Source organism: Entelurus aequoreus, linkage group LG01, assembly GCF_033978785.1.
Source record: "Entelurus aequoreus isolate RoL-2023_Sb linkage group LG01, RoL_Eaeq_v1.1, whole genome shotgun sequence".
NCBI classification, from domain to species: Eukaryota; Metazoa; Chordata; class Actinopteri; order Syngnathiformes; family Syngnathidae; genus Entelurus; species Entelurus aequoreus.
This window is the reverse complement of record NC_084731.1, coordinates 12,173,468-12,245,556: the sequence shown is the minus strand read 5'-3', so window position 1 is coordinate 12,245,556 and position 72,089 is coordinate 12,173,468.

The following is a 72,089-nucleotide window of genomic DNA, read 5'->3' as shown; positions in this document are numbered from 1 at the left end:
TCATACATCTCGCCTTTGTCTGACGGGAGGTGGGGACGCTCCGTGTCGCCGGGCTGCCAAGGTCGCGGGAGTTGCTTCCGGCAGGTCACTTTCAACACCGATCCGTGTTGACTCCAGAAGTTTGGAGACGGCAAAGTGAGGGTGAGTGACACGATGTCGGTTAGGGTCTCTGGAAGAGGAGCAGGTGACTTAGCGCCACATGTGACTTAACATATGCAGCTGAGATAGGCTCCAGCACCCCCAAAAGTAGAGATGTACAGTTTATATACACTTGTAAAGAACATGATGTCATGGCTAGGGATGACGTTCGAAACCGGTTCTCCCGGTTGTTTGATAAGAAAAGAACCGTTCGATAAGAAAAGAACCGATTCCATGGACTCGAATCCCCTTTTGAGAACCGGTTCCCGTTATCGAGGCCACTATAGTAAAGAAAAAGAGTTGGTTCTTTATTCGAATCCCTGGGGAACGAATCCCGTCCCACAAGAAATGCCCTGTGGGACATCACAGGAAATGATGTAACTTAGTCATTAGACTGAGGTTGAGAAGTCACACCTTTGATTTTCACAGCAGTAATGGTTCAAATCACGCCACAAGTCTTCTCCAAAGAGGCCGTGGTAGTAACCAAAATATATTAATTCGACTGAGTTACGTCATTTCCTGTGACGTCACACAAGCAGCAAAAATAATGGACCGGGAAAAAACGCCTCAAGGCATGGTTATACACCTATAGTGGTCACAGAGACAGGTTGTTTTTGTGTTACTGTATATATTTTTGTTTCTGAAAAATCCCAATAATATAATTTGGGTAACAACAGTCAATATTTATTTATATTATTTTTTAGGCAGGTAACAGTCTATATTTATTTATTTATTTTATTTTATTTTTTTCTTAAAAAATAAAAGTGAGCTTTTGTTAAACCAAATATCGTGTTTTTTTCCAACCTATCTGGATTCGATAAGATAATCGATAAGGAATCGGTTCGATAAGAGGATTCGATAATTGGCTCGAACTCGATAATTTCTTATCAAACATCATCCCTAGTCATGGCTGTCTTGAGTTTCCAATAATTTCTACAACTCTTATTTATTTGTGTGCAAAATAAACAAAAACATAATTCTGGACGACAGCAAAGACTTACTGTGGAGCAAAGACGGCGTCCACAATGTACATCCGAACATGCCATGTCAATCAACAATGTCCCCCACAAAGAAGGATAAAAACAACTGAAATATTCTTGATTGCTAAAACAAAGTAGATGCGGGAAATATCGCTCAAAGGAAGACATGAAACTGCTACAGGAAAATACCAAAAAAAAGAGAAAAAGCCATCAAAATAGGAGCGCAAGACAAGAAGTAAAACACTACACACAGGAAAACATAATTATTTCTGCTGGTGGTGTGCCTCCGCATTTTTTCAACGGAAAAAAATGTGCCTTGGCTCAAAAAAGGTTGAAAAACACGGATGTAGACCACAAGGAAGTGTTTTATATGTAAAAAAAAAATTTAAAAATCCTAATATGCCCCCTTTAATGCGCCTTATTTGGTGCGCCTTTTGTATAAAATTAGACCTAAATAGACCAACTCACCGGTTGTGCGTCTTATAATCTGGTGCGCCCTGTGGTCTGAAAAATTTGGTGTCATGATCCATGGTCTGGATCATGTTTTTTGTTATGTTCTGTTAGTTTTAGACTCCATAGTTCCTGTTTTTGTGCACCCTTGTTTGTTTTAGTAACTATCGACTTATTAGTTTCACCTGCCTCTGGTGTTCGGGACACACATATAATTCTAATCAAGAGACATGATTTAAGCCCACCTTTGCCAGTCAGTCGTCCAGGCGTCATTATTGGTTTCATGCCAGTTTCATGTTGTGCTATGCCATAGTTATGTTAGTTGTTTCATGCCACAGTAAGTCTTGTTTGTTCTATGTCCATAGTTCATGCTAAGTGTTAGCGTCCATGTTTCCTGCGTTAAGTTTGTTTTGTTCTGTAGCCTCTCGTGCGAACGGCACGCTTTCCTTTCGTTTTGGTTCCTGTCTTTTCTAAAGTTTAGGATTAAGTGATTATTAAATATGTTCCTACCTTCAAGTCCTGTCCGGAATAGTCTGTGTGCATCCTGGGAGAACAAACCTCACAGTAAGCTGCGCCCCACCGTTATGACAGAATGACGCCAGCACGACTGACTGGCAAAGGTGGGCTTAAATCATGTCTCTTGATTGGAAAAATCATGTCTCTTGATTGGAAACAGGTGTGTGTCCCGAACACCAGAGGCAGGTGAAACTAATAAGTCGCCATGGCAACTAAAACAAACAAGGGTGCACAAAAACAGGAACTATGGAGTTTAAAACTAACAGAACATAACAAAAACATGATAACTTCACCACAATTATATACAATTAATAACAATGTACAATAAGTTTCCATACCCTGGGAGAATTTATGATTTCTTGGCCATTCTTCAGAGAATATGAATGATAACACAAAAACCTTGCTTGGTTGTGGTGTGGCTGTTTCAAGATGCACAATAAGGAGGCACTTGAAGAAAAATGGGCTGCATGGTCGAGTCGCCAGAAGAAAGCCATTTCTGCGCAAATGTCACAAAGTATCCCACTTACATTACGCCAAACAGCACAGAGACAAGCCTCAAAACTTCTGGAACAAAGTAATTTGGAGTGATGAGACCACAATTTAACTTTTTGGCCACTAGACCATGCAGTCTATTTTTCTTCAAGTGCCTCCTTATTGTGATCCTTAAAACAGCCACACTGAAATTGTTCAGAGAGTCCTGTATTTCAGCTGAAGTTATTCGTGGATTTTTCTTTGCATCTCGAACAATTTCCCTGGCAGTTGTGGCTGAAATCTTTGCTGGTCTACCCGAATCCTTCATGTTCCACTTCTTAATCAGCGTTTGAACACTGCTGATTGGCATTCTCAATTCGTTGGATATCTTTTTATACCCCTTTCCTGTTTTATGCAGTTCAATTACCTTTTCTCGCAGATCCTTTGACAATTATTTGGCCTTCCACATGACTCAGAATCCAGAAACATGTGTGCAGCACTGGATGAAAGATGCAATGGTCTGTCCGAAGCCCAGAAACTCACTGACCTTTTTATACACACACATTCATTACAAACAAACATGTCACAGGTGAGGATTGGAACCTTGATTAGCCATTCAAACCTGTTTGTGTCAACTTTTGTGCATGTTATCAGATCAAAGCATACTTGCCAACCCTCCCGTTTTTAGCGGGAGACTCCCGGTATTCAGCGCCTCTCCCGATAACCTCCCGGCAGAAATGTTCTCCCGACAAACTCCCGGTATTCAGCCGGTGCTGGAGGCCACGCCCCCTCCAGCTCAATGCGGACCTGAGTGGGGACAGCCTGTTCTCACGTCCGCTTTCCCACAATATAAACAGCTTGCCTGCCCAATGACGTCATAACATCTACGGCTTTTAGAGAGTCGAGTGCACAACTGCGCACACAATAAGGAGACGAAGCCGAAGAACGAGGAAGTTACAGACATGGCGACGCCGTCGACGAGCAAGATGAAGAAATACGCTTGCAAGTTCCAAAACGAATGGAAACAAGAATTTCAGTTCATCCAGGACAGTTCGAAGGGGAAGGGGTATGTTGCCTGTACATTTTGTAGAACAGACTTCTCCATTGAACACGGTGGTCGAAATGATATACTCATTCATGAACGGAGAAGTTAAACAGGACAATGCTGCCATCTACTGGATAGCCTCCAGAACACTGAAGTTCAAGTATTTATTTTATTTATATGTATAATAAAATAAATGAATATATATATACATATATATATATATATATATATATATATATATATATATATATATATATATATATATATATATATATATATATATATATATATATATGTATATATATATATATATATATATATATATATATATATATATATATATATATATACATATATATATATATATATATATATATATATATATATATATATATATATATATATATATATATATATATATATATATATATATATATATATATAGCTACAATTCACTGAAAGTCAAGTATTTCATACATATATATATATATGAAATACTTGAGTTGGTGAATTCTAGCTGTAAATAAACTCTCCTCTTAACCACGCCCTTAACCACGCCCTTAACCACGCCCCCTAACACCCCCCCCCCATCCCCCCATCCCCAAAAACGCCCCCCCCCCACCTCCCGATATCGGAGGTCTCAAGGTTGGCGAGTATGGATCAAAGTCACTGGGGTATGTAAACTTTTGATCAGGGTCATTTGGGTACTTTCTTTCTTCCAATTTCAAAAGAGTAAACACAGTTGTTTGCCAATAAATAGCTTCACACAACCATTAAGCAACGAGTGGAAGAAAGGTTTTTTGTGTTATCATTCATATTCTCTGAAGAATGGCCAAGAAATCATAAATTCTCCCAGGGTTTTGAGCACGACTGTATATAATCAGGACAGCAATACAAAACACAAGTAATGTGCAAAGTCATTAGTGCTTATTGGAGGACCGAATTAGGCAGACTATTTACTTTTTCAGTCAAGTCACTATCATGTACGTCAGCACAGAGTTTCCGTTCGCATCCTTACGCAAACTTGACAGATTACAAAGCCACCGGCTGTTCCTCAGAGCTCCTTTAGTAGCTTTTTCTGCTTGTTTCTTTGGTCATCCGAGTCTTGCCGGTGAACCCCTCCAAACATATTTAACGTGAGCTGAGCAAATTCAGTTATGAATATGCATTTTAATCTCAGCGCGGCTCAGTCCACTAAAAAAAGTTTTCATCCAATTATACCTCTAAATCAGCAATAATTACACAATACCACATCTGCATATTCAAATGGATATTCAGACCTTGCATGTAGCTTTTGCATGCAAATGTATAATGTATTCAGGATTAGGTATATTGGAGTTAAATCTATCTCCACCTTGCGTCTTCTTAATAAGCCGTGTTCGCCGCTAATGTTGCTCAACTTATTAGAATGCAATATTCCCCGGCATGAGCATCGCACGCCCTTAATATCACTCCTCTCAATTAACATGGAGACACAAATATAGTGGGCCTCCTTCGTTAATTTGCACTCCCATATAATGCAAATAATACCGGGAGTAAACAGGTCCATCTGACGCGCACGCATGAAGTCAGTCAAGTGTTGCAAATCTAATTTAAATATATGAATGTTTTGTCCCCGAACTCCACATGGCTGCTCAGTTTTGTCTCAGTCTGAGGGAGGCGGAGGCATGGCGAGACGTTTGTCAGTATTCAAAGCTCCCAGGGCTTTAATTAGGGAGACACCTGTACCTGCTCCCCAGAGGAACTTGTTACCTAGCATCATAGAGTAGACCAGGGGTCACCAACGCGGTGCCCGTAAGGACCAGATGAGTAGCCCGCTGGCCTGTTCTAAAAATAGCTCAAATAGCAGCACTTACCAGTGAGCTGCCTCTATTTTTTAAATTGTATTTATTTACTAGCAAGCTGGTCTCGCCTTGCCCGACATTTTTAATTCTAAGAGAGACAAAACTCAAATAGAATTTGAAAATCCAAGGAAATATTTTAAAGACTTGGTCTTCACTTGTTTAAATGAATTCATACATTTTTTACATTGCTTCTTATAACTTTCAGAAAGACAATTTTAGAGAAAAAATACAACCTTAAAAATGATTTTAGAATTTTTAAACACATATACCTTTTTACATTTTAAATTCCTTCCTCTTCTTTGCCGTGCAGCCCGCCTTGGCACGCATATATGTGTCCTCTTTTTGGGGTTTCACAATATGCTCAGCCTATCATAGAGGGGCAGTTAATATCCCCGTGAAGGAGGGGATCTATAAAGCCTCCACCATAACCTAGGCAGAGGCTTGTGTAACATTCAAATAATACAATGCAAAAAGTGAAATCTAAGTAAGATGAAATATCTCAAATAAGGGTGATATTTGCTTATTTTCTGTCTGATAAGATAATTCTTCTCACTAAGCAGATTTGATGTTAGAGTGTTTTACTTGTTTTAAGTGTTTTGGTCCTAAATGATCTCAGTAAGATATTACAGCTTGTTGCCGAGATTTGATGACCTATATTTTATTTAGCAAATTTTTACTTTTTATTCGACCCCTTTCACCATATTGTTTTTGCACTATCTTGTTCAGCTCATTCCTTGTTTACGTTCTTTGCTTTTATTTTTTTATTTTATTTTTTTATTTTATTTTTTAATTTTTTTTATTTTTTCTCTATGCTTTTTTTAACCTGTAAAGCACTTTGGTTCAATTTAAAAGTTGTCGTAAACGTGCTATATAAATAAAGTTGACTTGACTATATTGAGTAAAACAAGCTTGAAACTAGAATATCAACTGTTGCAAAGCTGTGTCATCAACACTCACAAGTATAAAACTGCTTTTTTAAAGTAATAATTTCTTATTTCAAGCATGAAAAAAAAATTCATGATTTTGACACAATTGTGTCTCATAATTAAAACAGATGAATGAAATGAAACGATAGAAAATATGTACTCATATAGTAGTACCATTGGCACAGTACAGTAAACTGACAGTTAATATTTAAACATTTGACATTTCAAAAAATTTTGAACAGAAATAGTTCATGCACATTCAGATGAATTCTTCAAAATTACAATTAAAATTTTTTTGGCCGGGGGCCGGGATGTATATATGCGCACTAATTGACTGAAAGAGCACGCACTTGACGCGATGATGTCATGTTATCCATGGAAAAATTCCTTTTTTAGACAATATGATTTGCCTGAGCGGCTAGGAGACCCCGAGAGTAACAAGCACTTGCCTTGTTGCCTTTCCATTAAGAACAATAAATTAGTTTTTAGTGTAAGTTTGCTGGTTTCAAGAAATGTAATACCGAGCGCATATCATTATGTCAAGATAATGGCACTAGCATTTACTTCATTTAAGAATATTTTTCTGCCAAGAAAAGTGCACTTGTTATTAGTGAGAATATACTTATTTTAAGCTATTTTTTAGGTTAATTGAGGTTAGCTAATTTTACTTGTTTTGGAAAGTCTTGATAAGCCAAATTTTCTTGTTCTATTGGCAGATAATTTTGCTTAGTTCAAATAAAATACCCCTCATTTTTGTATTTTTTTTTGTTTGTTTTTGAACACTGACTTTTTGCAGTGTGTGAAGGAGGGGATCTATAAAGCCTCCACCATAAACTAGGCCGGGGGTCGGCAACCCGCGGCTCTAGAGCCGCATGCGGCTCTTTAGCGCCGCCTTAGTGGCTCTCTGGAGCTTTTTCAAAAATTTATGAAAAATGGAAAAAGATGAGGGGGAAAAATATATTTTTTGTTTTAATATGGTTTCTGTAGGAGGACAAACATGACACAAACCTCCCTAATTGTTATAAAGCACACTGTTTATATTAAACATGCTTCACTGATTCGAGTATTTGGCGAGCGCCGTTTTGTCCTACTAATTTTGGCGGTCCTTGAACTCACCGTGGTTTGTTTACATGTATAACTTTCTCCGGGCGTGTTTTATGTTACTTCTTTTTTTGTCTCATTTTGTCCACCAAACTTTTAACGTTGTGCGTGAATGCACAAAGGTGAGTTTTGTTGATGTTGACTTGTGTGGAGTGCTAATCAGACATATTTGGTCATTGCATTAATGCAAGCTAATCGATGCTAACATGCTATTTAGGCTAGCTGTACATACATATTGCATCATTATGCCTCATTTGTAGGTATATTTGAGGTCATTTAGTTTCCTTTAAGTCCTCTTAATTCAATTTATATCTCATGACACACTATCTGTATGTAATATGGCTTTTAATTGTTTGCGGCTCCAGACAGATTTGTTTTTGTATTTTTGGTCCAATATGGCTCTTTCAACATTTTGGGTTGCCGACCCCTGAACTAGGCAGAGGCTTGTGTAACATTCAAATAATAGCAGTAAATAAAAGAGCTTACACCTGTTTGGCGTGGCCAGGTCAGGTCAGGCCCTGGTAGGACGGCCATCAATCACCCACCAGCGGAGAAGTCACGAGTTAGCCGGCGAGTTTTCCTTTCTTTCAATTTTTTTTTTTTCCAGGAGCCTGATAAAGGTTCCATAAAGGTGGGGAAACAGGCGGGCGTGTGCGCTATCCAGGGGAGAATAAAACATCAGACCCACTCAACAAGCACAACTAGCAATAATAAAAATGCCTCGGCTTAAAGGTGACATTCCCAATTTACGATTATTTGTGTCTATAAAGCGTATTCCTGGGCTGCCAACTCAATCGCAGCCTCCGTTACAAGAACAATACATTAAGTGAGGGGGCAGTGGGTGAGGGCAAATTGAAATTGTATCCATTTTATTAAGCCGACAGGCTCCACTATACCTGGGACTTTCAATTTTGCAGGCGTGACCTCCAAGGAGACATTTCTGTCTACCTTTCTCCACGTTCAATTCCCTGTCTGCCACGGGAGGCCTCCTGGGCTCCTGGGGCCCGCCGCCATTAAGCATGAGCTCCGAGGCAATTCTCAAACGGCGAGAGATCTCTGCTCTAAGATTTAGGCGAGGACGAGAGATAGATGGAATCAACCTTTTTTTTATCTCTTTAAGTGATTGTTTTTTCCTTCTGGGTACTTCTTCTCAAAGGGGTGTGCAGTAGGAAATGCGACGGATTAAGAAGAAATGGAATGTTTGCTGTTCTACCAACAAGATAACCAAAACCCAAAGAACTGCACGGCATAGACACCTTGCATCCCATCCATCCATCCATCCATCCATCTTCTTCCGCTTAACCGAGGTCGGGTCGCTGGGGCAGCAGCCTAAGCAGGGAAGCCCAGACTTCCCTCTCCCCAGCCACTTCGTCCAGCTCCTCCCGGGGGATCCCGAGGCGTTCCCAGGCCAGCCGGGAGACATAGTCTTCCCAACGTGTCCTGGGTCTTCCCCGTGGCCTCCTACCGGTCGGACGTGCCCTAAACACCTCCCTAGGGAGGCGTTCGGGTGGCATCCTGACCAGATGCCCGATCCACCTCATCTGGCTCCTCTCCATGTGGAGGAGCATGCAGCTTTACATTGAGTTCCCCCCGGATGACAGAGCTTCTCACCCTATCTCTAAGGGAGAGACCCGCCACCCGGCGGAGGAAACTCATCTGGGCCGCTTGTACCCGTGATCTTGTCCTTTCGGTCATAACCCAAAGCTCAAGAGGATGGGAACATAGATCGACCGGTAAATTGAGAGCTTTGCCTTCCGGCTCAGCTCCTTCTTCACCACAACGGATCGATACAGCGTCCGCATTACTGAAGACGCCGCACCGATTCGCCTGTCGATCTCACCATCCACTCTTCCCTCACTCGTGAACAAGACTCCGAGGTACTTGAACTCCTCCACGTGAGGCAGGGTCTCCCCCCAACCCGGAGATGGCACGTCACCCTTTTCCGGGCTAGATCCATGGACTCGGACTTGGAGGTGCTGATTCTCATCCCAGTCGCTTCACACTCAGCTGCGAACCGAACCGGTGAGAGCTGAAGATCCTGGCCAGATGAAGCCATCAGGACCACATCATCAGCAAAAAGCAGAGACCTAATCCTGCAGCCACCAAACCGGATCCCCTCAACGCCTTGACTGCGCCTCGAAATTCTGTCCATAAAAGTTATAATGAAATACAATCATGTGTGCTTACGGACTGTATCCCTTGCAGACTGTATTGATATATATTGATATATAATGTAGGAACCAGAATATTAATAACAGAAAGAAACAACCCTTTTGTGTGAATGAGTGTAAATGGGGGAGGGAGGTGGTTGGGGACCACTGGTTTAAACAATAGGGGTTAAGCCATTTTTAAAATGTTGTTGGTGCTGTTGGACCGGATATGACGTGTCACGCTGTTATTGGTACGCTCTGGGCCTGCTTGTCAGGTGGGGGTCGGCGCTTCAGGCTACTGCATCCGGGCTGCGTGTCTGGAGCTCCTGGGTCCCACCGTCCATCCCTTCCGGGTGCCCGTCTTGGTTGGGGCCTGCTGGGTCTAGTCCCCGCGTCTATCGTGGTAGCTTGGTGCTGCAAGGTATTCCGAGGTGCCGGGGTAGTGACCTTGTGTGTCAGCGTGTCTGTGATCTTCTTTTAATCCTCTTTTTTATACACTGCAAAAAGTCATTGTTCAAAAACAAGAAAAAAAAATTACAAAAATGAGGGGTATTTTAGGCAAAATTATCTGCCAATAGAACAAGAAAATTCGTCTTGTCAAGACTTTCCAAAACAAGTAAAATTAGCTAACCTCAATGAACCCAAAAATACCTTAAAATAAGTATATTCTCACTAATAACAAGTACACTTTTCTTGGTAGAAAAAAAATTAGACCTTTTTGCTCAATATTTTGAAAAATATTCTTAAATTAGGTAAATGCTAGTGCCATTATCTTGACATAATGATATGCGCTAGGCATCATGATTTTTTTTTTCATGCTTGAAGTAAAAAAATATTACTTTAAAAAAGTAGTTTTATGCTTGTGAGTGTTAATCTTAAGGCCCAGGCTGTTTGTTTTTATATGATGTACTTAGTCCATAAGTACACAAACGTGTACTTCATTTTTAGTGACATGCTAATTCTTATTTTTACACTTTTTTTGTTCTAAATTCCATTGTATGTTATACTCTTCTGACACCACCAGATGGCAGTATAAGTGTCCACATAAGTGGCCATAAGACCCCAATTCAGTAGTGTACACAATTTTGGAAATAAGAGCTAAAAGGTGCTGTCCACGCATGTGGCCACTAAGCCTTTAGAGTTAATGACACATCTTTGCATCAGTTTATATTCTAGTTTCAAGCATATTTTACTCAATATAGTTAATCAAATCTCAGCAACAAGTTTTAATATCTTACTGAGATTATTTAGGACAACAACACTTAAAGGCCTACTGAAAGCCACTACTACCAACCACACAGTGTGATAGTTTATATATCAATGATGAAATCTTAACATTGCAACACATGCCAATACGGCCGGGTTAACTTATAAAGTGACATTTTAAATTTCCAGCTAAACTTCCGGTTGAAAACGTCTATGTATGATGACGTATGCGCGTGACGTCAATAGTTAAACGGAAGTATTCGGAACCCATTGAATCCAATACAAAAAGCTCTGATTTCATCTCAAAATTCCACAGTATTCTGGACATCTGTGTTGGTGAATCTTTTGCAATTTATTTAATGAACAATGAAGACTGCAAAGAAGAAAGCTGTAGGTGGGATCGGTGTATTAGCGGCTGGCTGTAGCAACACAACCAGGAGGACTTTGACTTGGATAGCAGACGCGCTATCCGACGCTAGCCGCCGACCGCACGGATGATCGGGTGAAGTCCTTCGTCGCTCCGTCGATCGCTGGAACGCAGGTGAGCACGGGTGTTGATGAGCAGATGAGGGCTGGCTGGCGTAGGTGGAGCGCTAATGTTTTTAGCATAGCTATGTGAGGTCCCGTTGCTAAGTTAGCTTCAATGGCGTCATTAGCAACAGCATTGTTAAGCTTCGCCAGGCTGGAAAGCATTAACCGTGTAGTTACATGTCCATGGTTTAATAGTATTGTTGATTTTCTGTCTATCCTTCCAGTCAGGGGATTATTTATTTTGTTTCTATATGCAGTTAAGCACGATGCTATCACGTTAGCTCCGTAGCTAAAGTGCTTCACCGATGTATTGTCGTAGAGATAAAAGTCACTGTGAATGTCCATTTCGCGTTCTCGACTCTCATTTTCAAGAGGATATAGTATCCGAGGTGGTTTAAAATACAAATCCGTGATCCACAATAGACAAAGGAGAGAGTGTGGAATCCAATGAGCCAGCTTGTACCTAAAATACGGTCTGAGCGAAAAAAGATGCGTCCTGCACTGTACTCTAGTCCTTCACTCTCACGTTCCTCATTCACGAATCTTTCATCCTGGCTCAAATTAATGGGGTAATCGTCGCTTTCTCGGTCCGAATCGCTCTCGCTGCTGGTGTAAACAATGGGGAAATGTGAGGAGCCCTTCAACCTGTGACGTCACGCAGGGCCGGCCCGTGGCATAGGCCGTATAGGCAAATGCTACGGGCGCTGTCCATCAGGGGGCGCCACGCCAGTGCCACAAATGTTGGAGAAAAAAAAAAAAAAAAAAAAGTTGGTACTATTATTTCTAAATACAAAAAATAATCCCACGTTAATTAAAATGCAAAGGAAAGCCTATTTAATAGAAATATTATTTGTTACAACATTACGCCCCCCCCCCCCCTCCTCCATCCCCCCGCGCGGTGCGCCCCCTCCCTTCCCGTATCATGACTCTTACCACATCAAAAAATCAACACAAGATGTCAAAACAGCCAAAACTGTCAGGTGCCCAGGGAAGAAAAAAGAGAAAAGAAGAGGAGGAGAAACGAGGAAAAGACAGAGGTAGCAAGTAGGTAACGTTAGCCTACATGAAATTATTTGTCTGTTACAGAATGTGATAGTAACCTGGCTTTTTAGCATTAAGCTAATGTTACATGATTCGGCAATTGCTAATCAATAAATAGCTAGTTCTGTTTTAACGTCGGGTTAATATTGTGGAGGGGGCTAAATTGTTATGGAAAATAATAATGTAACGTTAGGTAATTACAGTACTCCCACCTTACATTCCTCAGGGACATTTTTATTAGATCTTTTAAGCAGGTGTTTTTTGTTTACATTGTTATTGCCTTCTGGTTAGCTAATGTTTGCCCTGCAGGTAATAGTCACTTTTCCACCCCTTTATATATTAGCTATAGTTGTAAGCCTAGTTGTTAAAGTGCACATCAATAATGTTAATTAAGCAATATCACATGAGATGGAATGCTGTTTTTTTAATTTGAGCACTGCTGTGATTCGGTTAAAGATAATCATAACATAACATTCTCATAGAATATGTTAATTTGCTTTCTTTAAGTAAAAAAAAAGGTCAAAGACAAATCTATTCGGTTTCTTGTGTATATACACTTCACTGCCGATGTGTGTGTGTGGGGGGGGGGGGGGGGGGAGCCACCTAAAATCTTGCCTAGGGCGCTAGATTGGTTAGGGCCAGGCCTGACGTCACGCTACTTCCGGTACAGGCAAGGCTTTTTTTTAATCAGCGACCAAAAGTTGCGAACTTTATCGTCGATGTTCTCTACTAAATCCTTTCAGCAAAAATATGGCAATATCGCGAAATGATCAAGTATGACACATAGAATGGATCTGCTATCCCCGTTTAAATAAAAAAAAAAACATTTCAGTAGGCCTTTAAAACAAGTAAAACACTCTAACATCAAATCTGCTTAGTGAGAAGAATTATCTTATCAGACAGAAAATAAGCAAATATCACCCTTATTTGAGATATCTCATCTTACTTAGATTTCAGTTTTTGCAGTGTATATATATATATATATTTTTTTTTAATATATATAATTATTATTATTTTTATTTTTTATTGTTCCCCTCCCTCAGGGGGGGGGGGATTCGACAAACATATTGCTGTCAGAGCAGAGGCCAACAGAAAAAAGTTTGGGACCCACCGGTCAACACTAATTACCGTATTTTTCGGAGTATAAGTCGCACCGGCCGAAAATGCATAATAAAGAAAGAAAAAAACATATATAAGTCACACTGGAGTATGAGTCGCATTTTTTGGGGAAATGTATTTGATAAAAGCCAACACCAAGAATAGACATTTGAAAGGCAATTTAAAATGTCTAAAGAATAGTGAACAACAGGCTGAATAAGTGTACGTTATATGAGGCATAAATAACCAACTGAGAAGGTGCCTGGTGTGTTAACGTAACATATTATGGTAAGAGTCATTCAAATAACTATAACATATAGAACATGCTATACGCTTACCAAACAATCTGTCACTCCTAATCGCTAAATCCCATGAAATCTTATACGTCTAGTCTCTTACGTGAATGAGATCAATAATATTATTTGATATTTTACGGTAATGTGTTAATAATTACACACATACACTACCGTTCAAAAGTTTGGGGTCACCCAAACAATTTTGTGGAATAGCCTTCATTTCTGAGAACAAGAATAGACTGTCGAGTTTCAGATGAAAGTTCTCTTTTTCTGGCCATTTTGAGCGTTTAATTGACCCCACAAATGTGATGCTCCAGAAACTCAATCTGCTCAAAGGAAGGTCAGTTTTGTAGCTTCTGTAACGAGCTCAACTGTTTTCAGATGTGTGAACATGATTGCACAAGGGTTTTCTAATCATCAATTAGCCTTCTGAGCCAATGAGCAAACACATTGTACCATTAGAACACTGGAGTGATAGTTGCTGGAAATGGGCCTCTATACACCTATGTAGATATTGCACCAAAAAGCAGACATTTGCAGGTAGAATAGTCAATTACCACATTAGCAATGTATAGAGTGTATTTCTTTAAAGTTAAGACTAGTTTAAAGTTACCTTCATTGAAAAGTACAGTGCTTTTCCTTCAAAATTAAGGACATTTCAATGCGACCCCAAACTTTTGAACGGTAGTGTAAGTCGCTCCTGAGTATAAGTCACACCCATGGCCAAACTATGAAAAAAACTGTGACTTAAAGTCCGAAAAATACGGTATAACCACAATAAGTTGTGTCATATTTTAGCGCCATGTTTGACTGTTTATGTGATGAGCGTGGCAGGACAAATTAATTAGGAGGGCAGGGGGCAGTCCAAAGATTTAATTAAGACCCGTTTCTAACTTTACAGATCATGCATTTGGGAAAAAAAACAAAAACTGTTCCGGTCATCCGTCTGTCTAAAGCTTGATCCGGGACTTTGACAGTAGCGGTTCGCAGGTCGACAACGAGACGTCACGGAAGATCATTCCTGTTTCAGAGATGGATCCAATCACATTGATCCTGTGTGACGAGAGGCCCGGTTCCACGCTCACACATGCGGCTGTCCTGTTGCACGTCACGGCGGCCTCTTCCCTTTTGGAAAGTTTGCAACTTTCTGGAAAATAATGAGAAATAATACAATCCGTCCGTCCGTCTTGCAGGAAGTCACTTTTCTCTTGAAACAAACGTGTACACGTGTAAGTCCAATTACTGGCAAAAAAGAGCCCGCTTTGTGTGGTTTCTGTAACGACATCAATGAGATTCTCCTCCATTTCACTCATTTCTGTGCGTTTCATGAAGCAATATGCCCGGAAAGTAAACATTTAGATGTGCACGCACACAAGATGACGCTTGTGCCAGAAGCAAATTGGCAATCTCCGTCCCTCTCGCCCGCCGTTCTAATGAAATTGTGCTGGAAATCGTTGAAATAAATGACATAATTCTGCGCACACACAATTAAAGCAGAAAGCTACATTCAGCTCGCATTCGGCGCTATAAATAATGAATACGGCCATAATTATTTCCTCGCAGATTTGCATAATTATTGTGTTTTTCTTGGAAGCCGCCGTGTTTACGTTGCAGTGACCGACGCTTGTTGATCTCCTGGAAGTAGTATTGTAAGGAAATGGGCTTCATTTATATTTAATACAGAGGTCACATGTCACATTACAGCGTTGCACCACCTTTTGTTACTGATGTGTTGCAAGCAAAAAGGCCGAACACTCGCAAAGTTAATATAAAACTGCTGTTCGAGTCTTAATGGCCGCTGTCAATGAAATGATATTGATTTCGGGGTGTGCCATGCTACTTAAAGGCCTACTGAAATGATTTTTTTTTATTCAAACGGGAATAGCAGATCCATTCTATGTGTCATACTTGATCATTTCGCGATATTGCCATATTTTTGCTGAAAGGATTTAGTAGAGAAAATCGACGATAAAGTTCGCAACTTTTGCTCGCTGATAAAAAAAAACAACCTTGCCTGTACCGGAAGTAGCGTGACGTCACAGGAGGTAATATTCCTCACAATTTTCCTTTGTTTACAATGGAGCGAGAGAGATTTGGAGCGACAAAAGCGACGATTACCCCATTAATTTGAGCGAGGATAAAAGATGCGTGGATGAGGAACGTTAGAGTGAAGAACTAGAGGCAGTGCAGGACGTATCTTTTTTCGCTCTGACCGTAACTTAGGTACAAGCTGGCTCATTGGATTCCACACGCTCTCCTTTTTCTATTGTGGATCACGGATTTGTATTTCAAACCACCTGGGATACTATATCCTCTTGAAAATGAGAGTCGAGCACGCGAAATGGACATTCAAAGTGACTTTTATCCCTACGAAAATACATCGGTGACACACTTAGCTACTGAGCTAACGTTATAGCATCGTTCTCAAATGCAGATAGAAACAAAATACATAAATCCCTGACTGGAAGGATCGACAGAAGATCAACAATACTATTAAACCATGTACATGTAACTACACGGTTACTAATTATCAGCCTGGTAAAGCTTAACAATGCTGTTGCTAACGACGCTAAGGCTAATTTAGCAACTTAGCAACCGGACCTCACAGAGCTATGATAAAAACATTAGCGCTCCACCTACGCCAGCCAGCCCTCATCTGCCCAGCTCATCAACACCCGTGCTCACCTGCATTCCAGCGATCGACGGCGCGACGAAGGACTTCATCCGTGGGTTTGGCGGCTAGCATCGGCTAGGCGTCTGCTAAGCAAGTAGTCCTTGTTGTGTTGCTGCAGCCAGCCGCTAATACACCGATCGATCCCACCTACAACGTTCTTCTTTGCAGCCTCCATTGTTCATTAAACAAATTGCAAAAGATTCACCAACACAGATGTCCAGAATACTGTGGAATTATGAAATGAAAACAGAGCTTGTTGTATAGGATTCTCCGGGCTCCGAATACTTCCCTTGTCCTCGTGACGTCACACGCATACGTCAGCATAATAAAACGTTTTTAACCGGAAGTGTGGCGGGAAATTTAAAATTGCACTTTATAAGTTAACCCGGCCGTATTGGCATGTGTTGCAATGTTAAGATTTCATCATTGATATATAAACTATCAGACTGCGTGGTCGCTAGTAGTGGCTTTCAGTAGGCCTTTAACACCTAAGTCCATCGAGAAAAATGTGTCTATAATTCTGACTAAAGTTATCTGTATGTCAGAAGAACTACATCTGCATACAGTAGGTACAACAATATTAACTTAGCATACACACAACATCACACAATTTGCTGTAGAAGTGTGCACAGGTAACCCAGCCTCTCCACACCTTGACTTCACCATAGAACAGGGGTGGGCAATTCATTTTTACGGGGGGCCGCATGAGCAACCTGAGCACTGCTGGAGGGCCACACCGACAATATTTCAATTACATTTTGCTCAAATTATTTTTGATATACCGTAAGATAAATAATAATAATAATAATAATAATTTAATTTAACCTTAACTTTATACATAAGCAGATTGATTTGATGGTTTTATTTTTAACACTGTCTTACACAACACTTCCCGATGTATAATACAATGCAAAAATGTCAATTTCTGTCACTTTATCCTGCATCCTCTTTAAAAGTCAAACACGTTTCCCCGTCAGATTTGGACAACCATCCGTTGTCACACCTGCCAGCTTGTCCCATTTCAGTCCTAACATGTTCAAACATGCATTTACCTCTGTGAAAAAGTCATTACCTGTGGTTGTCTCTTTAATTGACTGCGTGGCTGCCAGCTCCTCCGTGATTTTAAAGTCTGCAGTTATCCCACGTAAGAAGATAAACAGCTGGGCGGTGTAACGTACATCGCAGCTCTCATCCAAAGCCAGCGAAAAACAGTCAAAGTCGGCCGTTCTGTTCTTCAGCTGAAGCTCCAAGTTTCTAGCGATGGTCTCAACCCGCCTCGTTACAGTGCGTCGGGAGAGTGACACGTTATCAAATGCGCCCTTCTTCTCCGGGCATATCAGCGCAACAGAGTCCAATAAGCACTCCTTAATTAACTCTCCGTCAGAATACGCCTTACTTTTTCTGGCGATTTTGTGAGAAATGACGAAACTTGTCCTGATGGCTGCATCTCTGGGGGTGTGAAATTTGGCAAAAAGTCTTTGTTGGTTTTGCAGTTTTACCATCAACGCATCAGCGTCCCTTGCGCGCTCTTCATCAGATTCCGGTATTTTTCCTTGTGCTTCGTCACAAAAAACATTCATGAAGTTTGCTTCTTTTATGAATTTATTATGGGTCTACTAAAAATGTGAGCAAATGTGCTGGGTCAAAAGTATACATACAGCAATGTTAATATTTGCTTACATGTCCCTTGGCAAGTTTCACTGCAATAAGGCACTTTTGGTAGCCATCTACAAGCTTCTGCTTGAATTTTTGACCACTCCTCTTGACAAAATTGGTGCAGTTCAGCTAAATGTTTTGCTTTTCTGACATGGACTTGTTTCTTCAGCATTGTCCACACGTTTAAGTCAGGACTTTGGGAAGGTCATTCTAAAACCTTCATTCTAGCCTGATTTAGCCAATCATTTACCACTTTTGACGTGTGTTTGGGGTCATTGTCCTGTTGGAACACCCAACTGCGCCCAAGACCCAACCTCCGGGCTGATGATTTTAGCTTGTCCTGAAGAATTTGGAGGTAATTCTCCTTTTTCATTGTCCCATTTTAGTTTTAGATTTATTGGTCCCCGTGGGGGAAATTCATTTTCACTGCCGTACATTTGAACAATAGACATTACACATCACGAAACAAAAATAACAAAAATACATCATACATGACCAACACACATTTACAGGCTGGTAAGACAGGTCGGCCGGGCCTGCTGTTAAAGGCGGCTATAGCTGCAGGGATAAGGCTTTTCTCTCTGTAAAGCACCAGTTCCATTGGCAGCAAAACAGGCCCAGGGCGTAATACTACCACCACCATGCTTGACGGTAGGATGGTGTTCCTGGGATTAAAGGCCTCACCTTTTCTCCTCCAAACATATTGCTGGGTATTGTGGCCAAACAGCTCCATTTTTGTTTCATTTGGCATCACATGGACAAAGATAAGACCTTCTGGAGGAAAGTTCTGTTACATATGTGTATATATATACTGTATATGTATATATATGCGCATATTGCTGATTGTCTGCAGATATATATATATATATATATATATATATATATATATATATATATATATATATATATATATATATATATATATATATATATATATATATATATATATATATATACACTACCGTTAAAAAGTTTGGGGTCCCCCAAACAATTTTGTGGAATAGCCTTCATTTCTAAGAACAAGAATTGACTGTCGAGTTTCAGATGAAAGTTCTCTTTTTCTGGCCATTTTGAGCGTTTAATTGACCCCACATATGTGATGCTCCAGAAACTCAATCTGCTCAAAGGAAGGTCAGTTTTGTAGCTTCTGTAACGAGCTAAACTGTTTTCAGATGTGTGAACATGATTGCACAAGGGTTTTCTAATCATCAATTAGCCTTCTGAGCCAATGAGCAAACACATTGTACCATTAGAACACTGGAGTGATAGTTTCTGGAAATGGGCCTCTATACACCTATGTAGATATTGCACCAAAAACCAGACATTTTCAGCTAGAATAGTCATTTACCACATTAGCAATGTATAGAGTGTATTTCTTTCATGTTAAGACTAGTTTAAAGTTATCTTCATTGAAAAGTACAGTGCTTTTCCTTCAAAAATAAGGACATTTCAATGTGACCCCAAACTTTTGAACGGTAGTGTACATGTATATATATGCGCAGATTGCTGATTGTCTGCAGATATATATTTACACACATATATATATATAGAGTATATATATAAATGTGTGTGTGTGTGTGTGTGTGTATTATACATATTATAGTGGCCTCCACTCTCATGAACGCTGCATTTTAAATACTAACCACCTCAAGTATGCAACATCCTCATTTAGAGAGGACACAGATACAGTATCATGAGCTCTGTACATAACATGACATCCTAAAGTAGTAGTAAAATAGCATATAACTTTAAAAAGAGCACTCACACTTGCGTGCTCGTGTCGTGGTGTTCAGACAGTTCCATCTGCGGCGTGAGTGGAACACTCTGGGAATCGTTACATTACCATTGTAACACAAAAAGGGTCAGTCCTCCATCATGGACGTCACATGTATTTGTACAAATAAAAGTATCCTTTATAAAGATGAGAGTTGACTAAATAAACGCCCGTGCCACTACGAGCATGTTCAGTATTTTAGTGTGCACGTGTTGAATGGTGTTCACCGTACGCCGTGTCCAGCCAGAGAAAAGATTAGCCAGGTGACTTATCATGGCAGTCTGTGGCTGACCTTTTAATACGCCTGTCATTGATTGCGTGGCCTGCTGCGCTCTGTCCATCCCAAGGTGATAGATTATTCAATTAACTATTGACCTTTCCCGCAGACTCATTTGTCGATGGAAATGCTTTTATGACAGCGGTGCATTTAGAAAGCAAAAGGATGCTGAGTTTTGATTTTAGGATTTACTACTCACATTATGTACTGGTCACACTCCCCTCCCCCGACCATTTCCCCTCTTTGATTTAATATGGTACCTCTGCGACATTTGGTGCTGGTGCCGTTTATTAGTTTGTAAAAGTAAAACACAAACTTGATGAGGGCATGGTGATGTGTCCTCCATCATCAACAGCGCGGTTGCCATAGCGTCAGCATCATTTATCCGTTGACCAACTGGTTGGCTTAAATAGGTCTACAAATCTCTGCCTCTCCTCTTATTTTGATCTTAACAGTGTTGTATGTGCACGTTGGATGAATCCTTCGACAGACCAGAGTGGCGAGGCAAGAAGACAGTCCGTGGGCAAGCGAGAGGTCGGGGGCTGGACAGAGGCAACGAGGTCCGTGTCCAAGCAGGGGTCGAGGATCGAGGGAAGCAGTCCAGAATCCAGTGGGAAGTCGAGGCACACAGCTCGATCATGGGAAACAGAGGACATAAGACACAGAGAGAGCAAGTACGCTGAGGGAAGCCAGATACGGGATGCTTACTATGAGGAGTGAACTACGTTCCGGCACTGGAAGGTCTCTTTCTTTATTTTCTACAAAAAAAAAGTGCACTTGTTATTAGTGAGAATATACTTACTTTAAAGGCCTACTGAAAGCCACTACTACCGACCACGCAGTCTGATAGTTTATATATCAATGATGAAATCTTAACATTGCAACACATGCCAATACGGCCGGGTTAGATTAGTAAAGTGCAATTTTAAATTTCCCGCGGAAAATACCGCTGAAAACGTCTCGGTATGATGACGTTTGCGCGTGACGTCACGTATTGTAGCGGACATTTTGGGACAGCATTGTGGCCAGCTGTTAAGTCGTCTGTTTTCATCGCAAAATTCCACAGTATTCTGGACATCTGTGTTGGTGAATTTTTGCAATTTTTTTAATGAACAATGGAGACAGCAAAGAAGAAAGCTGTAGTTGGGAAGCGGTGTATTAGCGGCCGGCTGCAGCAACACAAACACATAGCCGGTGTTTCATTGTTTACATTCCCGAATCGATGACAGTCAAGCTTTACCATTGGCCTGGGATAACAGACACTCTTACCAGGAGGACTTTGAGTTGGATACGCATGCTTGTGGAGATGGGACAACAGAGACTCTTACCAGGAGGACTTTGAGTTGGATACACGCTACCGTGAGTACGCAGCTGCGGCTTCCAAACATTTGATCGCTTGCCCGTACGTGCGTGCCGCTATGTGCATGTCACGTACGTAACTTTGGGGAAATATATGTGCTGTATGAACTTTACGGAGGTGAATGGTACTTTGGGCTGTGGGATTGAGTGTGTTGTGCGGGTGTTTGATTTGTATTGGCGGGTTATATGGACGGGAGGGGGGAGGTGTTTGTTATGCGGGATTAATTTGTGGCATATTAAATGTAAGCCTGGTTGTGTTGTGGCTAATAGAGTATATATATGTCTTGTGTTTATTTACTGTTTTAGTCATTCCCAGCTGAATATCAGGTCCCACCCGCCTCTCACAGCATCTTCCCTATCTGAATCGCTTCCACTGCCCTCTAATCCTTCACTCTCACTTTCCTCATCCACAAATCTTTCATCCTCGCTCAAATTAATGGGGAAATCGTCGCTTTCTCGGTCCGAATCGCTCTCGCTGCTTGTGGCCATGATTGTAAACAATGTGCAGATGTGAGGAGCTCCACAACCTGTGACGTCACGCTACTTCCGGTACAGGCAAGGCTTTTTTATCAGCGACCAGAAGTTGCAAACTTTATCGTCGATGTTCTCTATTAAATCCTTTCAGCAAAAATATGGCAATATCGCGAAATGATCAAGTATGACACATAGAATGGATCTGCTATCCCCGTTTAAATAAGACAATCTCATTTCAGTAGGCCTTTAAGGTCTTTTTAGGTTCATTGAGGTTATCTAATTTTACTTGTTTTGGAAAGTCTTAACAAGCCAAATTTTCTTGTTCTATTGGCAGATAATTTTGCTTAGTTCAAGTAAAATACTGCTAAATTTTGTAAAATTTTTTTCTTGTTTTTGAACACTGACTTTTTGCAGTGTGTGAAGAGACGGTCAGAAAGCGAATTGAAGATGGTCTGTAAAATATAATTTATGCAAAGTTTTGACCAAAGACCACACAATCAAAATGTAATTCCGATCGAGACGGGTAGCCTTGTATACTGTTAAGTTGTTGCTCTAAAACTAGCAAAAACAAAACTATGTTCTTGAGTGTCGTGTGTCGCTGCACTAATAAGAGTAGTGATCCCGTTACGTACGGCGGGGGAAGGAGACAACACCACGGCAGGAATCAGTTCAATAGGTTTATTTTAACTGATGATGTGTTGGGGTGTGTAATGCTACTCTACGTGAATGGTGCAAGATGATGTGTAGAATTAACAATGTGAATATTACCAAGGGTTGTTGTATGCGCGTGTTGGATGAATCATTCGATAGACCAGAGTGGCGAGGCAAGAAGACGAGGTCCGTGTCCAAGCAGGGGTCGAGGGTCGAGGGAAGCAGTCCAGAATCCAGTGGGAAGTCGAGGCACACAGCTCGGAAACAGAGGGAACACTGCGGTGAACACAGAGGACATAAGACACAGGCACAGGGGAAAGCATAAAGAGAGCAAGTACGCAGAGGGAAGCCAGAGACGGGATGTGTCATGATCCATGGTCCGGATCATGTTTTTGTGTTTTCTGTTAATTTTGGACTCCTTTTGTTATTTGTTGTGCTCCTGTGAGTTTGTTTTGGTTGTCATGGTCACTCTTTGTGTGCACCTGTCTCTGATTAGTGCTCGCCCGCTCACCTGCTTCCCGAGCGCTAATCAGAGGCATTATTTAAGTTGCCTTTGCCAGTCACTCGTCCTGCTCTCATTGTGTTTGCTCCATGCACTTGTCACGTGAGTTTTTGAGTTCTACTGTTCCTTGTCTTTTGCCTATGCTAAGTAATAAGTTCCTTAACTTCCCGTGCGCTCTGCACGCATCCTTGTTGTTTTTGTTTATTGGATGATTTATGATAGATAAATCACTTCCTACCTTACGCCTTCGTCCGGGGCCGTTCCTTTGCATTGGGAGAACAACCGCGCAGCAAGCTGCGACCCCGTGATCGTGACAGAATGAGAGCAGCACCCGTTCTCCCGCAAATGGACCAGAGGGAGATGGATGAAGGTACGCGCATGGTGTTGCGAGCGATGGAAGTGGAGACGCTTCGCTATTCGACGGAGGAGAGGTCGAACCTTATGTGGGGACCTGGAGGCTCCCTGATCCCCATCGACTCCCTCTGGTCCGAAGACATCGCCGCTACACAGCAGTACCGGACGCGCAGGCAAAGGCGGAAGCCGCCCAGAAGGGCTTCGCCTCGCCGTCAGAACGCGTCACTCCCGCAAGCTCCTCCCCCGGACCGAAGCAAGTTGCAGGCAGCCCAGTATCCTTCCCCCGATGACGTCACTCCGTCCACGGCTGATGACGTCATGGCCCAGAATTTTTTTTTTCTGAATTCTGTCTCCTTGCGTCAACAACCTCCTAAAGACTTTAATTCTAAAATTATACCTTGTCAGGACATTCTTTTGAAATTTAGATGTCAGCCACAGTCTCCTTCTGAGTGCCAAGCTCCGCCCCCTAGGACTCTAGCCCCGCCCACGTCAGTGACTTTTTCCTCTCATCCTCCCAAAAGACCTCAGGTGGGGGGTGGGAAAAGACATTTTGGACAATTTAGAGGGGAGGATTTTGCCCCCCTCTTGACTTCCCGCCACCCACCCGTAAAGACTGTTCCAGACCGCAAGCAGCGCGTCTGGTATCCGCCCCTTGAGGGGGGGGCTGGGGCCGGGAGCTGTGCTGGTGGGGCTGCTCGGCTGCGCCCAGCCAGGCAGCAACCTCCATCCCGGCCGCCGCCACCTGTCCTTCGGCCTGCCAAGCCGCAACCTCCAGCCCGTCCTCCACCACCAGTCCGTCGGCATGCCAAGCCGCAACCTCCTGCCAGGCCACCTCCGCCAAAGTCACGACCAACACCTCCAAGTCTGGTTTCCACACCAGTACCTCCAAGTCTGGTTTCCACACCAGTACCTCCAAGTCTGGTTTCCACACCAGTACCTCCAAGTCTGGTTTCCACACCAGCACCTGCTCCACGGCTGGTTCCCACACCAGTACCTGCACCTCGGCTGGTTCCCACACCAGTACCTGCACCTCGGCTGGTTCCCACACCAGTACCTGCACCTCGGCTGGTTCCCACACCAGTACCTGCACCTCGGCTGGTTCCCACACCAGTACCTGCACCTCGGCTGGTTCCCAGACCAGTACCTGCACCTCGGCTGGTTCCCAGACCAGTACCTGCACCTCGGCTGGTTCCCAGACCAGTACCTGCACCTCGGCTGGTTCCCAGACCAGTACCTGCACCTCGGCTGGTTCCCAGACCAGTACCTGCACCTCGGCTGGTTCCCAGACCAGTACCTGCACCTCGGCTGGTTCCCACACCAGCACCTGCTCCTCGGCTGGTTCCCACACCAGCACCTGCTCCTCGGCTGACGCCTGCACCTGCTCCTCGCCAGACGCCTGCACCTGCTCCTCGCCAGACGCCTGCACCTGCTCCTCGCCAGACGCCTGCACCTGCTCCTCGCCAGACGCCTGCACCTGCTCCTCGCCAGACGCCTGCACCTGCTCCTCGCCAGACGCCTGCACCTGCTCCTCGCCAGACGCCTGCACCTGCTCCTCGCCAGACGCCTGCACCTGCTCCTCGCCAGACGCCTGCACCTGCTCCTCGCCAGACGCCTGCGCCTGCTCCTCGCCAGACGCCTGCGCCTGCTCCTCGCCAGACGCCTGCGCCTGCTCCTCGCCAGACGCCTGCGCCTGCTCCTCGCCAGACGCCTGCGCCTGCTCCTCGCCAGACGCCTGCGCCTGCTCCTCGGCAGACGCCTGCGCCTGCTCCTCGCCAGACGCCTGCGCCTGCTCCTCGCCAGACGCCGGTGGTACCTGCAACCACGCCAGACTCGCCGGTGGTACCTGCAACCACGCCAGACTCGCCGGTGGTACCTGCAGCCACGCCAGACTCGCCGGTGGTACCAGCTGCCACGCCTGACTCGCCGCCGGTGCCTGCTGCCACGCCTGCCTCGCCGCCGGTGCCTGCTGCCACGCCTGCCATGACGGCGCCGACACGCCCACCTCCTCGTCGACCACGGATGTGGCCGCTCCCTGGTCGTCCGCCTCGCCAAGTGCGCCCACCTCCCCGTCGGCCACGAATGTGGCCATTCCCTGGTCGCCCGCCTCGCTTGCTGCAGCGGCGTTCCACTCGCCGCCGCCACTTGACTTTGCCTCGGTGGATTCGGGGACACTTGGCCTGGCGACCCACCTCCAAGTCCTCCCTCCGCCCGCCCGTGACTTTAGACCCTGCTTGTTTTTTGTTTTTGTTTTCATATGGACATCTGGTATCTGTCCTTGAGGAGGGGGTACTGTCATGATCCATGGTCCGGATCATGTTTTTGTGTTTTCTGTTAATTTTGGACTCCTTTTGTTATTTGTTGTGCTCCTGTGAGTTTGTTTTGGTTGTCATGGTCACTCTTTGTGTGCACCTGTCTCTGATTAGTGCTCGCCCGCTCACCTGCTTCCCGAGCGCTAATCAGAGGCATTATTTAAGTTGCCTTTGCCAGTCACTCGTCCTGCTCTCATTGTGTTTGCTCCATGCACTTGTCACGTGAGTTTTTGAGTTCTACTGTTCCTTGTCTTTTGCCTATGCTAAGTAATAAGTTCCTTAACTTCCCGTGCGCTCTGCACGCATCCTTGTTGTTTTTGTTTATTGGATGATTTATGATAGATAAATCACTTCCTACCTTACGCCTTCGTCCGGAGCCGTTCCTTTGCATTGGGAGAACAACCGCGCAGCAAGCTGCGACCCCGTGATCGTGACAGGATGCTTACTATGAGGATTGAACTACGTTCCGGCACTGGATCTTCCGGTCCGATGGTTTTTATTCTGTCTGCCCTCATCAGACCCAGGTGCGCTAATTGCTGATTATCTGCAGCTAATCCTTCATGAAAAACAAAACCACTGCGCAAGGTTTTTGAATTGCAACTTAAGAGTGTTTCGAGATAAGAGCTGTCTCTGGACTCATTTATATGCTTTAAATTCTAAGCAAAAATTTCAGTTATAAGCATCCCTACCATTAGATGGAGTAGTAAATGTCACAGTGAATTTTGGAAGATCCACCCAAAACACCTGGTCTTACTTGTTAGCTTTAGCTTATAGCTAGAGGTGGACAAAGCTTTTTTTTGCGCCGTGACAGATCCAGTTGTCGTTTCAACGAGCTGTTTTATTCACGACCTTAGAGCTATGCTAAGTGCTAACTTCTAGCCTCAGGGACATACACAGAATGCCGTAACATGAAGACGCCAACCCCACATGAATGGCACAGCACAGCCCCATTTCAAAAAGAGAGCTAAAACAAAAGTAGTGAACTAAAGCAAAAAAAAAAAAAAAAAAAAAAAAAAAAAAAAAATGCACAAAGTTATGTTTGTTTACAGTGGGAGTCATTGCTTTTTCCAAAAAAAACTCGTCCAAAAGATGGCGCCGTAGCACAAACAATAAGGCACTTTTCATAAATGGCACAGCGCAGCTCCATTTAAAAAAGAGAGCGAAAACAAAAGTAGTGAACTAAAGCAAAAAAAATGTAATGAATAAATATCGTGACAACGTCGGACAAGCAGAAATGCACAACGTTATGTTTGTTTACAGTGGGAGTCATTGCTTTTTACGCACCTGCAGTGAAGCAAACTCGTTCAAAAGATGGCGCCGTAGCACAAACAGTAAGGCAACTTTCCTTTTACGGCAAATGGTGTGCATGTCAAAGTGTTCCAATTTAAGGTGTGATGCATGAAAACGGATAGTTTTTTCAGGATTCATGTTCACAGGAACATACTAATCTGAATTATAATCAGATTAAATACCTTTTTGCTCTTGTACACTTAAAAAAATAAAGTACCAATGATTGTCACACACACACTAGGTGTGGTGAAATTTGTCCTCTGCATTTGACCCATCACCCTTGATCACCCCCTGGGAGGTGAGGAGAGCAGTAGGCAGCAGCGGTGCCGCGCCCGGGAATCATTTTGGTGATTTAACCCCCAATTCCAACCCTTGATGCTGGGTGCCAAGCAGGGAGGTAATGGGTCCCATTTTTATCGTCTTTGGTATGACTTGGCCGGGGTTTGAACTCACAACCTACCGATCTCACGGCGGACACTCTAACCACTAGGCCACTGAGTAAGAAACAGTTGGCTACTGTTGACTGTGAATCAAATCGCAGAATAGGGTATAGATTCTACCTCAGTGGTTCTTAGCCTTGTTGGAGGTACCGAACACTACCAGTTTCATATGCGCATTCACCGAACCCTTTGTTAGTGAAAAATAAAATGTGTTTTCTTAGTTTAATCTTAATTTGTAAATATTAATCATGAAATGATGTTATTATATTAAAGAAATACTAATAAAGATATATTTTACAAACAGGAATGTACACATGATCCCATGTTTACATCTCATTGTGCAACATGTGAATGTTTTAGTGGGACCTAAATGCGATGTCTGAAAGGGGTACAAATTATTTCCAAAGCAGGACCCCCCACCTAGTACACAGCTCATGAAAAACAATATTTTTTTGTTAATGTCATTGTAAGTGGGCCAAAACACTTATATTAGAAAAGAATCTCATGGAAATGACTGCAGTCATTTGATTATAATAATAAACTTGTTATTTAGTCAGGTTTGGGATGGGTGCTGCAGGTGTGGCCACAGTGCATGTGCATGTTTTTGCGTTTGCTCAAGCATATGGAAAATTAGAGGGAACATTGTTTGGGGGTATCCATAATACGCAGATAGAGAGAAGTTTTTATTTACACGATGAGTCGGGTGTGTCTTGACCTCCGCGGTGGAGGCGCCGATGAACCCCTGATGCCGACTCACCGAACCCCTATAGGGTTCGATCGAACCCAGGTTAAGAACCAGTGTTCTATCTTTAACAGTGAACCTAAAACCACTATTTAGTTTTGCCTCCTGCAGTTAAAGGACAGTTCACACGTCATATTTCTGTCAGATTGTTCAGGAAAATGTCAGCAGAAGTCAGGTTAAGATAAGAAACAGTTTTGTGTGTATTCTGTACCAGTGTAAAGACCCGACTCCTCTAGGCTGGGCCACCTGGGCTCCTTGCTGTTAAACAGGATGTGAATTAATATTTAACACTACCCTTCATCACCACGAGAGCAGTCCCATGCTCCGCTTTACACCTCTCCATTACCTGTCACGTTCACGGTAAAGAAGTATGGATTCATCCTGGCAGAGTCATAACTTTCCTGGTCGTCTTGATCGAGCGCTCCTTAGAAGTGTGCGATTGATATCTGATCTCCAGTGCCTCTTAAATATCAGATCCCTTTCGCGGCTCTGACAGGAAGTGCCTCCCCCGCTGCCAGCAGAACCAATTGGTTGACGGATGGAGTGATCGCACGTTCACGGGAGGACCGCGATGCCGCAATTACCCACAAAGGAGGGCCGGGGAAGTGGCGTTTGATGTGATTTATCCGACAGTACCGGGAGTGTGTTTAGAGCGGGCCCCCACCACGCTGTGACAGTGACACACTTCTGTAATCAATTGGAGTCCTCCGAGCTCAAGTGGCTGATGCTTCTGTCAGGATGTGAGTGACAGCCGTCACGGTGGCTCATCTGCGCCGACCTCTTGCCCTTTTTCTTCAGCCAGAGACATTCAGATCCATGAAACACACCAAGAAAGTATTCATTAGTGATGTTTGGCCACATCTTATTACCCTGACCAAAAGCTCCGATCTACATTTCTGCCAGTGGGTGCTCGGTGTGTGTGTATTAGTGTTGTCCCGATACCAATATGTTGGTACCGGTACCGGTACAAATGTATTTATGTACTTTTTGGTACTTTTCTAAATAAAGGGGACCACAAAAAATGCCATTATTGGCTTTATTTTAACAAAAAAAATCTTAGGGTACATTAAACATGTTTATTATTGCAATTTAGTCCTTAAATAAAATAAGACAACTTGTCTTTTAGTAGTAAGTAAACAAACAAAGACTCCTAATTTAGCTGCTGACATATGCAGTAGCATATTGTGTCATTTATACACCTATTATTTCGTCAACATTATTAAGCACAAGTGGTAGAACATGAATTATTAATCTACTTGTTCATTTACTGTTAATATCTGTGTGGAGGGGGGCGTGGCCAGCGGGCCTGCCGCGGAACGGGGTGTGCAAGGACCGGCCTTGAAGACAGCGACAGGTGAGTAGGTGGCCCAGGTGGACCTAGTTGTCTAATCACCTGTCGCCTTTATTAGCAGCAGCCGAGACGAGACACGGCAGTTGGACTGGGAGCCAGAGAGAGAGAGACACAGACTTTATTTTAACAAAATCATCTTACGGTACATTAAACATAAGTTTATTATTGCAATTTAGTCCTTAAATAAAATAAGACAACTTGTCTTTTAGTAGTAAGTAAACAAACAAAGGCTCCTAATTTAGCTGCTGATGTATGCAGTAACATATTGTGTCATTTATCTACCTATTATTTTGTCTATATTATTAAGCACAAGTTGTAGAAAAGGAATTATTAATATACTTGTTCATTTACTGTTAATATCTGTGTGGAGGGGGGCGTGGCCCGCGGGCCTGCTCCGACCTCTTGCCCTTTTTCTTCAGCCAGAGACATTCAGATCCACGAAACACACCAGGAAAGTATTAATTTGTGTTGTTTGGCCACATCTTATTACCCTGACCATATCACCGATCTACATTTCTGCCAGTGAGTGCTCGGTGTGTGTGTATTAGTGTTGTCCCGATACCAATATTTTTGGTACTGGTACCGGTACCAAAAATATTTTGGTACTTTTTGGTACTTTTCGATACTTTTCTAAATAAAGGGTACCACAAAAAAATTCATTATTGGCTTTATTTTAACCAAAAAGTCTTAGGGTACATTAAACATATGTTTATTATTGCAATTTAGTCCTTAAATAAAATAAGACAACTTGTCTTTTAGTAGTAAGTAAACAAACAAAGACTCCTAATTAGTCTGCTGACATTTGCAGTAACATATTGTGTCATTTATACACCTATTATTTCGTCAACATTATTAAGCACAAGTGGTAGAAAATTAATTATTAATCTACTTCTTCATTTACAATATCTGTGTGGAGGGGGGCGTGGCCTGCGGGCCTGCCGCGGAACGGGGTGCGCAAGGATGTCGCCTTTATTAGCAGCAGCCGGTACGAGACATGGCAGTTGGACTGGGAGCCAGTGAGAGAGAGACACGGACTGAGGGAAATAAAATTTGCTGGAAAACAAAAGGAGCGAGAGAGATTCGGACAGAGAAAGTGACGATTACCCCATTAATTTGAGCGAGGATGAAAGATTTGTAGATGAGGAACGTTACAGTGAAGGACTTGAGAGGCAGTGCAGGACGTATCTTTTTTCGCTCTGACCGTAACTTAGGTACAAGCTGGCTCATTGGATTCCACACTTTCTCCTTTTTCTATTGTGGATCACGGATTTGTATTTTAAACCACCTCGGATACTATATCCTCTTGAAAATGAGAGTCGAGAACGCGAAATGGACATTCAGTGCCTTTTATCTCCACGACAATACATCGGCGAAATGCTTTAGCTACGAGCTAACGTGATAGCATCGTGCTTTAACTGCATATAGAAACAAAAAAAATAAACCCCTGACTGGAAGGATAGATAGAAAATCAACAATACTATTAAACCGTGGACATGTAAATACACGGTTAATGCTTTCCAGGTTGGCGAAGGTTAACAATGCTGTGCTAACGACGCCATTGAAGCTAACTTAGCAACTTAGCAACCGGACCGCACAGAGCTATGCTAAAAACATTAGCTCTCCACCTACGCCAGCCAGCCCTCATCTGCTCATCAACACCCGTGCTCACCTGCGTTCCAGCGATCGGCGGAAGGACGAAGGACTTCACCCGATGCGTTTGGCGGCCCGGAGACGTAGGAAGTCAAGGTGAGGTCGGCGGCTAGCGCGTCTGCTCTCCAACAAAGTCCTCCTGGTTGTGTTGCTGTAGTCCGCTGCTAATATACCGATCCCACCTACAACTGTCTTCTTTGCAGCCTTCATTGTTCATTAAACAAATTGCAAAAGATGTCCAGAATACTGTGGAATTATGAAATGAAAACAGAGCTTTTTGTATAGGATTCTACGGGGTACCATAACTTCCGTTACTCTGACTTCGCCACGCGCATACGTCATCATACCGCGACGTTTCAGTCGGATATTTCCCGGGAAATTTTAAATGTCACTTTATAAGTTAACCCGGCCGTATTGGCATGTGTTGCAATGTTAAGATTTCATCATTGATATATAAACTATCAGACTGCGTGGTCGGTAGTAGTGGCTTTCAGTAGGCCTTTAAGAACGATAAACTAGTTTTTAGTATAAGTTTGCTGGTTTCAAGAAATGTAATGCCGAGCGCATATCATTATGTCAAGATAATGGCACTAGCATTTACTTCATTTAAGAATATTTTTCAACATATTAAGCAAAAAGGTCCCTTTTTTTCTACCAAGAAAAGTGCACTTGTTATTAGTGAGAATATACTTATTTTAAGGTATTTTGGGGCTAATTTAAGTTAGCTAATTTTACTTGTTTTGGAAAGTCTTGACAAGCCAAATTTTCTTGTTCTATTGGCAGATCATTTTGCTTAGCTCAAGTAAAATACCCCTCATTTTTGTATTTTTTTTCTTCTTGTTTTTGAACACTGACTTTTTGCAGTGTTTGACCCCTGACACTCTCATCAGCCCGGTGAGGAAAAAAGAACACACACATTGGCATCATCACCAGCCAGCATCTACTCGCTGGTCAATAATTCACCAATCCAAGCAGCGCTTCAGCGTGAGTTCGGGAAACAAGTGTAGGTTGCACTTATCCCGACCCGGAGTCATGAGAAGGGTTATGGAGCTTCGTTTATGATGCATGAGCACCACATTTTGAATCCCTTCCGACATTCATGTATTTTTCAAGCAGGAATACTTATGGTGGAGAATGGTGGCCAGCTCTAAAAATAACCCTTTACACTCCTCACTGTTGATCCTGGTGAAACTGACGCCGACGTGGGTTGAGCATCTCGGATACATAAACTTGACAAATGAGGATTGTTAGTCTTATCTGCATATTTCTATTCAAATATTTCACACAAAGCATTTCATCCCCGACCATTGACCTCTTCGCTGCTCCATCCTATTCATGTCAAATGCGCGCAATCAAAGCAGAAGTAAGAGAACCCGGAGCCGACGTAGTTATACATGCACAAGCAGGGAAGCCCACGCACGCTGCTTGCGCATGCAGATGAGGAGAAACCAGGTCAGAGGGCAGCTGCTGACGAAAATGTCTGCCTGAGTGACATGTTGGCAGCAGCCAGTTTGCTCTTTGCGATTGAAGTTAGTTCAAATGTTGAGTCTCTTCATCGGGAGTGATTACAGTTACCGTATGTTAAGTAGCATTTGGACAATTTAATTGCATCACCACAGTGGATTTGAAATAAAACCATGAAGCTTTCAGCTTCAATGTAAGATGCAGAAATAAGCCCTTGCCATTTAGCAATTATAGCCATTGACTTGTAACGGCGAATAATGTATGAATTTGCCTCCGGTTTTCTTTATTAATTACATAAATTGTTTTAAGTCAGTGGTTCTTAACCTGGGTTCGATCAAACCCGAGGGGTTCGGTGAGTCGGCCTCAGGGGTTCGGCGGAGTCAAGACACACCCGACTAATCGTGTAAATAAAAACTTCTCCCTATCGATGTATTATGGATACCCCCAAACCAGTGGCGTGTGGTGAGGTTAATGTCTGGTGAGGCACTGCATCATCACAGTCCCATTTACAAACATATGAACCCTAAATAGTATCTTATTCACCATGTGATTGGCAGCAGTTAACGGGTTATGTTTAAAAGCTCATACCAGCATTCTTTACACAACTGTAGCACACAAAAAAAGCACATTTAATAAAAAAAAACATTATTATGGTCTTACCTTTCTTGCTGGACAGCCTTTGCGTGTGTACCACGCCGTTTGAAAAGAACGGGTCTTCTGTCCCGAAGTCAAAAGCAAACCTTTTAGCTCCGGCGTTGGTATACCTTTAATTATTACCTCCTGCTTCGATTGAAAGTCCAGTTTAGAAAACTGTTTTATTTTACATATGTAATCCTCCATGTTTTTAATAAAAGTCCAGGCGAGAGGAAATAAAAAATCGCTTGCAAACTTTTTTTTTTTTTTTTCTTCTGCGGCCGAGGAATGATCTCTGGGATCACTACCGCCCTCTACCACCAGGAGGCCGGATTACTGCGAGCCTCAACCAGTACGTCTTTTGCAGCAGATTTATGAATGCTCAGCACAAGAAATACGTTACACACATACAGTTTTTGACAAAATACACTGTACATTATATACCTCAGCTAACTAAACTATGCCATAGTTGAGTTAGCTGACATAATTCATATAGCAATACAGTCTCACTGCACAGCAGCTCAGCAGTTAGCCGAGTCATTGTGCACAATCCATGTTGAGGCACAACACAGTGACGTGCCTCAACTGGCTGCTGATCACCGCACCGTCTCTTCTCAGTATTTGAACGGCAAATGTGAAAATAAAAATAAAAATAATCTAAAACTGGTGAAGTTAAATGGAAAATAACTTTAGTATAATCACTGGATACATATAGCTATTTAATAATAATTTTTTTCTTTTTACATTTTTTTTCTTTCCATGACGGCAGGTGAGGCCCCGCCTCCCCTGCCTCTAGTGACGGCACGCCACTGCCCCAAACAATGTTCCCTCTAATTTTCCATATGCGTGAACAAATGTAAAAACTCCTTGAGCATTCAATGGAGCACATGTGAGCGACGTCAGACATGCACATGCACTGTGGCCACACCTGCAGCACACCTGTCCCAAACCTGACTAAATAACAAGTTAAATGTTTTATTATTATAATCAAATGACAGCAGTCATTTCCATGAGATTATTTTCTAATATGTGTGTGTGGCTTGTACAGCCCTTTGAGACACTTGTGATTTAGGGCTATATAAATAAACATTGAATAAACATTGAATATAAGTGTTTTGGCCCACTTACAATGACATTAACAAAAAATATTGTTTTTCATGAGCTGTGTACTAGTATTGTATGTCTGGGTGGGGGTCCTGCTTTGGAAATAATGTGTACCCCTTTCAGATATCGCATTTAGGTCCCACTAAAACATTCACATGTTGCACAATGAGATGTAAACATGGGATCATGTGTACATTCCTGCAACTTTCTGTTTGTAAAATATATCTTTATTAGTATTTCTTTAATATAATGACATAATTTCATGATTATTATTTATAAATTAAGATTAAATTAAGAATTTTTATTTTAATTTGTCACTAGAGAAGGGTTCGGTGAATGCGCATATGAAACTGGTGGGGTTCGGTACCGCCAACAAAGTTAAGAACCACTGTTTTAAGTAGACTGTCGACTTTACAGTAATATCTTTACATTTACAAAATAATTGTTGTAATTTTTTACAACATTTTACGATAAATGGAAAACAAATACCATTTACGGAAAAAGCTGGCAGTTTAGTTGCCAGAATTGTTGTGTTAAATTGACATTGTTTTTTACAACATGATATTGTTCATGGAAAAACAGTACAAGTTTTTTTTTATTCTGGCAACTTTGCTGCCAGTTTTTCTACCGTAAAAACAAATGTACCGTCTTTCCATTTACAGCAATACACCGTTAGAAATAACAATCATAGACCTTACAGTCAAAAACTGGCAGCTCAGTCAACATAATTTGAATGCAAAAAACAGTAGTTTACGGTAATTTACAGTAGTGTGCTGTAAAGAACAACGTACAATTTATTGTCATTTTTATTAATTTGATGGGTAGTTTGCTGTAAAGGTAAGTATTTTTATTTAGACAAAAACATGTTTGGAAGGTATGCTAATATAATGTAATATTTGTTGCAATATTGGATACTATTAAAGCTTAAAAGGGATGCAATTTCAAGCAGTACATATATTTTGTCTGTCAAAATGAAAAAAATCAATTGCATTTAGTGAGAAAATATTAAGTACTTTATTGACATATATCATTTCCAGGTGTTTACGGGCCAGATAAAATCAATCAATCAATCAATCAATGTTTATTTATATAGCCCTAAATCACAGGTGTCTCAAAGGGCTGTACAAGCCACAACGACATCCTCGGTGTCGCGTGGGTCTGACATAATATTGTGAAAGTCCAACACATCAGCGAAAGTCCAGTCCATGGTGGGGCCAGCGGGAACCATCCCGAGCGGAGACGGGTCAGCAGCGTAGAGATGTCCCCATCTGATGGACAGGCTAGCGGTCCACCCCGGAGCAGAGTAGAAAAGAAAAGAAAAGAAACGGCAGATCAACTGGTCTAAAAAGGGAGTCTATTTAAAGGCTAGAGTATACAAATGAGTTTTAAGATGAGACTTAAATGCTTCTACTGAGGTAGCATCTCTGTTGCGGGCCACATCTGGCCCCCGGGCCTTGAGTTTGACATAGGTGGTCTAGATTAACTTAATTTTATTAACAATTATTTATAATTATTTTTGCTCCAGAACATGAAACTCTTTGTCATTTCTAATGGTATTGATTAATTTTAATCGGTAGATAATAATTGTACTTAAAATTCCCTCTTTCCATTGCCAGAATGAATATGCCGCCCCCTTCTTGGTGTGACGTAATCAAAGGAACAGGAGACCAATTAGCAACAAATTCAGTGAGGATAAAGGCATGTAAAACTATTATTTTGATAACTTTTTGTTTACTTTACTGATATGGTTAACATTATAAGTAAATACAAAATATGATAATATAGAGACACCATATTCAGTATCAGTCATGGATATTTTTTTCTCGGCCACAGCCACCTAAACGTCTAATAAAAAAAACAATACGTAAAGTGCTCTTCTATTTAAAACAATTATTTATGTATTGTCACAATTTCTATGGTTAAAATTGGTTTAAAAATGATAGTTTGGAAATTTTGCCCCAGCTCCCTTCATACACAACGGCCCATTTCCATTCGACATGTGCAGACTTGATTCAGGGGGAAGTTGATTTTTTCCAAATATATTTTTTTATAAAGTAGTTGCCCAAATAGGACGGAAATTATGATAAAGCGTGAGAATTTTTGTTCTCAGTTTCTACAGTGTAGGATGCAGAAGTGACATCAAGAGTGATATGTGACAAGGTTAGCCTTAAGACCCCCCAAATACGCCCCTATCAGACTATAATTGTCTACTCGGACTGAGCTGGGATTTTAATTGGAATATGCCCAGGTAATAAAAGGAGGGCACCTGTTTGTGGGTCCTTCATTGAGTCTGCTTCCATTGTTTGGCTGCACTATTACTATGTTATTACTACCAATTATTACATTTATATTATTTTTACTATTACGTCTGCTAAAATATACACACTTATTTACATTATGTACATATGTTGTTTACATTAGTTATAAAAATGCTTAAAGGAATCATTTTGATAAAGGCACATCGTGGAAAAAACACTAATTTAGTTACCGTATTTTTGCGGAGTATAAGTCGCTCCGGAGTATAAGTCGCATCGGATGAAAATGCATAATAAAGAAGGAAACTAACATATATAAGTCGCACTGGAGTATAAGTCCCATTTTTGGGGGAAATGTATTTGATAAAAGCCAACACCAAGAATAGACATTTATAAGGCAATTTAAAATAAATAGAGAATAAAGAATGTATGTTATATGAGGCATAAATAACCAACTGAGAAGGTGCCTGGTATGTTAACGTAACATATTATGGTAAGAGTCATTCAATTAACTATAACATATAGAACATGCTATACGTTTACCAAACAATCTGTCACTCCTAATCGCTAAATCCCATGAAATCTTATATGTCTAGTCTCTTACGTGAATGAGATCAATAATATTATTTGATATTTTACGCTAATGTGTTAATAATTTCACACATAAGTCGCTCCTGATTATAAGTCGCTCCTGATTATAAGTTTTTTCACTATGAAAAAAACTGCGATTTATATTCCAAAAAATACGGTAAACTCATTTCCCCGATAGTTTAGTCCCTCAAATTAAAACATCCCATCATATTCCTTCCATTTAAATACTTTCTATAGTTCAAGACTTACGGTAATTTGAAAACAGCAATGCACATTATAATGTCCGCCACAGTTTTGTTCTGAAAAAAATGTTAGAAAAAGTTTTGCGGGCGGCATTGAAATTTTAACGGCCCGTATTTTGCCCAGGTCTGGTCTACGGTGTTCAGCTGTGTCCATTAACACAAGCATGCATGTGAAATGTTCAAATCAAGAAAAGTCTCATTTAAAAATAACTAGAGATGTAATGGAACACAGATAAACACAAACATGCAAATAAAAAGATGAACATACATGTAAATATAAAATAAGCACATCTCACAATTGTTTTCTACCACAGACCGTACAGCAATCAGCATAACATCTTGATAACGCACAGGTCGAAATAATGCAACCTGAATATGCAGACTGCAGTCGCGATGGATACTTGGGTCGGATTTTAAAAACATCGGAATTGTACTGTTCCAGTTGACAGGAAAAAATCAGATACAGGCCACATATGGGCAACATAATTAAGTGTGAACATAGCCTAAGAGTCTATGTTTGTCACATGTTGAGTGTTTTATTCCAAATGGATTGTGTTAGTGTATAGAGGTAAAAGTTATTAAACAAAACTCTTTAATGAGTAAACCTAACCCTGTTTTAGTCAGGCTTCAGTTGAGGGGCCAACATAATCCCCTTTCACCCCATGAGGTTGTTCTTGTCATTCATCCATGTTAAACAAAATCAACATTGTGTTTAGGACTGGAACATCCTTCTATTCATGTTCTATACAGTGAGTAAACTGGAGTCTATCCCAGTGGACTCGGGTTAAGGTGTAGGTTACGCCCTTAACCGATCACCTGTCAATCATAGGACTGACACATAGAGACAGACATTCACGCTCACATTCACACGTAAAGACAATTAGGCTATGTCTACACTAAGCCGGAGAACACCTTAAACAATTAATGATTTAGCCTAAGCCCCGTTTCAGCCACACTAAATCATCGTTTAAGGTAACACTCCTTGGATCATTTTTTACACGGGTAAGTGCGCCGTCTATTTCTTGAATCTCCGTCTCTTAGCTTTGTATGGACTTCTTGATCGTTTAAAAACTGAGTTCGGAGAGGAAGTGATGCCGGAAAGACCGCGCCCCACACAGGAAGTGGCGTCAGAAAGAACGCGCCACAGCCAGCTTCATAATAAAGCAGTTTCATAGCTCGGAGCTAACCCCTGGAAATATGGAGGTGAGTCATCCAGACATGCCCGTGTTTCTCCTTCCGTCTGTACAGACGTTTGTGGAAATCACACATGAATACCTTAAGACAGTGGTTCTTAACCTTGTTGGAGGTACCGAACCCCACCAGTTTCATATTCCCATTCACCGAACCCTTCTTTAGTGAAAAAATATATTTATATATTTTTTCAAATTCAAGACAAAGTTATATGTTTTCTTTACTGGTGCACAAAATTAACCGTGCATGAACATCACCTTGTTCAAAGAACAAAACCAACACAGTGCATGAACTCACAACAAATTACACACCTGCAAATCAGAAGGAAAATTAGAGGGAACATTGTTTGGTGGTATCCATAATACGCCGATAGGTAGAAGTTTTTATTTACACGATGAGTAGGGTGTGTCTTGACCTCCGCGGTGGAGGCTCCGCCGAACCCCTGAGGCCGACTCACCGAACCCCTCGGGTTCGATCGAACCCAGGTTAAGAACCACTGCCCTAAGAGAAAGCGATTCCAGCTATCTGGGATACAACACTTCTCAGACGGCAAGAGAACTTTCCAATGTCCGGCTGGGTCAGCTGTGTTTCTACTTAGCGAAAAACTTTGTCCATTTGTCGAAGGAGAGACAACAAGAATGCGGGCTCCCGTGGAAGTGATAAAAAAGGTAGCGTGTGCTTTGTATTACCTGGCCGGCGAGGAAAACGGCGAATGCTTTTGGACTGGCAAAGCAGACTGTATCAGTTATTGTCCACCATGTATGTCGCGGACTCAACGTCTAGGTCCAGAGTATATAAAGTCACCAAAAAGGAATGGACAATGAAGGTTGAAGGCAAAAGATTTAGGAGTGTCCTGACCAGATATCTAGATCCCTAGTTTGATTGATGTCAAATGTTCTTTATCACATTGTTTACATGTCTAATAAAGATTTGATTAATGTATGATGTCTCAGGTGTGATTCACTACAATAGGGCCCCACAGCACACTGGATTCCAGTTCATTGAAATACCACAACACTGGATATTGTTCAGATAAGTTACATTTAAGAACTTGCACACAAAGCAACACTGGATGTGCGTACTAGGTCGCGTTCCACCGGCGGACGGAGGGGGACCGGGGTCTTAAACGGTGGCATTGTTGTGTGTAGACAAGGATACGGTTAGGTGGGGTTTACCCTGGATAACCTTAGTGTAGAAGGGACCTTAGTCTTCCAAGAATATAGCCTGTGTTTTGGGACTGAGGTTCACCGGGAGTGAACCCACACAATCACAGGGAGAACTCCACACAGACAGGGCCGAGTTGAAGAGGTAACCACTATTAGAGCGGTTGAGTGACACTGGTCCAAAATGGGCAGTGTCACAAAACACCCCTGGACTTAGTGTAAACGGGGCCTTAGTGTTGCCAATCAACCTATCCCCCACCATGTCTCAGGTGTGATTCACTACACTGGATTCCAGTTCATTGAAATACCACAACACTGCACATTGTTCAGATAAGTTACATTGAAGAACTTGCACACAAAGCAACACTGGAGGTGCATTCTAGGTCGCGTTCCACCAGCGGACGGAGGGGGGCCGGGGTCTTAAACGGTGGCATTGTTGTGTGTGGACAAGGATACGGTTAGGTGGGGTTCACCCTGGATAACCTTAGTGTAGAAGGGACCTTAGTCTTCCAAGAATATAGCCTGTGTTTTGGGACTGAGGTTCACCAGGAGTGAACCCACACAATCACAGGGAGAACTCCACACAGACAGGGTGAAGAGGTAACCACTATTAGAGCGGTTGAGTGACACTGGTCCAAAATGGGCAGTGTCACAAAACACCCCTGGACTTAGTGTAAACGGGGCCTTAGTGTTGCCAATCAACCTATCCCCCACCATGTCTCAGGTGTGATTCACTACACTGGATTCCAGTTCATTGAAATACCACAACACTGGATATTGTTCAGATAAGTTACATTTAAGAACTTGCACACAAAGCCACACTGGAGGTGACTATGACGTGGGCATTTCCCGCGCATGCGTACTAGGTTGCGTTGCGCCGGCGGACGGAGGGTAGAGAGGGGGGTCTTAAACGACCATTGTGTGTGTGTGGACAAGGATAAGGTTAGCTGGGGTTTACCCTGGATAACTTTAGTGTAGAAGGGACCTTAGTTATCCGAGATTATAGCCTGTGTTTTGGGACTGAGGATCACCAGGAGTGAACCCACACAATCACGGGGAGAACTCCGCCCAGACAGGGCCGAGTTGACGAGGTAACCCCTATTAGAGCTGTTGAGTGACACTGGTCCAAACTGGGTAGTGTCACAAAACACCCCTGGACTGCAGAGGTATCCATTAGGTCGCCAGGGACACACGGATGTGGACTTTTATTGTGAGAGTAGCAACCTGGCATCAGACCGAAGTTCTCCTCTCTGAAATCAGTCTTTAGCGCTCTTTCCCAGACCTGAATGTGCTATTTGTCCAGTAACTCAGATTTATTAAACAATATCTCACCAGTGTTTGACTTTGTGTCAACACTCCAAACTCTGTGGCGGCGCTGGAGCTGATATGTTGCCGTTGCTGGTTTTAATCATTATGGGATGCTTTCCACTTCCTGCCTGAAAAGTGAAACAGCTTTGGAATGTCATTCTCTGAAAAGAAAACAGAGAGGATCCACAGAGGAAGTCCTCCCACAGTCCACTCACACACTCGCATGTATTCTCACACCCACACACCGGCACACGTGCACACACACACTCTCACACACACACACTCACACACACATGGCTGTACCAGGGCTTGCTGGGAATCATCAGACACTTAGGGAGGAAGGAGGACAGGCTTTTCCCACATTTAGACTCTGTGGATGCTTCAGATGTCAAACTAAAAATAGAGCCAGTGTGGAATCAACTGCTCTCCACTTTTACATCTGAAACACAAGAGTTATTAGGACCCTTACTTTATTAAGCCTGGATGCTATATGTCATGCCTCCGAAAGGTATCCAACTGCCAAATGAATGTCAAATAAAAGAATTCAACACATTTGAGCTTTTATAAGAACATTTTTATGTCTGCGGAATGAAGAAAAAAAAATTTCCCCATCAACTCTTACATCGGAATGTAATTATAGGAATGTCAACAGCAGAGCCCAAAGTTCCACGGAAACAGGGCATTGGCAGCACGGTGAAACATGGGTTAGTGCATGTGCCTCACAATATGAATGTCCTGGGTTCGATCCCAGGCTCAGGATCTTTCTGTGTGGAGTTTGCATGTTCTCCCCGTGACTGCGTGGGTTCCCTCCGGGTACTCCGGCTTCCTCCCACCTCCGAAGACCTGCACCTGGGGATAGGTTGATTGGCAACACTAAGTCCCCGTTTACACTAAGCCGGATAAGGTTAGATTTAGATTTAGATTTATTGGTCCCCGTTGGGGAAATTCATTTTCACTGCCGTACATTTGAACAATAGACATATATAGCTCGGTTGGTAGAGTGGCCGTGCCAGCAACTTGAGGGTTCCAGGTTCGATCCCCGCTTCAGCCAACCTAGTCACTGCCGTTGTGTCCTTGGGCAAGACACTTTACCCACCTGCTCCCAGTGCCACCCACACTGGTTTGAAAATGTAACTTAAAAATTGGGTTTCACAATGTAAAGCGCTTTGAGTCACTAGAGAAAAAGCCATACTTGCCAACCTTGAGACCCCCAATATCGGGAGGTGGGGGGGGCGTGGTCGGGGGGTGTGGTTAAGAGGAGAGTATATTTACAGCTAGAATTCACCAAATCAAGTATTTCATATATATATATATATATATATATATATATATATATATATATATATATATATATATATATATAATATATATATATATATATATATATATATATATATATATATATATATATATATATATATATATATATATATATATATATATATATATATATATATATATATATATATATATACACATATATATATATATATATATATATATACACATATATATGTATGAAATATTTGACTTTCAGTGAATTCTAGCTATATATATTTTATTTTTATTTTTTTTATTTTATTATACATATAAATAAAAGACATACTTGAATTTCAGTGTTCTGCAGGCTATCCAGTAGTTGGCAGTATTGTCCTGTTTAAGAGTGTCACAACATTGCTGTTTACGGCAGACAAACTGCTTTACGGTAGACTAAACGTGACTGCTGTTGTTGTGTATTGTTACCACGCTGGGAGGACGTTAATGAAACTGCCTAACAATAAACCCACATAAGAAACCAAGAACTCTCTCTCCTTGTTGTGCACTCTACTCTCTAAAAGCTGTAGATGTTATGACGCCATTGGGCAGGCAAGCTGCTGGGAAAGCGGACGTGAGAACGGCTGTCCCCACTCAGGTCCGCATTGAGCTGGAGGGGGCGTGGTCTCCAGCTCCGGATGAATACCGGGAGTTTGTCGGGAGAAAATCTCTGCCGGGAGGTTGTCGGGAGAGGCGCTGAATATCGGGATTCTCCCGCTAAAAACGGGAGGGTTGGCAAGTATGGAAAAAGCGCTATATAAATATAATTCACAATTCACTTCACTACACATCACGAAACAAAAATAACAAAAAGACATCATACATGACCAACACACATTTACAGGCTTGTCAGACAGGTCGGCCGGGCCTGCTGTTAAGGGCGGCTATAGCTGCAGTTATCCAGGGTAAATCCCACCTAACCTTATCCAAGTCCACACACACAACAATGCCACCGTTTAAGACCCCCTCTCCCTCCGTCCGCCGGCGGAACGCGACTTAGTACGCACATCCAGCGTTGCTCTGTGTGCAAGTTCTTAAATGTAACTTATCTGAACAATATCCAGTGTTGTGGTATTTCAATGAACTGGAATCCAGTGTGCTGTGGGGCCCTATGGTAGTGAATCACACCTGAGACGTCATAAATTAATCACATCTTTATTAGACACGTAAACAATGCGATGAAGAACATTTGACATCAATCAAACTAGGGATCTAGATATCTGGTCAGGACACTCCTCACTCTTTTGCCTTCACCTTCATTGTCCATTCCTTTTTGGTGACTTTATATACTCTGGACCTAGACGTTGAGTCTGCGACATACATGGCGGACAATAACTGATACAGTCTGATTTGCCAGTCCAAATGCATTCGATGTTTTCCGTAGTCTTCCCTCGACGGCCAGGTAATACCAAAGCACACGCTACCTTTTTTATCATATCCACGGGAGCCCACATTCTTGTTGTCTCTCCTTCGACAAATGGACAAAGTTTTTCGCTAAGTAGAATCACAGCTGACCCGGACATTGGAAAGTTCTCTTGCCGTCTGAGAAGTGTTGTATCCCAAATAGCTGCAATTGCTTTCTCTTTAGGTATTCATGTGTGATTTCCACAAGCGTCTGTACATGTAGAAGAAGGAGAAACACGGGCATGTCTGGATAACTCGCCTCCATATTTCCAGTGGTTAGCTCCGAGTTACGAAACCGCTTTATTATGAAGCGGGCTGTGGCGCGTTCTTTCTGACGTCACTTCCTGTGCGGGGCGTGGTCTTTCTGGCGTCACTTCCTCTATGAACTCAGTTTGTAAACGATCAATGAATCCATACAAAGCTAAGAGCCGGAGATTCAAGAATTACCCGGCTGACTTACCCGTGTAAAAATTTGTCTGAGGAGGCGGACCTTAAACACTGGTTTAGTGTGGCCGAAACGGGGCTTAGGCTAAATAATTAATCGCGTAAGGGGTTAAACGACTTAGTAAAGACATGGCCTAAATGGTCCCTAGTGTCCCTACTCAGTGGCCTGGTGGTTAGAGTGTCCGCCCTGAGATGGGTAGGTTGTGAGTTCAAACCCCGGCCGAGTCATACCAAAGACTATAAAAATGGGAGCCATTACCTCCCTGCTTGGCACTCAGCATCAAGGGTTGGAATTGGGGGTCGAATCACCATAAATGATTCCCGGGTGCGGCCACCGCTGCTGCTCACTGCTCCCCTCACCTCCCAGGGGGGAGGATCAAGGGTGACGGGTCAAATGCAGAGAATAATGTCGCCACACCGAGTGTGTGTGTGTTACAATCATTGGTACTTTAACTTAACTTTGTGTGAATGTGAGTGTGAATGTTGTCTATCTGTGTTGGCCCTGTGATGAGGTGGCGACTTGTCCGGGGTGTACCCCGCCTTCCGCCCAAATGCAACCCCCCGCCACCCTGAACAGGACAAGCGGTAGAAAATGAACGGATGGATGGAACACGGCATTGTCCAACAGGGTCACCCAGCATTTTTGAATAAACCAACGTTGCCTTTCTCGTGCATGTTTCCCATTTTTACCCGAGTGGGTTGCTCTTCCTGGCGTGTCGTCAGTGTGATTAATTCCACACATGCACAAAGTGGACGGGCGCAGGCATCGTGGCAATATGACATGGACGTAGCATCAATACAGGCAGCTGTATTCCCAAAGAGCAGAGTGCCTGTAAAAACTCATCAGTGTCATCATTTAGTGGCGTGTGTATGGCGACTCTACTCACAACCGTTCTTTTTCCTGTCAGGAGCCAGCATGGATGTTGTGTGGCAGCGGCACACTGCAGAAACTGGAATCTAAGTAAGATGAAATATCTCAAATAAGGGTGATATTTGCTTATTTTCTGTCTGATAAGATAATTCTTCTCACTAAGCAGATTTATGTTAGAGTGTTTTACTTGTTTTAAGTGTTTTGCTCCTAAATGATCTCAGTAAGATATTACAGCTTGTTGCTGAGATTTGATGAGCTATATTGAGTAAAACATGCTTGAAACTAGAATATCAACTGTTGCAAAGCTGTGTCATCAACACTCACAAGTATAAAACTACTTTTTTAAAGTCATCATTTCTTATTTCAAGCATTAACAAAACAATCATGACTTTGACACAATTGTGTCTCATAATTAAAACAGATGACAGCCAAATGGACTTTGCTGTTTTATTTTCAATGAAACAATAGAAAACAGGTACTCATATAGTAGTACAGTTGGCACAGTACAGTAAACTGACAGTTAATATCTAAACATTTAACATGTGACATTTGAAACTATTTTAAACAGAAATAGTTCATGCACATTCAGGTAAATTCTTCAAAGTTACAATAAAAATAAAAATAAAAATTGAAAAAAAAAAAAATAAATGAAAAAAATAATAATAATAAAAACAAAATAAATTAAAAAAAAAAAAATTGAAAAAAAATAAATAAATTTCAAAAAAAAAAAAAAAAAAATATATATATATATATATATATATATATATATATATATATATATATATATATATATATATATATATATATATATATATATATATATATATATAAATGGGTTATATATAAATGGGTTATACTTTTATAGCATTTTTCTACCTTCAAGGTACTCAAAGCGCTTTGACAGTATTTCCACATTCGCCCATTCACACACACATTCACACAGTGATGGAGTGAGCTGCCATGCAAGGCGCTACCGGCACCCATCAGGAGCAAGGGTGAAGTGTCTTGCCTAAGGACACAACAGACGTGACTAGGATGGTAGACGGTGGGGATTGAACCCCAGTAACCAGCAACCTCCGATTGCTGGCACGGCCACTCTACCAACTTCGCCACGCCATCCCCCTTTTCAAACTATTTTGAACAGAAATAGTTCATGCACATTCAGGTAAATTCTTCAGAGTTACAAAATGTTTTTTTAAAATTTGAAAAAAAAATAAATAAATAAAATAAATTATAAAATAAATAAATAAATAAATAAATAAATAAAATATATATATATGTATATATATATATATATATATGTATGTATATATATATATATATATATATATATATATATATATATATATATATATATATATATATATATATATATATATATATATATATATATATATCTTTTTTGCGCACTAATTGACTGAAAGAACACACACTTGGCGTGATAATGTCATGTTATCCATGGAAAAATGCATTTTTAGACAATATGATTTGCCTGAGCGGCTAGGAGACCCCGAAAGTAACAAGCGCTTGCCTTGTTGCCTTTCCATTAAGAAAAATATACTAGTTTTTGGTATAAGTAAGCTGGTTTCAAGAAATGTAATGCCGAGCGCGTATCATTATGTCAAGATAATGGCACTAGCATTTACTCTATTTAAAAAAAATTTTCAACATGTTGAGCAAAAAGGTCTCATATTTTTTTTTCTACCAAGAAAAGTGCACTTGTTATTAGTGAGAATATACTTATTTTAAGGTATTTTGGGGTTCATTGAGGTTAGCTAATTTTACTTGTTTTGGAAAGTCTTGACAAGCCGAATTGTCTTGTTCTATTGGCAGATAATTTTGCTTAGTTCAAGTAAAATACCCCTCATTTTTGTATTTTTTTTTCTTGTTTTTGAACACTGGCTTCTTGTTTTTGAACACTGACTTTTTGCAGTTCACTGTGTTTTTTTCCCCACAGAAGTGACAAGGCAACTTTCATCTTCGCACACTTCTTCTATTAATTGACTGAACCACCTTGGTGAGGATAGCCGGAGTCCGGTGGGTGAAAAACGCCGTCGTCCACCTTCACCTCCCATTTCCGCCTGCACACAAAAACCAGGCGAAGGTTGCAGAAAGAACCACTTTGTCTGATTGCTTCTGGTGCCGACCACCTTCCTCCTCGTCTTCGTCGCCCTGATTCGAGTTGATGCTGTGCTCATGTGTTTGCTCATTCCGTGCACAAACCCTCTAAATCACATTTATGGAGTTCCACACGTCACCTCGGTGCAAAGAGACACCAGAGCGCATTAAGACTCACCCGGGGGCGGGGGGGTGGGGTGTGCGCCGTGTTCACGGGTCACTGAGGATTACAGCAGGAACCATCATTTAGGTTTAATTCTATTCTAGGTCCGAGCACATCAACATGCCTTTCACTTCCTGTTTGGCCTTTAGTCACTGCAACAAAACATGTTCAAGCACAAACGAATATACCAAGAACCGGTGGTGTGCACGTTGCATCTTTTTAGTGAACCATCATCGCCTATTTATAACATGCAGGCATTATTTGAGGGCACTATTAAACTGGAAGTGCCACATGCCTGACATGAGGACGTTCCCACAACTACAACACACATTACGTTTAGTGGTGTGGCGTCACGGCCAGCAAGGCCTTCTCTGCTGGCCTAACATACCCAGAAATCACCATCGGTATTATAGATAAAAGTATTTTTTAATTTGCTTTTCCCTAAATATCTAAAATAATTCTCTTCACTGCAAAAAGTCAGTGTTCAAAAACAAGAAAAAAAAATACAAAAATTAGGGGTATTTTACTTGAACTAAGCAAAATTATCTGCCAGTAGAACAAAAGAATTTGGCTTGTCAAGACTTTCCAAAACAAGTAAAATTAGCTAACCTCAATGAACCCAAAAATAGCTTAAAATAAGTATATTCTCACTAATAACAAGTGCACTTTTCTTGGTAGAAAGAAAAATATGAGATCTTTTTTCCTCAATATGTTGAAAAATATTCTTAAATGAAGTAAATGCTAGTGGCATTATCTTGACATAATGATATGCGCTCGGCATTACATTTCTTGAAACCAGCAAACTTATACAAAAAACTAATTTATTGTTCTTAATGGAAAGGCAACAAGGCAAGCGCTTGTTACTCTCGGGGTCTCCTAGCCGCTCAGGCAAATCCTATGGTCTAAAAATGCATTTTTCCATGGATAACATGACATCATCGCACCAAGTGCGTGTTTAAAAAAAAAAAAATTTTTTATTGTATTTATTTATTTTTAATTTTTATTAAATCAACATAAAAAAACACAAGAATACACTTTCAATTAGTGCATCAACCCAAAAAATCTCCCTCCCCCATTCACACTCATCCACACCCACTCACACAAAAGGGGTTGTTTCTTTCTGCTACCAATATTCTGGTTTCTCACAACATAGACAACACAGTCTGCAAGGGACACATGATTGTGTGTGCTGCTGGTCCACTAACATTTTCATTAATTACAATTTTTTATGTAATTGTTTTTATATTGTTTTACTTTCTTTTTTTTCCAAGAAAATGTTTTTTATTTATTTATCTCATTTTATTTTATCTTCACCAGACCAGGTTGTCAATAAAATTGGATTTGTTTAAAGGGTTCTTAAAACCAGGTCCAGTCCAGATAATGTCCAAGTCGGGCTCAGCAGCACACACCTTCATCCATGTACATTGAAAAATTAGGGAACACAACAGATTGCATAAAATGTATCAACAAAATTACATTTTCAAAATAAGCATTTATGTACAGTCCAGATTATGTCCAGGTCGGACTCAGTAACACAGAGTACGTGCTCTTTCAGTCAATTTGTGCGCAAGGAATATATATACATATATATATATATATGTATATATATATATGTATATATATATATATATATATATATATATATATATATATATATATATATATATATATATATATATATATATATATATATATATATATATATATATATATATATATATATATATATATATATATATATATCAGTGGTTCTTAACCTGGGTTGGATGGAACCCTAGGGGTTCGGTGAGTCGGGCTCAGGGGTTTGGCGGATGTCGAGACACACCCGACTCATCGTGTAATTACAAACTTCTCCCTATCGGCGTATTACGGATACGACAACAGCAGAAGTCAGACTGATTTGCAGGTGTGTAATTTGTTGTGAGTTTATGCACTGTGTTGGTTTTGTTCTTTGAACAAGGTGATGTTCATGCACGGTTCATTTTGTGCACCAGTAAAAAAAAATGGTAACACTTTAGTATGGGGAACATATTCACCATTTATTAGTTGCTTATTAACATGCAAATTAGTAACATATTGGCTCTTAACTAGTCATTATTAAGTACTTATTAATGCCTTATTCGGCATGGCCTTATTATAACCCTAACCCTCTGACCCTGGACCTAACCCTCTAACCCTAACCCTAACCAAATAACTCTAAATTAAGTCTTTGTTACTTAGAATAAGTTCCCCATACTAAAGTGTTACCAAAAACATATAACTTTGTCTTGAATTTGAAAAAAAACAACATTTTATTTTTCACTAAAGAAGGGTTCGGTGAATGTGCATATGAAACTGGTGGGGTTCGGTACCTCCAACAAGGTTAAGAACCACTGAAAAAGCAGTTTTCTACTTGTGAGTGTTGATGACACAGCTTTGCAACAGTTGATATTCTAGTTTCAAGCATGTTTTACACAATATAGCTCATCAAATCTCAGCAACAAGCTGTAATATCTTACTGAGATCATTTAGGAGCAAAACACTTAAAACAAGTAAAACACTCTAACATCAAATCTGCTTAGTGAGAAGAATGATCTTATCAGACAGAAAATAAGCAAATATCACCCTTATTTGACATATTTCATCTTACTTAGATTTCACTTTTTGCAGTGTTCATGTCATTTTATGCTCCTTCCAGTGCTGTGGTTTTTAGTTTAGAGGTTTTTATCCAATCAGAATTCAGCTCGCTTATGTTGCCATGCTCTACCAAATGTGCCTTGGCCTTCAGAATCAACAATGTACTGTAAGTAAACAGGCACATACAGTTGATAGACAACTGCGATAGCCAATCAGATGACATTGACGTGACATTTACGCGTCCTGTGATTGGATACTCATCGGGACCGTTATCGGATTAATTTGAGAGCACACACAATTGATAGACAGTTGCGATAGCCGATCAGATCACGAGTTGTTGACAGTAGCCTATCCAGGTAGCCCGATGTTATCGAGACCGTGATTGGATACTTATTTGTCATTCCTGCTGAGTTGCAACTTATCAGGGATCAGGAAGTGTCGACCCATAAAGAAGGAGAACTAAACGTTGATTAGGTGGCAGATATATATTTGCCAGGCCATTTTCAAGAAGGATGTTTAAAGAGAAACTACATCTTGTGAAACCATGTCGGCGATGCACGCCGTTTCCACTCAAATTTGAAAACCAGGCTAGATTACTGCAACGCACTTCTTGTCGGGATCCCCAGCAAGAACATCCGGAAGCTGCAATACATACAGAATAAAGTTGCTGGGATCCTGATGAGAGTGCGGAAATACGACCATATCACACCAACTCTCAAATCCCTTCACTGGCTTCCTGTTTCACTCAGGATTGAATACAAAGTCTCCCTACTAACCCACCGATGCCTCCATGGAAATGCCCCCCTCTACCTCAAAGAACTACTCACCCCCAAATCCTCAGGCTAACCTCCTCCAACCTCCGAGGACAAAGCTACGAACAATGGGAGACTGGGCTTTCTGCTCCGCCGCTCCCGGTCTGTGGAACGCTCTCCCTGACCACCTGAGGGCACCACAGACTGTGGATGCTTTTAAAAAAGGCTTAAAAACCCTTCTTTTTAAAAAAGCCATTTTTTTTAGATATATGCATACTAGTCTTAGCTATTTGGCTGTTCTACCGTAATTTCCGGACTATAAGCCGCTACTTTTTCCCCTCGTTCTGGTCCCTGCGGCTTATACAACGGTGCGGCTTATATACGGCCTGTTCTTCTCCGACACCGACGGAGAGGATTTCGGTGGTTTTAGTACGCATGAGGAAGACGATGACACAATGATTAAAGACTGACTTTTCATAGGCTGGTTATTTTGATAACGTACAGGCGAGCACTTTGTATTACTTTGCACCGTTGTATTATTTGTACTCTGCACGAATGCTGTACGCCATGTCAAAGATGTGAAAGTTTGATTGAATGATTGAAAGATTTATTTTTAATAAATGGGACACTTTGCATTCCCAAACAGTCATCTCTGTCCCGACAATCCCCTCCGTGGTAGCAGGAACCCCTATATACTACGCTAATTACACATCAAAACCCTGCGGCTTATAGTCGGGTGCGGCTTATATATGGAGCAATCTGTATTTTCCCCTAAATTTAGCTGGTGCGGCTTATAGTCAGGTGCGGCTTCTAGTCCGGAAATTACGGTAGATTTTATTTGTATTTATTTTGTATTATTTTTTTGTTTTTTTTAATACACTGTAGCATTTTGAGGTCGTTTACTCAGAGTAAAGTGCTTTTTACAAATAAAATCTATTATTATTATTATTATTATTATTATAAATCGACGAGGGGTACCACTGGCTTATACGGCATCCAATGAGTGCTACAAATTGTGAGTTCAAATATTTAATTTCTTTATTTTTTTACGTTTAATACAGTGGTTCTTAACCTTGTTAGAGGTACCGAACCGCAACCAGTTTCATATGAGCATTCACTGAACCCTTCTTTAGTTAAAAATACAATGTTTTTTTTCAAATTCAAGACAAAGTTACATGTTTTTGGTAACACTTTAGTATGGGGAACATATTCTAAGTAACAAAGACTTAATTTAGAGTTATTTGGTTAGGGTTAGGGTTAGGGCCAGGGTCAGAGGGTTAAGGTTATAATAAGGCCATGTACAGGTACTTAATAATGACTAGTTAAGAGCCAATATGTTACTAATTTGCATGTTAATAAGCAACTAATTAATGGTGAATATGTTCCCCATACTAAAGTGTTACCATGTTTTTTTACTGGTGCACAAAATGAAGCATGCATGAACATCACCTTGTTCAAACAACAAAACCAACACAGTGCATAAACTCACAACAAATTACACACCTGCAAATCAGTCTGACTTCTACTGTTGCCGTATCTGTAATACGCAGATAGGGAGAAGTTTTTATTTACACGATGAGTCGGGTGTGTTTTGACCTCCGCGGAACCCCTGAGCCCGACTCACCGAACCCTAGGGTTCCTTCGAACCCAGGTTAAGAACCACTGGTTTAATATGCCCATCGATCCATCCATCCATCTTCTTCCGCTTATCCGAGGTCGGGTCGCGGGGGCAGCAGCCTAAGCAGGGAAGCCCAGACTTTCCTCTCTCCAGCCACTTGGTCGAGCTCCTCCCGGGGGATCCCGAGGCGTTCCCAGGCCAGCCGGGAGACATAGTCTTCCCAACGTGTCCTGGGTCTTCCCCGTGGCCTCCTACTGGTTGGACGTGCCCTAAACACCTCCCTAGGGAGGCGTTCGGGTGGCATCCTGACCAGATGCCCTAACCACCTCATCTGGCCGCTCTCCATGTGGAGAAGCAGCGGCTTTACTTTGAGTTCCTCCCGGATGACAGAGCTTCTCCCCCTATCTCTAAGGGAGAGCCCCGCCACCCGGCAGAGGAAACTCATTTCGGCCGCTTGTACCCGTGATCTTGTCCTTTCGGTCATAGCCCAAAGCTCATGACCATAGGTGAGGATGGGAACGTAGATCGACCGGTAAATTGAGAGCTTTGCCTTCCGGCTCAGCTCCTTCTTCACCACAACGGATCGATACAGCGTCCGCATTACTGAAGACGCCGCACCGATCCGCCTGTCGATCTCACGATCCACTCTTCCCCCACTCGTGAACAAGACTCTTAGGTACTTGAACTCGTCCACTTGGGGCAGAGTCTCCTCCCCAACCCGGAGATGGCACTCCACCCTTTTCCGGGCAAGAACCATGGACTCGGACTTGGAGGTGCTGATTCTCATCCCAGTCGCTTCACACTCAGCTGCGAACCGATCCAGAGAGAGCTGAAGATCCTGGCCGGATGAAGCCATCAGGACCACATCATCCGCAAAAAGCAGAGACCTAATCCTGCAGCCACCAAACCGGATCCCCTCAACGCCTTGACTGCGCCTAGAAATTCTGTCCATAAAAGTTATGGACAGAATGGGTGACAAAGGGCAGCCTTGGCGTAGTCCAACCCTCACTGGAAACGTGTCTGATTTATTGCCGGCTATGCGGACCAAGCTCTGACACTGATCATACAGGGAGCGGACCGCCACAATCAGACAGTCCGATACCCCATACTCTCTGAGCACTCCCCACAGGACCTCCCGAGGGACACGGTTGAATGCCTTCTCCAAGTCCACAAAGCACATGTAGACTGGTTGGGCAAACTCCCATGCACCCTCAAGGATCCTGCCGAGAGTATAGAGCTGGTCCACAGTTCCACGACCAGGACGAAAACCACACTGTTCCTCCTGAATCCGAGGTTCGACTATCCGGCGTAGCCTCCTCTCCTGTTTACCCGAATAAACCTTACCGGGAAGGCTGAGGAGTGTGATCCCACGATAGTTGGAACACACCCTCCGGTTCCCCTTCTTAAAGAGTTCTTAAAGAGGTTGAATATGTTTTTTGCAATTTTAATTTTGACAGTACCACATAAGATATGTTTTAATTGTTTATTGATTTTTAAATGCGCCAGAAAATAACCCGTTTTGTACACTGCTGATGTGTTTCAAAATGCAGTAGTGCGTAAATGTGTTCCTGTTTAGTATTTCTCCAGCAATGGTCATGTGGTGACATCAATGATGGTATTTTGAGAGGTAATCATTGAAGTGGGACATCACTGAAGGCCTAGGTGGGAAACTGTGTTTAGCATCCCCCTAAAGTGCCGTCACCGCGCTTGCCGTAGTGTGCGGCGGGCGCCTTGCTCAGAGGTAAGCATAACTGCTCTGTAACATGTTTGTGCCTCTTTGTTTGAAATGCCAAAGATGATCACGGGCTGCGTGTTGTGATGTGTACCTCGTTGATGTGTCGCTTTACAAGCAAAGCGGCGTAATCTCCTGATGCGTGATGACAGGTAGTCTCAAAGCAAAGCCTTTACACGCTGTACCTGAAGCGCTGCTCGCTTTGATCGCACATCAGTGGGCTGTCGACTCCGCTAACAGGCCCATTGATGGTACAAGGCACACACACACACACACACACACACACACACACACACACACACACACACACACACACACACACAAGTACAGTCACAGTTATAGAGCTAAAATGTAATCCAGTTAAACTCTTCCCATGTGGTTCTGTCACTATACTTTTATACCTGAAATGAAATCCCTTAACCCTTGTGTGGTGTTCGGGTCTGTGGGACCCGTTTTCATTTTTTTTAATTAAAAGAAAAATGATACAATTAATACATTTTTCAAACTGAGACTCACTGACTATGGCTCATTTTCTATGAAGAACACATTATCAGAATACATATTTAATGACCACACACCATGCACCCCCAATACACATTTCTATATATATATAAGATGTCCGGGTCCACTGGACCCGGGGCTAATAGAAGTATGGAAATTGATGTTATGTGTACCACACACACACACACACACACACACACAGCAGGCCTAGACAGGAGGAGGACAGAGTGTAGGTACACAGAACATCCGAGGGTCAAATGTGCGAGAAAATGAGAGCAGACAGTGTTGACAAACAATGTTGCAACCTTGTGTGGGAACCGCAGGTGCAGAAACACAAAAGAAGAATCCCTGTGGGATGCAGACACTGGCAGAGAAATTTTTCCACACAACGTTCATAATGTTGTTACTCAGCCAGCGGTTATGGGTCTGATGGACCCGTTGCATTTTGGGGCTTTTAATGCCTCACAATCAAACACTGTTATGTTGAAATACTGAACAGATGTTTATTGGGATAAGGTAAACATCTGTTCAGTATTTGAACATAAAAGTGTTTGATTGTGAGGCATTAAAAGCCCCAAAACTCTGTCCTCCTCCTGTCTAGGCCTGCTCTCTCTCTCTGTGTGTGTGTGTGTGTGTGTGTGTGTGTGTGTGTGTGTGTGTGTGTGTGTGTGTGTGTGTGTGTGTGTGTGTGTGTGTGTGTGTGTGTGTGTGTGTGTGTGTGTGTGTGTGCGTGCGTGTGTGTGTGTGTGTGTGCGTGCGTGTGGTACACAGAACATCAATTTCCACACTTCTATTAGCCCCGGGTCCACTGGACCCGGACATCTTTGATCGTGTTTGATTGTGTTTTGATTGTGAGGCGTTAAAAGCCACAACATGCAACGGGTCCATCAGACCCACAAACGCTGGCTGAGTAACAACAATATGAACGTTGCACGGAAAATGTATTTGCCAGTTTCTGCATCCCACAGGGATTCTTCTTTTGTGTTTCTGCACTTGCGGTTTCCACACAAGGTTGCAACATTGTTTGTCAACAATGTCTGCTCTCATTTTCTCGCACATTTGACCCTCTGATGTTCTGTGCACCTACACTCTGTCCTCCTCCTGTCTAGGCCTGCTCTCTGTGTGTGTGTGTGGTACACAGAACATCAATTTCCACACTTCTATTAGCCCCGGGTCAAGTGGACCCGGACATCTTTGATTGTGTTTGATTGTGTTTTGATTGTGAGGCATTAAAAGCCCCAAAATGCAACGGGTGCATCAGACCCACAAACACTGGCTGAGTAACAACAATATGAACGTTGCACAAGGGTTAGAATCACAAATTAAAGCCTAATTGAAACACCCGTAAATTCAGAAGGTTAACCCCTCGAAATGTTTGTTATAAATTTCGATACTTAGGGGCGGCGTGGCTTTAGTGGTAGAGCGGTCGTGGAGTTTGAGGTTAAATTCCAGCTTACTCCATCCTGTTGTGTCCTTGGGCAAGCCACTTCACTCACCTCGCTACCAGTGCCGCTCACACTGGTGTATGAATGAATGTAGCACCAATTTTCGTTTCATTTGACCACAGAACTTTCCTCCAGACGGTCTTATCTTTGTCCATGTGATGTCAGATGAAACAAAAATGGAGCATTTTGGCCACAATACCCAGCAATATCCAATCAAATCAACTTTATTTATAAAGCACATTTAAAATGGACCACAGGGGTAGCCAAAGTGCTGTACAACGGGCAGGTTAAAAGATAATTTGAGTACCGAGCAAACACAACACAACACAAACAGAACACGATAAAAAAATAATTAAATAAAGGTCGTTCCAGAGCTTGGGAGCAGCAGTGGCGAAAGCTCTGTCACCTCTAAGCTTCAGCCTTGTGTCCGGGACCGTCAGTAGCAGCTGATTGGCTGATCTTAGGGATCGGGTGGGGCAGTAAGGCTGAAGGAGGTCAGAGATATATGTTGGCGCGAGGTTGTTTAGACATTTAAAAACAAATAAAAGGAGTTTAAAGTTGATTGGGTAACGCACAGGGAGCCAGTGAAGGGACGCTAATATAGGGGTGATGTGCTCACGTCTGCGGGTCTGTGTTAGCAGACGAGCAGCAGAGTTCTGCACGAGCTGCAGCAATATGTTTGGAGGAGAAAAAGGCGAGGCCTTTAATCCCAGGAACACTATGCCTACCGTCCAGCATGGTGGTGGTAGTATTATGCTCTGGACCTGTTTTGCTGCCAATGGAACTGGTGCTTTACAGAGAGTAAATGGGACAATGAAAAAAGGAGGATTACCTCCAAATTCTTCAAGACAAGCTAAAATCAGCGCAGTCGGATGTTCCAACGGGACAATGACCCCAAACACACGTCAAAAGTGGTAAAGGAATGGCTAAATCGGGCTAGAATGAAGGTTTTAGAATGGCCTTCCCAAAGTTCTGAATTAAACGTGTGGACAATGCTGAAGAAACAAGTCCATGTCAGAAAACCAACAAACTTAGCTGAACTGCACCAATTTTGTCAAGAGGTGTGGTCAAAAATTCTACCAGAAAATTGCCAGAAGCTTGTGGATTGCTACTAAAAGCGCCTTATTGCAGTGACAAAAACAGAGCAGCATCTCCTCATCTGTGGCTCACTAATGCAACAACAACGCCCGAAATATGTCACGTGAAAAAACGTCCGACCGGAACTCTAATAACTAAAGTTCCTTGGGTGAATAATGTAAACTCACTACACCGGTATGTTTTAGCGCTTTCATGGCGAGTTTACTGACAGATATAAGTTAGAACTTTACACTACTTTATATTAGAAATGGCAACAGTGGAGGATGAATGTCCCATAACAAGATGATAGTGAAAAAGAAGAAACTTATCGACTATGGTTTCCTCACGGACTACAAAAACGGACGCGCGCAAATTTTCAGGACTTATGCAGATCCCAAATACAGATCAGCAGGTACCAGAATGTAAGAAAAGTTGCTTTTGCATAATATTGCGACACAAAATGCCAGATAATATGTCTTACATTATACACACCATAATAATACTCCTATAGTACAGCCTACATTTATCTCTTATGTTTGACTCCCATCTACTGGTCACATTTATCATTACACCATGTACCAAATAAAATTGCTTCGAGGTGGGTAAGCTCAACCAAATGTATTCCTTACATTAGGCACACCGGGTTATAAGGCGAAATGTCGAGTTTTGAGAAAAAATAGTCCGGAAAATACGTAAGTTAACCAATTCAAGCTACCAACTATGTTTAATTTCAGTAATCAAGGATTCCCAGGACATCTTAATAAGCGTGAAGGGCTACTTCCATTGTTTGAGCCAAAGATGCTACGTTTGCTGAAACAATATCTTGTGAATTTTGAGTAAAAATGTCAAACATTTGACATTACACTGCTGTGTTCTCATTCTCTGTCACAGGGGGGCGCTGTGCTGCACTCCCTGTTTGTGCTGTTGTGTCGAGGCTTATTAGAAGTAGCAGTGACATGTTCAGCAACGCTCGAAGAATGCGTAACGCGTTCATTAATGTGTTTGAGATTTAACCAGATCCGAAGTGTCAATATCATCATAGTCTGTTTTGACACTTCAGCTCCAAATTCTCGACGGAACGCTTCGGCGCCAACTCTACAGCCGAACTCGTAAAAAAAAAAAAAAAAATGGTGTTTTCCGCTTGAGCTATGTTGAAGACGATGGGCTCCGCCTTTGCACCTTTCACCCTCCTTTTCCTTCTCGCATATGTCAAATGGTAAAAAATCTGTTGACAGCCGGGACAGGCTTGCTAAGAGCGCGAGTTCATTAGCGAAGTCATCGCTCGGTCCTTAAAGGTCGCAGCAAGAACTGGTCTGCATGTGAGGATGAGGTGTGGTAGATGTGGGAAACCGTTGTTTCCAACTAGCGACACCAACTGGACATGTGGGGTTTGGGTTATTTATCTTTGATGCTTGTGTTGGCGTGGAGTTCTCACTTGAAGTGTCACAATGTCACACTTCCACACGAGAACAGTCACCCTGAACGTGCATGACGCAAACGTCCTTTTTTAATTATATGGCAATAAATTCATCAATCAATCAATGTTTATTTATATAGCCCTAAATCACAAGTGTCTCAAAGGGCTGCACAAGCCACAACGACATCCTCGGTACAGAGCCCACATACGGGCAAGGAAAAACTCACCCCAGTGGGACGTCGGTGAATGACTATGAGAAACCTTGGAGAGGACCGCATATGTGGGTGAACCCCCCCCCCCCCCTCAAGGGGAGACCGGATGCAATGGATGTCGAGTGGGTCTGACATAATATTGTGAAAGTCCAGTCCACAGTGGATCCAACACATCAGCGAGAGTCCAGTCCATAGTGGGGCCAGCAGGAAACCATCCCGAGCGGAGACGGGTCAGCAGCGCAGAGATGTCCACAACCGATGCACAGGCTAGTGGTCCACCCGGGGTCCCGACTCTGGACAGCCAGCACTTCATCCATGGCCACCGGACCTATGCAACTCCCCCTCGCAAGGGACAGGGGAGAAGAGGAGAGAAGAAAAGAAACGGCAGATCAACTGGTCTAAAAAAGGGGGGTCTATTTAAAAACAAAACAAAGTATCTGAGTGTGGACCATATATAGTTCTGCTTGTTATTGGATGCTGATTGGAGCACCAATTAGACATGGGCATAATTTAGGGACAGGGTTCGTACACCTTATCCATGGCCAAATTCAAGATCAATTGCCCAGTTTTTCCAGTACCCTTCAAAAGTAGGAAAACCAGTGTGAATCAATCCATAGCCTCGTTGTTTGAGGTCACCAAATGCTGTCTGTAGGAAAAATAGGGAAAATCTGCTAAAACCTAAGCCCAACATTGAACCCGCAGTCATCATTAATTGAACGGGGCATAGAAAATGAAGCAGTGTGACTATTCAATGCCATTTGCAAATGTGTCTCCATTTGTGTTGTTTTTCTAATTTCTTGTTCTTTTTCTTACTTACTGTTATGATCCGATGCCCGGATCATATTCTGTTTTGGTTTTTCGAGTCACTTGTGTTTTCTGTTAGTCTTGGACTCCTCTAGTTCCTGTTTGTGCACCTCTGAGTTGGTTACCATAGCTACTTATTATTTTCACCTCCCGCTTGTGTTCCCGACGCGCACATGTTGGTAATCACTGACATTATTTAAGCCTGCCTTTTCCAGTCAGTCGGGCTGGCTTCTTTATTTGCGCCACGCGACTGCTATGTACGTTTTTGCTTGTCTCCTAGCCCCTGCTAGTGATAATAGTCTGTGCTAAGTTGTAGCCTTAGCTTCCGGTGCGCTCTGCACCTTATCCAGTCGGTTTGTTTTCTGTTTTGTGCCTGTTCTGTGTTTTTTTACTATTAAATCAAGTCCTTACCTGCAAGTCCTGTCCGGATTCGTCCTTTTGCATCCTGGGAGAACAAACCCCGCATCATTATGCGACCCGAACGTAACACTTACAGCACTCAATGACATGGAACAGCACGGATTGATTCACACCGTATTTGTGCTTGTAAACTGCATAATGTGATATAAATACACGCACCCTCAAAATGTCAATTTCACTCGTTTATTAGCAAAACTGGGCCACATTAATATAAGGATAATAAATTAAAGGAACATATTTGGTTTTTTTCACAACACCTCAGTCACCTTTCATTAAACATATCTAGTAGGGGTGTGGGGAAAAAATCGGTATCGGATTTGAATCGCGATTCTCACGTTGTGCGATTCGGAATCGATTCTCATTTTTAAAAATGTTTTATTTGTTTCATTAATCAATCCAACAAAACAATACACAGCAATACCATAACAATGCAATCCAATTCCAAAAGCAAACCCGAGCCAGCAACACTCAGAACTGCAATAAACAGAGCAATTGAAAGGAGACACAAACACCACACAGAACAATCCAAAAGTAGTGAAACAAAAATGAATATTATCAACAACAGTATCAATATTAGTTACAATTTCAACATAGCAGTGATTAAAAATCCCTCATTGACATTATCATTAGACATTTATAAAAAAGAACAATAGTGTCACAGTGGCTTACATTTGCATCACATCTCATAAGCTTGACAACACACTGTGTCCAATATTGTCACAAACATAAAATAAGTCATATTTTTGGTTCATTTAATAGTTAAAACACATTTACATTATTGCAATCAGTTGATAAAACATTGTCCTTTACAATTAAAAAAGCTTTTTACAAAAATCTACTACTCTCTGGGGTAGATACTGCTGAAATCCTATGTATTGAATGAATAGACAATCCTTTTGAAACGGGAAAACATCGTTTTTGAATCGAGAATCGTGTTGAATTGAAAAAAAAATCGATTTTGAATCGAATCGTGACCCCAAGAATCGATAATGAATCGAATCTTGGGACACCCAAAGATTCACAGCCCTAATTACCATGAATTGATTTAAGTGGACCCCGACTTAAACAAGTTGAAAAACTTATTCGGGTGTTACCATTTAGTGGTCAATTGTATGGAATATGTACTGAACTGTGCAATCTACTAATATACGTTTCAATCAATCAATCAATCAATAGCCTTATTACTGTGGCTATGATAACAAATCGATTTTTAGTTGAGGGAAGTTCTTAACGTTATAATTTATCATTGACAAACGCTCGTTTTTTCCCCTTTCATAGCTCGTAATAACTGTCCGTAATCAACATGTCATCTAGCGCTGATCTCACAGTTTAGGTATGGCATGCACCAAAAGTTTAGAAAAAAAAACTTTAGCTAACGTTAGTTAACTTGTAGGGCTAGTAATCTCTGTGGCTTACCTTTCATACAACTCGAGAGAGGCGACTCTCCCATTGTGAAAGGCTGGATTTCCTTTTTGCATACTTTGCAGCAGGCTACACGTGGATTTGGTCCATATTTTATCCAAATATTGTATTTTTCATTTTCCATCCATTGTTCATTAAAACGACAACATGATGGAGCGATGCACCACTGTCCTCTTGGGGGCGACACAGAGCTGTGTATACATGACAACAACCTAATGTAAGGGCTCGTGCAAAGCCAACAGATCAAGCGTGTAGCTTTCATTTTTAAGGAAACTTATTGTATTTTTTTTTTCCATTTTATAATTAACCTATTGAGTCAGACTGCCGAGAAATACGATGCACATTTCCAAGCATTTACAAGCACTTCACCCGAAATTCAAGCATTTTTCAAACCTTGAAAACACAACATTAAAATCCAAGCATTTTTCAAACCTTGAAAACACAACATTAAAATCCAAGCATTTTCAAGGTTTTCAAGCACCCGTACGAACCCTGTAGGCATGATCGGAAATAAGATTGGACTGCTTGAAAAATGGCAAACAAGCAAGATGTAAGCGAAACTAATGGACTTCAAGACTGTTTGGATGTTTTTGAAAGTCTTAGCTGAGTGAGCTCAGCCTCCTTTTCAGGAAGCGAAGTGACATCCTCCTCACGAGGTCACCGCGACCATCCACACCGGTCATAGGATGGACTGGAGCACACAGTGATGCACATCCAAGGTCCTTTTGTCAGCTTCTCTTTTCGTGAGCTTTGCACCAATTTGTATTCATTTTTTGAGTCCTAAAAGGAATTTTAGGAAAAAATAAAAAATACGCTATAGCTTTCAGGTCACTCCATCGAATCGCTGCCATTTGCATCTCCAGGAAATAAAAGTATAAATGCATGAATAAATTATGATGAATGTTATGGTAAAATACATTGTTTTATCGAGTAAAGTATCCTGCACAGTATTGTAATTGCAAATTTGATGAATACAATTTAAAATATTAATTAAAAATACCTTCCATCCATCCATCCATCTTCTTCCGCTTATCCGAGTTCGGGTCGCGGGGGCAGCAGCCTAAACCGAGAAGCCCAGATTTCCCTCTCCCCAGCCACTTCGTCCAGCTCGTCCCGGGGGATCCCGAGGCGTTCCCAGGCCAGCCGGGAGACATAGTCTTCCCAACGTGTCGTAGGTCTTCCCCGTGGCCTCCTACTGGTCGGACGTGCCCTAAACACCTCCCTAGGGAGGCGTTCGGGTGGCATCCTGACCAGATGCCCGAACCACCTCATCTGACTCCTCTCCATGTGGAGGAGCAGCGGCTTTACTTTGAGCTCCCCCCGGATGGCAGAGCTTCTCACCCTATCTCTAAGGGAGAGACCCGCCACCCGGCGGAGGAAACTCATTTGGGCCGCTTGTACCCGTGATCTTGTCCTTTCGGTCATAACCCAAAGCTCATGACCATAGGTGAGGATAGGAACGTAGATCGACCGGTAAATTGAGAACTTTGCCTTCCGGCTCAGCTCCTTCTTCACCACAACGGATCGATACAGCGTCCGCATTACTGAAGACGCCGCAGTGATCCGCCTGTCCATCTCACAATCCACTCTTCCCTCACTCGTGAACAAGACTTCGAGGTACTAGAACTCCTCCACTTGGGGCAAGATCTCCTCCCCCACCCGGAGATGGCACTCCACCCTTTAGAACCATGGACTCGGACTTGGAGGTGCTGATTCTCATCCCAGTCGCTTCACACTCAGCTGCGAACCGATCCAGTGAGAGCTGAAGATCCTGGCCAGATGAAGCCATCAGGACCACAGATTACAGTTGGTACAAAATGCGGCTGCTAGACTTTTGACAAAAACAAGAAAGTTTGATCATATTACGCCTATACTGGCTCACCTGCACTGGCTTCCTGTGCACTTAAGATGCGACTTTAAGGTTTTACTACTTACGTATAAAATACTACACGGTTTAGCTCCAGCCTATCTCGCCGATTGTATTGTACCATGTGTCCCGACAAGAAATCTGCGTTCAAAGAACTCCGGTTTATTAGTGATTCCCAGAGCCAAAAAAAAGTTTGTGGGCTATAGAGCGTTTTCTGTTCGGGCTCCAATACTGTGGAATGCCCTCCCGGTAAAAGTTAGAGATGCTACCTCAGTAGAAGCATTTAAGTCTCATCTTAAAACTCATTTGTATACTCTAGCCTTTAAATAGACCCCCTTTTTAGACCAGTGTTGATCTGCCGTTTCTTTTCTTCTCTCCTCTGCTCCCCTCTTCCTTGGAGGGGGGGTTGCACAGGTCCGGTGGCCATGGTTGAAGTGCTTGCTGTCCAGAGTCGGGACCCCGGGTGGACCACTAGCCTGTGCATCGGTTGGGGACATCTCTGCGCTGCTGACCCGTCTCCGCTCGGGACGGTTTCCTGCTGGCCCCACTATGGACTGGACTCTCGCTGATGTGTTGGATCCACTGTGGACTGGACTTTCACAATATTATGTCAGACCCACTCGACATCCATTGCTTTCGGTCTCCCCTAGAGGGGGGGGGGGGGTTCACCCACATATGCGGTCCTCTCCAAGGTTTCTCATAGTCATTCACATCGACGTCCCACTGGGGTGAGTTTTTCCTTGCCCGTATGTGGGCTCTGTACCGAGGATGTCGTTGTGGCTTGTGCAGCCCTTTGAGACACATGTGATTTAGGGCTATATAAATAAACATTGATTGATTGATTGATTGATTGACATCATCTGCAAAAAGCAGAGACCTAATCCTGCAGCCACCAAACCAGATCCCCTCAACGCCCTGACTGCACCTAGAAATTCTGTCCATAAAAGTTATGAACAAAATCGGTGACAAAGGGCAGCCTTGGCGGAGTCCAACCCTCACTGGAAACGTGTCCGACTTACTGCCGGCAATGCGGACCAAGCTCTGACACTGATCATACAGGGATCGGACCGCCACAATCAGACAGTCCGTTACCCCGTACTCTCTGAGCACTCCCCACAGGACTTCCCGGGGGACACGGTCGAATGCCTTCTCCAAGTCCACAAACAAACTACCTTGAACACCTAAAACGTTGTATTTGCTTCCTAAAATTTGACTTTACCTGCTAATAATTTCCCCTCAGAAAAGCTATATTTGTATATTTATTTGTTACTCCTTAATTATCCAAACTATACTTAAAGTTAAGTTAAACATCTTTTAAAAAAAGGTTGTTAAAATTCACACCTAAAGTCGCATCCCTGGGTTTTTACTCAGTCCTTAAGAAAACAAGGATATTTCCACAAGTCAGGAAGTTCCATCATTCAGATCCTCTGCAGGCCACAGGAAGGCCAATATGATAGCACCGACTTGTATTCATCCCACAATGGAAAAAAGTTGTGGTTGCAGTGCAGATTTTTACATGCAGTAAGAAAAGTAAAACGTAATGAGAAACTAAACATGAGTGATACATAATACATATGACATCCATAGTAAGAACACTCATTTATGTTTACAAGCACACATGCAGCACAACACTAAATGATTTACCATAGTTTTCTGAGTATAAGTCGCTCCAGAGTATAAGTCGCACCGGCCGAAAATGCATAATAAAGAAGGAAAAAAACGTATATAAGTCGCACTGGAGTATAGGTCGCATTTTTGGGGAAATGTATCTCATAAAAGCCAACACCAAGAATAGACATTTGAAAGGCAATTTCAAATGTCTAAAGAATAGTGAACAACAGGCTGAATAAGTGTACGTTATATGAGGCATAAATAACCAACTGGTATGTTAACGTAACATATTATGGTAAGAGTCATTCAAATAACTATAACATATAGAACATGCTATACGTTTACCAAACAATCTGTCACTCCTAATCGCTAAATCCCATGAAATCTTATACGTCTAGTCTCTTACGTGAATGAGATAAATAATATTATTTGATATTTTACGCTAAGGTGTTAATAATTTCACGTATAAGTCGCACCCCCGCCAAACTATGCAAAAAACTGCGATTTATAGTCAGAAAAATACGATATGTATCCTTTTTTTTACATTAATTCTCTAATTTTAAAATACACTTTTTTTGTTGAATCATTTATTTGCTTAGTGTGAACATGCTAGTAGCAGGAATTAATTGTTACTTTCAGTCCTCATACAGAAATTACTTACTTATGAACCTTGTCAAAAATTTTTAATTATGTTGCGTGAGATTGGAAACTATACATGTTGTGTAGTTCAATATGTGTATTATCAGATTTGGAGTAAAAAAAAAATAGACATTTACCGTATTTTTCGGAGAATAAGTCACAGTTTTTTTCATAGTTTGGCCAGGGGTGCGACTTATACTCAGGAGCGACTTATGTGTGAAATTATGAACACATTGGCGTAAAATATCAAATAATATTATTTATATTATTCACGTAAGAGACGAGACCAGGGGTCACCAACGCGGTGCCCGCGGGCACCGGGTCGCCTGTTCTAAAAATAAATACAAATAGCAGCACTTACCAGTGAGCTGCCTCTATTTTTTAAATTCTATTTATTTACTAGCAAGCTGGTCTCGCTTTGCCCGACATTTTTAATTCTGAGAGAGACAAAACTCAATTAGAATTTGAAAATCCAAGAAAATATTTTAAAGACTTGGTCTTCACTTGTTTAAATAAATAAATTAATTTCTTTACTTTGCTTCTTATAACTTTCAGAAAGACAATTTTAGAGAAAAAATACAACCCTAAAAATTATTTTAGGATTTTTAAACACATATACCTTTTTACCTTTTAAATTCCTTCCTCTTCTTTCCTGACAATTTAAATCAATGTTCAAGTACATTTATTTTTTTATTGTAAAGAATAATAAATATATTTTAATTTAATTCTTCATTTTAGCTTCTGTTTTTTCGACGAAGAATATTTGTGAAATATTTCTTCAAACTTACTATGATTCAAATTCAAAAAAATTATTCTGGCAAATCTACAAAATCTGTAGAATCAAATGTAAATCTTATTTCAGAGTCTTTTGAATTTATTTTAAAATTTTTGTTCTGGAAAATCTAGAAGAAATAATGATTTGTCTTTGTTAGAAATATAGCTTGGTCCAATTTTATATTCTAACAAAGTGCAGATTGGATTTTAACCTATTTAAAACATGTCATCAAAATTCTAAAATTAATCTTAATCAGGAAAAATTACTAATGATGTTCCATAAATTATTTTTTAAATTTTTTCAAAAAGATTCGAAATAGCTAATTTTTCTCCTCTTTTTTTCGGTTGAATTTTGAATTTTAAAGAGTCGAAATTAAAGATAAACTATGTTTAAAAATTCAATTGTCATTTTTTTCGTGTTTTCTCCTATTTTAAACCGTTCAATTAAGTGTAAATATCATTAATTATTAATAATAACATAGAGTTAAAGGTAAATTCAGCAAATTGGCTATTTCTGGCAATTTATTTAAGTGTGTATCAAACTGGTAGTCCTTCGCATTAATCAGTACCCAAGAAGTAGTTCTTGGTTTCAAAAAGGTTGGTGACCCCTGGACTAGACGTATAAGATTTCGTGGGATTTAGCGATTAGGAGTGACAGATTGTTTGGTAAACGTATAGCATGTTCTATATGTTATAGTTATTTGAATGACTCTTACCATAATATGTTACGTTAACATACCAGGCACCTTCTCAGTTGGTCATTTATGCCTCATATAACGTACACTTATTCAGCCTGTTGTTCACTATTCTTTATTTATTTTAAATTGCCTTTCAAATGTCTATTCTTGGTGTTGGCTTTTATCAAATACATTTCCCCCCAAAAATGCGACTTATATTCCGGAGCGACTTATACTCCGAAAAATACGGTTGGGTTTTTGGAAGAAAGTAACATCAAGTAAATGGCGTAGAGTTGCCCATATACCGTATTTTCCGGACCATAGGGCGCACCGGATTACAAGGCGCACTGCTGATCAACGGGTCGAGTCAGGTTTATTTTCATACAAAAGGGTCATTGGATTATAGGGCGCATTAAAGGAGTCGTATTATTATATATTTTTTCTAAATGTAAAACACTTCCTTGTGGTCTACATAACATGTAATGATGGTCAAAATGTTTACTTGAGTATTATTGCAGTCTACACATATCTCTTATGTGTGACTGCCATCTACTGGCCACACTGATAATTTCACCATGTACCAAATAAAATAGCTTTGAGGTCGGTAAGCACAACCAAATTGATTCCGTACATTAGGCGCACCGGGTTATAAGGCGCACTGTCGAGTTTTTAGAAAATGAAAGGATTTTATGTTATATTTTATGGATCATCTTCAAGCCGCTTTCTGACAGTCGCCTCAAGATGCGCCGTTTTGTGGGCGGTCTTATTTACGTGGCTCACCCTAGACAGCGTCTTCTCCCCATCATCTTTGTTGTAGCGGTGTAGCGTGCAAGGACGGGAGTGGAAGAAGTGTCAAAAGATGGCGCTAACTGTTTTAATGACATTCACACTTCACTTCAATCAATAACGTAGCAGCATCTCCTCATCCGTGGCTCACTAGTGCAACAACAACGCCCGAAATGTGTCCCGTGAAAAACCGTCCTACCGGAAGTCTCGAATAACTAAAGTTCCTTGGGTGATTAATGTAAACTCACTACACCGGTATGTTTTAGTGCTTTCATGGTGAGTTTACTGACATATATAAGTAAGAACTTTAGACTACTTTATATTAGAAATGGCAACAGTGGAGGATGAATGTCACATAACAAGAAGATAGAGAAAAAGAAGAAGCTTATCGACCACGGTGTCGGCACGTACTACAAAGGCGGATGTGCGCAAATTTTTATGACTTATGCAGATCCCAATTACAGATCAACAGGTACCAGACAGTAAGAAGATTTGCTTTTGCATAATATTGCGAAACAAAACGCCGGATAATATGTCTTACCTTATGCACACACCATAATAATACTCCTATGTTGAAGCACAGTACAATCCATCAAGCGGTGGGGCTTCATAGCTTACCAAAGTCCTACTAAAACATTTTGATAGATTTTTGAACGCCGTGTGTAATGTTCTATATTTTGAATGGAACATATAACATTTTTGGTGTTGTTTACTTGAGTAATAATGCAGTCTACACATATCTCTTATATCATATCTGGTCACACTTATCATTTCACCATGCCACAAATTAATCCTGCATAAAAACACCTGCGTGTTTGTTATGCTAGCTCCTAGCTCCTCTGCTAGCTCCTAGCTCCATAGAACACGCCAATACAATTCAAACACCTGATCAACACACACAATCACTCAGCCCAAAAGACCGTTCACCTAACCCAAGGTTCATAAAGCTTATATATTTTTAAAAAGTTACGTACGTGACGCGCACATACGGTACGGTACATGTTATGCTAGCTCCTAGCTCCTCTGCTAGCTCCTAGCTCCATAGAACACGCCAATACAATTCAAACACATGATCAACACACACAATCACTCAGCCCAAAAGACCGTTCACCTAACCCAAGGTTCATAAAGCTTATATATTTTAAAAAAGTTACGTACATACGCAAAAAAAAGCCAAAGCTGCATACTCACAGTAGCACGTCTGCGTCTTTGTCATCCAAATCAAAGTAATCCTGGTAAGAGTCTGTGTTGTCCCAGTTCTCTACAGGCGTCTGTGTATCCAAGTCAAAAGTCCTCCTGGTTAGAGTCTCGGTTATCCGAGTTCTTCCATCTTGACTGCATCTTTCGGGAATGTAAACAAAGAAGCGCCGGCTGTGTACTGTTGTTGCTGACTACGTTCGAAAAATACGTCCATTTCGCACCGACAACTTTCTTCTTTGCTTGCTCAGCTTCCTTCTCCATAATGCAATGAACATGATTGAAACAGATTCACGAACACAGATGTCCAGAATACTGTGGAATTATGAAATGAAAACAGAGCTTTTTCGTATTGGCTTCAATGTGGAAGGCATACCCGTGTTCCCCGGTCTACGTCACGCGCATACGTCATCCGCAGAGGCGTTTGGAACCGGAAGTTTAGCGGCAAATTTAAAATGTCACTTTATAAGTTAACCTGGCCGTATTGGCATGTGTTATAATGTTAAGATTTCATCATTGATATATAAACTATCAGACTGCGTGGTCGGTAGTAGTGGCTTTCAGTAGGCCTTTAAGTAAATGAAAAGCAATGGTGTGGTCTGTGCATGCAAACTGGAATGCATGCACATTTAAAAGGGTGGAAAAGCTCATGTAGCCTCATGAGCTAACAAAGCAGTTTTAAGGGCTCTTTAAATCCGAGTGAGGCAACAGATTTTACTGACTACAACGCTTTCATCATTTCACTGGCAAATGTCACGTTTTTGATTAAAAAGGCTCGCGTTGGCCCGCAGAACTGAAGAGCAGACATGTGACATGCCCGCCGAGACACAGGAATGCAGCGGCGCTAAGAGCAGAACAATGGCGGATTCCCACAGCGTTCCCTCGTCCTGTTAAACATCAAAACTTTGTCATCAACATTTCCCAGATATAAATCTGTGCCAGGATCAGAGAGGAGAGAGGCCGCGCGGCAGATCTTGAATCCTACCACTGGAGTCGTGGTAGTTCTGGCAGCCTCGGGCCGCGGCGGCAGGCTCCAGGCGTCAAGGCGCCACCTCAAACCCTCTGCTGTGGTCGACTGCAGTCTCTTCCCACATGGCACTCATTGCTGGCCGCGGCGCTGCAGCGTGAGAGCACTTTCTCGCCGTTCCAGCGGTGAGGAGATGCCTGAACAATTACGGCGGTAATTAGGGGAGGGAGGATCTCCGCCGTGGCAGGGGCGAGCCGAACGGACCCGCTGATCAAATGACTGGGACCCGGGTGCTGCCACGGATGAAATGAATAATTTACAGCGAGTGCAGAACTTTTTTTTTTTTCACGTCCGTGGAAGTGCGGCAACAAACAGCTTGAAAGCGCCAAGAGAAGACATAGGCGGTGCCAAAGATCAATCAGTTCCACCAAAAAGATGAGAAGCCGTCCACACCCCCCTTGCATTGTACGCTTCAAAAAGATCCTTGTCTTTTTATTTGTTTCCTATTTGGGAGGCAAAATCTGGCCATTAAAACAATTTTCTACAGCTCTCTGGAAGCAGACAAAAAGCCTCGTGATGAGCTCGCTCGGATGATAGATCGCTTTTCATACACCGGAGCCTGGAGCGCACTCCGGTGTCGACAGGCTGGAGGCCGCACTGTCCAAACATCACATGCACCATGTGTCACGGGAGATGCTGACACCGGGGTCATTTGCAGTCAGAGGAGAAAGCGTCACTTTAACCCTTGTGGGGTGTTCGGGTCTGTGGGACCTTGTGTGGTGTTCGGGTCTGTGGGATCTTGTGTGGTGTTCGGGTCTGTGGGACCTTGTGTGGTGTTCGGGTCTGTGGGATCTTGTGGGGTGTTCGGGTCTGTGGGACTGTGTGTGGTGTTCAGGTCTGTGGGACCTTGTGTGGTGTTCGGGTCTGTGGGACCTTGTGGGGTGTTTGGGTCTGTGGGACCTTGTGTGGTGTTCGGGTCTGTGGGAGTTTGTGTGGTGTTTGGGTCTGTGGGACCTTGTGTGGTGTTCGGGTCTGTGGGACCTTGTGGGGTGTTCGGGTCTGTGGGACCTTGTGTGGTGTTCAGGTCTGTGGGATTTGTGTGGTGTTTGGGTCTGTGGGACCTTGTGTGGTGTTCGGGTCTGTGGGAGTGTGTGTGGTGTTTGGGTCTGTGGGACCTTGTGTGGTGTTCGGGTCTGTGGGACCTTGTGGGGTGTTCGGGTCTGTGGGACCTTGTGTGGTGTTCGGGTCTGTGGGAGTTTGTGTGGTGTTCGGGTCTGTGGGACCTTGTGTGGTGTTCAGGTCTGTGGGAGTTTGTGTGGTGTTTGGGTCTGTGGGACCTTGTGTGGTGTTCGGGTCTGTGGGAGTGTGTGTGGTGTTTGGGTCTGTGGGTCCTTGTGGGGTGTTCGGGTCTGTGGGACCTTGTGTGGTGTTCAGGTCTGTGGGAGTTTGTGTGGTGTTTGGGTCCGTGGGACCTTGTGGGGTGTTCGGGTCTGTGGGACCTTGTGTGGTGTTCAGGCCTGTGGGAGTTTGTGTGGTGTTTGGGTCTGTGGGACCTTGTGTGGTGTTCGGGTCTGTGGGAGTTTGTGTGGTGTTTGGGTATGTGGGACCTTGTGAGGTGTTCGGGTCTGTGGGACCTTGTGTGGTGTTCGGGTCTGTGGGATCTTGTGTGGTGTTCGGGTCTCTGGGATCTTGTATGGTGTTTGGGTCTGTGGGACCTTGTGTGGTGTTCGGGTCTGTGGGACCTTGTGTGGTGTTTGGGTCTGTGGGACCTTGTGTGGTGTTCGAGTCTGTGGGATCTAGTGTGGTGTTCGGGTCTATGGGATCTTGTGTGGTGTTTGGGTCTGTGGGACCTTGTGTGGTGTTCAGGTCTGTGGGACTTTGTGTGGTGTTTGGGTCTGTGGGACCTTGTGTGGTGTTCGGGTCTGTGGGACCTTGTGTGGTTTTCGGATCCGTGGGATCTAGTGTGGTGTTCGGGTCTGTGGGACCTTGTGTGG